The sequence below is a fragment of the Euphorbia lathyris genome, chromosome 1 (assembly GCF_963576675.1).
Source record: "Euphorbia lathyris chromosome 1, ddEupLath1.1, whole genome shotgun sequence".
In the NCBI taxonomy this organism is placed as follows: domain Eukaryota; kingdom Viridiplantae; phylum Streptophyta; class Magnoliopsida; order Malpighiales; family Euphorbiaceae; genus Euphorbia; species Euphorbia lathyris.
The window spans coordinates 70,809,354-70,881,442 of NC_088910.1; the positions used below are offsets into that span (position 1 = coordinate 70,809,354).

A 72,089-nucleotide genomic window follows, 5' to 3' on the forward strand; every position below is an offset into this window, starting at 1 on the left:
TTTAAAGAATTAACTTAAGTCAGCATAATTAAGCGAAAAAGTTACATTAGTTCCTACCCCCCTCCCCCCCTTAGAACTAATCCTATTACATTACACGGGACCAACAAGTGGTATCAGAGCTCAGTAGCTCACTACTCAAAGATAAAACTATCTTGAGCTGATCCCTGTAAATGGTTGAGAACAGCACTCGTTTCCTTCCAGGAAATCAAACAACACAGATACTCCCTGAGGGATTATCTATTAGTCGACCTCCCTTGTTCTTCGGATCAAATTATACATTTTGGAAGAACATGATGAAAAATTTTATTCAGGCAACAAACATGAGTGCATGGCTTGCGATAGTCCAAGGCCCGTTTGTTCCTTACAAAATGGTAAACAACGAGAAAGTTGTTAAAAGTGAAATTGAGTGGTCAGAAGATGACCTTAAGAAATTACAGAATAATGCTTCGGCTATCAATATGCTTCACTGTGCTTTAGATGCTGCAGAGTACAACAAAATTTCAGGTTATGAGTCAGCATAGGAAATATAGAAAAATCTAGAGGTGACTTATGAAGGTACTAGCAAGGTCAAAGAGTCCAAGGTGAATCAACATATGAGGCTGTATGAGCTGTGTTGAGATGAACAAAAATGAAGACATCTCTGAGATGAACTCAAGGTTCACAAATATCATCAATGAGCTTAAGAGACTCGACAAGAACTTCACAGAAGAAGAGCAGGTGAAGAAAATCTTGAGGAGTCTCCCCAAGAGCTGGCAAGCTAAGAAGACAGCTGTGGAAGAAGCTGATGACCTGACCACATACAAATATGATGAGCTTATAGGATCTCTGTTGACCCACGAGATCTCCATGAAGAACTTTGAAGCTAAGGAAAAGTCAGAAGCTGACTCATCAGATGATGAGGAGATGGCCATGTTCACAAGAAAGATGAAGAAGCTGTTCAGAAAGAATGACAAGAACAGCAAAAGGCCATTCGGAAGAAGCGATAAATACAAAGTTGAGTCCAGCGACAGCAGACACAAGAAGGACAACTCGAAGCCTGTCACTTGCTTTGAATGCCATCAAACTGGACACATTAAATCAAACTGCCCCACTTTGAAGAAAGAAAAGAAAGGTAGCAGAAAAGCAATGGGGTGGCAACATGGAGCGATAGTGATGAGTCAACCTCATCAAAAGATGATGCCACTGAGTCAGCAAACATATGTTTCATGGCTGACGAATCTGCTAACCAATGCCGATCTGAGCAAGCTGACCTCTCAGATGGTTCTGACCAAGAGGAGCACTCCAATGAGGTAACATCTCTTCTTTTGCTCAGAAATGAAATGGGTTAATGCCCTGAGTGATCTCTATACATTGACCAAAAAGTGTAATAAGAAAATAAGAGCACTCAGCATGTGATGTGATGAGATTGAAGAGGTAAAACTGAGTGACCTACGACATCTGCTCCAAGACAACACCAGGCAAGATGAAAATAGAAAAATCATGCATCGGTTTGTCTCGGAAGTCCAATCAGATTCAAAGAAGCTGAGAAAGGACATCACAACTATACAAAACCAGCTGAGTGCATCGGCTAAGAAAAGGTTCTATCCAAATGCTGAGTATCAAGGTACTGGTCAGCATAAACAGTACACTCAGCAGAACAGTTAGTGTGACTATTGTGGAAAGAGAGGACACACTATAAAAGTGTGTTGGTATGCTCAGCACCATCGTGCTGACCAAAAGAGGAAATACCCTCAAAGGGTAATTTTTTGTGACTATTGTGGTAAAGATGGCCACACCATAAATGTATGTCGTCACAAAATAAAATATGATGTTTCACCTGTTTATGCTAACCAACGAGGACCCAAAAAGAATTGGGTACCTAAAGATGAATAGTTTAAATTGCAGGTGAGCCTGAGGTGCGCGGAGAAGTCAAAGCTATGGTACATTGACAGCGCATGCTCGAGGCATATGACTGGTGATGAAACTCAGTTCATCACACTTGTGCATAAACGAGGTGGAAATGTAAGCTTTGGAGACAATAAAAAGGGTAAAATAGTAGGATCAGGTACTATCGGAGGAAACCCTACTATTGAGTCAGTCTCCTTAGTCAGGGGTCTCAAATATAACCTATTGAGCGTGGCTCAGCTGTGTGACAGCGGTAGAAAGGTTGTATTTGATGCCACTAAGTGTTGGATACTCGAGGGAAAAACAAATGATTTGATTTTAACTGCCCCTCGCGTTGACAACGTTTTCATGTTAAGTTTAGAAAAGAAGTTTTCGAAAAATATATGCTTAGTGTCAAAGGAAGATAATTCTTGGCTATGGCATAGGAGACTTGGTCATGTAAGCATAGACCTCCTTGCCAAATTAGCAAGAAAGCAATTAGTTGAGGGTTTGCCCAAACTTAGATTTGAGAAAGATCAATTATGTAATGCTTGTCAGCAAGGTAAACAAACCAAAAAGTCTTTTCAAACTAAAAATATTGTCTCAACCAAGCGTCCATTGGAATTACTACACTTAGATCTTTTCGGACCTGTCCAGCCACTCAGCTTGGGCGGTAAGAGATTTTTCATTGGTCATTGTAGATGATTTCTCTCGGTATACTTGGGTCATCTTGCTGAGTAGCAAGGATGAAGCTTTTGAGATGTTTTCAACACTGATCAGAAAACTTAAAAATGACAAAGATTTAAAATTAGCTCACATCCGTAGTGATAATGGCAGAGAATTCAAAAACCAACAGTTTGATGAATTCTGTGAAGTCAGCGGCATTGACCATAACTTTTCTGCTCCTAGAACTCCTCAACAAAATGGGGTAGTTGAGAGGAAGAACATAACATTAGTTGAAATAGCTAGGACAATGCTGAGTGAGAATAGGCTCCCAAAGTATTTCTGGGGTGAAGCTGTCAACACAGCATGCTATATACTCAATAGGGATTTAGTTAGACCTATACTTAAGAAAACCCCCTACAAACTTTGGAAAGGACGAAAACCCAACATTGGATATTTTCGTGCGTTTGGTTGTAAATGTTTTATACTCAATACGAAAGACAACCTTACCAAGTTTGACTCTAAAGCTGACGAAGCGATCTTTCTAGGGTACTCAACTAATAGTAAAGCATATAGGGTGTTCAATAAACGAACTCAGGTCGTAGAAGAGTCTGTACATATTGAGTTCGATGAAACTGACCCTGCAGGAAAGTCAAGTCAGTCTGCCGAAGATGACCCATGCTCAGCTTCCGCTGACCAAAATGGAGCCGCTGAGTCATTACCACACAGGCTGACCAAAGGTAAAAACGAACCTGAAATTACCTTTGCTGACCAATCTAAAACTGCAGAGATTGTTGAAACACCTGCTCCTGAAAACTCAACATTACCCAAAGAGATCAAAATCCCAAGAGGACACTCAGAGAAGTCCATTCTTGATGCTGCTGAGAACAACCTGATGACAAGAAATCAGCTCAGGAGATACCTCAGCAATGTTGCATTCATCTCAGTTCATGAACCAAAGAACTTCACCAAAGCTGAGCACGACGAATTCTAGATCAATGCGATTCAAGAAGAGCTTGATCAATTCAAGAGAAATGAGGTATGGGATTTAGTGCCAAAACCTAGGAATCAAAAGACCATAGGAACTAAGTGGGTCTTTCGAAATAAGCTAGATGAACAAGGCAATGTAGTCAAGAACAAAGCCAGACTTGTAGCTCAGGGCTACAGTCAGCAAGAAGGCATTGACTATGGTGAGACCTTTGCACCTGTAGCTAGGTTAGAGGCTATAAGAATATTGTGTGCATATGCTAGCTTCATGAATTTTAAACTATTCCAAATGGATGTTAAAAGTGCATTTCTTAATGGAGTTATAAACGAAGAGGTATATGTTAGTCAGCCTCTTGGATTTGAAGATCCAAAATTTCTAAACCACGTTTATAAACTCAAGAAGGCTCTGTACGGCCTGAAACAAGCACCACATGCTTGGTACGAAAGGTTGACCAGTTTCCTGCTGACTAGGAACTATGTCAGAGGTAAAGCTGATACAACCTTATTCATTAAGAAAAAGGGTAAAGATACCCTGTCGGCACAAATATACGTAGATGATATTATCTTTGGTGCTACTAATGAATCTATGTGCAAGGAATTTAGTAAACAGATGCAAACTGAGTTCGAGATGTCAATGATGGGCGAACTCAACTTCTTCCTTGGACTTCAAATTAAGCAAGGGAAGAATGGCATCTTCATTAGTGAGACCAAGTATGCCAAAGAAATATTAAAGAAAATTGATATGGAAGAATGTAAGCCCATATCTACCCCAATGGGTACTGACACTGTGCTTTGCGCTGACAAGAAAGGTAAGTCAGTAGACAGCAAGTTATATCGAGGTATGATTGGCTCTCTACTTTATCTGACTGCTAGTAGGCCTAGCATTCAGTACTCAGTATGTTATTGTGCAAGATATCAAGCTGACCCCAGAGAATCTCACTATATAACTGTGAAAAGAATTTTTAGATATTTGCAGAGCTCAGTTAATGCAGGTTTATGGTATCCAAATATAGATGACTTCACACTCATTGGATACACTAACGCTGACTATGGACGAGACAAGCTGGAGCGTAAAAGTACCTCAGGAGGATGTCACTTCCTTGGAAGTAGTCTAGTGTCTTGGTTCAGTAAGAAGCAATCGTCAGTGGCCCTGTCAACAACTGAAGCTGAGTAGATTGCTGTTGGAAGCTGTGTGGCACAAGTCCTATGGATTAAGCAACAGCTAGAGGATTATGGAGTACAAACAGAAACAATTGAAGTCAAATGCAACAACAAGAGTGCCATTGACTTATCCAAGAATCCAATCCAACACAGCAGGATGAAGCATGTCAGCATTAGGCATCACTTCATCAGAGACCATGTACTTAAGGGTGAGATCAAGCTGACCTATGTTCCAACAGCTGAACAGCTTGCGGATATCTTTACGAAGCCCTTGGCTCGTGAGCAATTTAACATACTAAGGGAAGCTATCGGTATGTCTAATCCTCTTCAATAGATTTCTGCGCTTAAATGAATGTTGAGTGATTATTACATGCTGAGTGATTAGTGCTTAATGAGTAACTATTGTATGCTGAGCTAAAATGAATAACATAAAATCACCCTATGCTGAGTAGACGTACATACTGGGTGATTACTATGAGCTGAGTTACTAAGCATGCTAAAATCCCTTCTACGTAAAACTGAGCACTCAGAACCTCAAACGTTTAGTATTCTAGATACCGAGTGAAGCCACTTGCACAATAAATGCTAGCACGCGCATTAAGTAGCCACCTAGGATGATGTAAGCGTAATAAATAGAAAACACATGTGTCGAATGTGTCATAAATACTAGAGATAACGGTCGATTGATCAACCCGAGGTGAAACCACCATTCCGACCTATCAGATTAACCCAAAATGATTATAAATAGTGGACGACTTCCCACTAAACTCTCTTTACACTTGAAATCTTTGGCATTCGATTTCTCTCTCTTAAATCCCAAATCCTCTAAACTCTCTTAAGAATCCTAAAGAACATCATGTCTGACGATTCCCAGAATAACTTCGGCCGGGATTACGACGATAATCACTCTGACCTAAACCCTCCATCTCCTGCTGAGCAGGACTATGAAGAGACTTCCATTGAGTCTCAAGGACAAGGTCAGCATGACCAATCCAAGGTCAGCACTCCCAGCAAAAACCCCAAAGCTGACCAAGCAACTCCGTCAAGAAAGAAGGAGGAGAAAAAGAACAAGCAACCCCAGGAAAGGGTTTTTCTTCCAGTCTTCAAGAGCGTGCAAAAATGTAAAGTCTTCTGTTCCCGTTGGTTCTCCAAAGGATTCGTAGAAGCTGAAAAACCCTTCTGTGAATGGATCTCCAAAAACGGCTGGACCGAGCTCTTCAAACTCCCCGGCACCACTTACCCACAGTTGGTAAGAGAATTCTACACGAATCTCAGAGTTGCTGAAGATGATGTTGACCACTTAGTCACCAGGGTCAAAAACACGGACATCACCATCACACCGTCCTACCTCGCTAAATTGTTAAAACTGACGACCAAAGGCTCAGAACTCAGGACCACGAACGACTACACACGCATTAACTACCCAGTTGAGTTCTGTAAACCCAAGAACCATAAAGGCGAAATCGCCAGCACCTGCATGGGTCAGCCTCAGAAAACGGCTCATTATATCCTAACCAACTTCCTATTTCCCCAGGTCAATTCCTCCTCATCAGCTTCTAACTTTGAGTAGTCCTTCATCTGGCACATGCTGAACTATAGGCCCCTCAATATGCCCGTTTTTCTCATCGGCGCCTTCCAACGCAGTACCAGGACACTCAGGATGGGTTCTCTCATCACTAGAATACTCCAGGATCATAAGGTCAGTATGGTAGAGGAGATTGAAATTTCTGGTACAGAAATCACTGCTGCCGTACTGTTCGGCTTAGCCTACAACCAACCTATTAAGCCCAAGAAAGGAAAAGGGACTGCTGTTGAAGAAGATCCCACTGATGAAAATGAAGAATGGGATAATATGGTTGAAGCAACACAGGATGCACTGACGAAGAAAGGGAAGAAAGTGATGGGTGACAAAGAACCCGCAAGAGACATTAACACAGCTTCGAGGAAGCTTCGGATTATATCTAGTGCAAAGAAAGCTGCTGCTGAGCAAGCTCAAGGGGAACCTAAGTCAGCGGAGAAATAGAAAAGGCAAGTTGAGCCTGAGGAAGAAAGTGAAGAGACACCAGATCAGCCTCTCAAAAGGAAGAAAACTTCTGGGCTGAAGCCGATTAACGCTTCTCCACTTGACTTCGTGATTACTAAGGAATCACATTTCGTGCGGATTCAAGAAATTGATCTGGAAAAAGTTCCTTCTGGTCAAGAAGAAGAACTGGGTGATACTAAGGGACAACATCAAGCTGACGTGATGGGTCATGCTGAGCAAAGTAAACCAGTTGATGCTGAGCAAGCTGAGAACCCGGCTAAGTCACCAGTGAAGCACAAGGTTGTGGAAGGCCTTGATACTGACCTCAACTCCTCCTCTGAGTCCCTTGAGTCTATTCCTACTGATCCTACTCCACCAACCAAAACTTCTAAGGACAGTACGGACAAGCGCTTCAAACACAAAGCTCAAAAGCCCAACCTCATTGATTTGATGGATGACTCCCCACTCAGAGATCCAATCACTGACCTCACTAAGCTTCAGTTCCAATTCTTCTCCACTGTCACTGAGCCAACTCCGGAACAAATCAAGGACAAACAAGCCTCTGTTTCTCAAACTGAGGAACAAGCCGACCCCAAAACTCCTAAGGGTCCACTTTCTACCGACACTTCTGCTCAACCTTCCACTGAGCAAGTGCTCGAAGTCCATGCTACTCAACCCAATGAGTTAGCAAAGGAAACTCCTACTCAAGACAGTTCTGAGTTTCCTCAACCTCCAAAATCCACTCAACTTCAGACTGACACTGAGCAGGTCAATACTTCTGCTGATCAAATTCTTCCTACACCTTCAAAGCAGAATGAAAATCAGTCAGCACCAGCTGCTGACCTGACTATAAGTGCAGCTGCTGACCAAGCTGGCACCTCCACTTCCCAGCACCAAACACCTCCTCTATCCGGTGCTGACAAGTTTCCGGCCCCTGAGCACAACATTGATGAATCCTATGCTTACCTACATGCTTCTGAGTCTGGCAGGAAAATTATTGACTCAGCTCAAGCTCTCCTTCAGGATATTCATCAAACTCACGCCGATGCTTCTGGGTCTGTTCATGTTGAGCCAACACAACTCTCCTCTGTCACTCAGCTTCTGACTGAAATCAAGGGTCTCAAAGACTTGATGAGTGTCATGACGTCTTTTGCATCTCAACAGCCCAAGCAATAGTCAATAGTGAAGCTGGCTGAACTCTAGCTGATGATGGTGAACCATATGAACTCCATCCAAGGTCAACTCAATACCTTATCAGCTGCGAACTCAACATATGCAACCTCTACTGAGGTCAATCAACACTTCTCCCAGCTGACCTTTGAGCTGACCGGAGCTCGTGAACTAATCTCCTCCTCCTTTTAGTGCTCCATCGAACAGATTGGTGAAGCCATTCGCCTACTCAACCTGAGTAAAGAGGAAATGGACACTGACCAAGTGAAGACCAACGAGATTCTGCAGTGCACTCAGTCTACACTTGCACAAGTCCGGCATACCAATACCCAATGTCAAGCATACGACACTGCCCTGCTCAGGATGTATCATCAATCCTATGCCCGGATGACAGAATCGATAATTTGGATCGGGAAGTCTCAAGAGTATCTGTTAAGTATGCTCAGTGCCAACATTAAGATCCCCGCTTCAAGTATGGACGAGGGAATGCAGGTCTTCCAAGGTCTCAGAGAGAGTACGAGTCAACTCCAACTGTACTCATCAAAACTGACTCGTGCTGTTCAACAGGGAATCTTCTATGCTCCTTCTCCTCCATCTCATGATGCTGGCAAAACGAGGGAGAAAGAACAAACTCAGCAGAAAAAGGGGGAGACATCTAAGCCAGCTGCCGAAACTCAGCAGAAGCCTAGTTCAACTTCTCCTGACCCGAGCACCCGCACTCAGCAACAACGAGCTGCCCAAACCAAACCTAAGTCGAATCAAGTTCAAGCCAATATTAGGAAATAGTGCTAGCAATAGTCTATAGTGCTTGTAACTTATATTGTATGGCCTGTTCTTGTTATGTTGAGTAATATTATAAGCATCTCTTGTTCAAACTGGCTTATATATGCGATGCTTACTTGTTATGCTGATCTGTCATACTTAACTAATCATTGAACAACAAATTAAAACTTGTAAACATAAGGAATAAACAAGTAAAACATACTCATCACACAACTCTGATATCTATAATTGACACTGAGTAATAACTATGTCTCAAGAACTGACTATCTTCTGAAAGCTGACCTAGGCTCATCTGAATTAGATCTTGGAAGGTCTAGAATTGAACCAAGTCAATAAAGGCGTGTCTTAATTTCACTCGATTAAATCTTAGAAGGTTTAGAGTTAATTTAAGTCAATAGATGCAACCCTTACGGGGGAGTAACTTCAGAAGAATAAAAGGTAAATCAATCATGGGGAATCTCAATGCTGAGTTCCATAATTAAATATTTTTGCCAACATCAAAATGGGGGAGTTTGTTGAAACACCTTTCCACATGATTTTGATTTGACAAAATTATTTAAGTTAATCCCATGATTAAGACAATTAAATTTAAGTGCTTTGATTTAATTGTACTAATGAGTTTGTTCAATGATGAGTATATTTATACATAAGAACAGAAATAAAAAGTAAGACAGAATGAAGTCAGCATGAGCCACAGAAGCTGAGTAGAACACAACTCAGCATCATAGAAGAAAAGTCTTCTTCAGAACAAACGCTTGAAGACGAAGCTGACCGAAGAAGCTGAGTAGAACGTAACTCAGCCTCGTCAAAGATAAGGATCGAAGGCAACGTCAATTAAGTCAAGCTGAGTGTTCAACGGGACAGCACCAATGATCCGTTGACTAGAAGACAAAGCCCGATAAAGGTCTACACTAATTTAGAAGCCTCGGAATTGCACCAAGAAGACCTTTTAGAGACGCATAGATCAACTGGCATTTTGTAAGAAGACAAACATGGCGCTAGAAGACGAGACCTGGCGCAAGAAGACGAAACTGGCAAGCCTGGCGACTGCTAATTTCAGACGACAAGATTGGCCTGGAAATCTGTATGCTGACTAATGAATGACGTAAGAAGACCGTTTGAATTCAACGGATATGTCCGAATTCAAATGATTGAAGGATCATATTTTACTATAAAAGGACAAGTTCATCACTTGGATCCTTAGCCGATTGACAAAAAGGAAAAGCAAGTACAGAGAGAAAAGAAAATCATCACAATAGTAAAAATCCAAAAGAGAAGCTGTCTGATTAGAAAAAGAAATTTCTTACACCCAAATCCAATCTCTATGTAAAAGTCTAGAGTGAATTTGTATTCATCTAAAGTGTTCTTCATGTAGAAAGAACAAATTTGTATCAATTGTAAAGATTGAGAGAGTGGTGCTGAGTACTCGGTTTTAGTACTCAGTGGTAGAGAAAATCTGAGTGTTCGGTTATAGCGCTCAATAGGATTGAGTAGACGAATAGAGGACGATACTCTTACATACTCAATTGCTTTGTAAACGGTTTGTGCTCTACCTTTAAAGAGCTCAGTAGTGGATTGAAAAAGCCCAGAAGGATTCTGAGGACTAGACGTAGGCGGTGAGGCCGAACCAGGATAAGACTGCTGAGTAATCTCTAACCCTTTCTCTCAATATATATATGTATGTGTTGCTTGCTTAAATTACTCAGGATATAAATTGTATAAGCTGACACTGAGTAATCAGAGTGCTGAGTTGGAAGCTGACCTTAAGTGTAAATTTCCAACTCACAAGTAAAACGGTTCTAATCAGCCTCTGACTAAAGCTGTCTTACATCTCGCTCAGCCTTGCTGACCAAAACTGAGTAAAGTTATTTAAAGAATTAACTTAAGTCAGCATAATTAAGCGAAAAAGTTACATTAGTTCCTAACCCCCCCCTTGGAACTAATCCTATTACATTACACGGGACCAACACAAATAACCTTCCAAAGGTTCAAAGGAGGAACAACCAGATCGTGATTAAAGGCCTCAAAAGTATATTTACAAGAATAAGCACCGTTATTAGTAAACGTCCAACATCGAGTATCGCCATCTTCCTCCAGACTGCTAACTTTAACTCCTTGGATTCTCATGAGAGTTTCAAGATTGAAAAAAGATCAAATTTAGACCAATCCCACTCTCCATCCTCAGCCACAACATCCACAATTCTCCAATTTCAAAACTCCGAAGGTGGAGGAATAGTATAAATCTCCAACAAAGGTCGCTTCCCTAACCGGGTATCATTCCAAAAACTAATCGATCTCCCATTGCCAACCAACCAACCAATACCAGTGCAGAACTCAGAAACAACTGCATTAACCCCTTTCCATAAAAAGGAACATACCCAAACTTTTTCTTTATGCCCCGAAAAATCCTATCATTCCTATACTTCCCGCAAAGGAGCCAGGCCCACAGTGCAGATGGAGATTGCCACATCCTCCAAAGGAGTTTCATTAACAACACTTTGTTATTATCCCTAGCCTGTCTAATCCCAAGGCCACCCATACCTTTAGGTTGGAAAACCTCCTTCCAAGGAACAAGATGAATGTTCCTTCCCTCCACCAAGTCCCCCCCACAAGAAACGCCAATTAATTTTATCTAAACCGTTAAGTACTGGTTCAGGAAGACGACAAGCTTGCATAATATGATTAGGCGCCGCACAATTCACTAACTGAATCAAAGTAAGACGACCCGCAAGAGAAAGCGATTTCGCTTTCCAATTAGCACACTTACTATTAGTTTTGACAAATAAATCCTCGAAAGACGCTTTAGACACTCTTTCACTATGGAGAGGAATCCCAAGATATTTGCCCAAAGATTTGGTAAGAGGAATGCCCGATAACTCACTCAGCCGTTTACAGAAACCCTGTTCTATATTATTAGAACACAGCATCCGAGATTTTTGGATGTTAAGTTTTTGTCCTGAAGTAGAGCAAAAGCAATTGAGGATATCCATAATCACACCAATTTGCTCCTCACTCCCTTCGATAAAAATAATCACATCAACTGCAAAGAACAAGTGCGTTACCGGGGGGCAAAACTTGTTAATAGACATAGAATGAAATCTCCCAGTGAACACAACCTCCTGTATAAGGTGAGTCAACCTCTCTATAGCAATAATGAACAAGAAAGGGCTCATAGGGTCACCCTGACGAATGCCCCGGGAAAGAGTAAACTCATTGGACATATCCCCATTTATCATAACTTGAAACACAGGAGAAGTAATACAAACCTCAATTAACCTCCTCCAATTCTTCGGGATCCCAACTCTCCTCAGTCTCTTAAGAAGAAAACTCCAGTTAAACCGATCATAGGCTTTCTCTAGATCAAGTTTTAAAGCCACAACACCACGCTTTCCCTTTTTAACTTTCATCGAATGAACCATTTCCTGTGCAATAACGACATTATCCATCATTTGTCTATCAGGCACAAAACTACCTTGATTCTGGCTGATAATTCTGGGAGAATACAACGGAGTCTATTAGCCATAATTTTAGTGACAGCCTTATAAAGAACATTGCACAAACTAATCGGCCTCCTTTGTAAGAAAGAAGAAGGATTCTCCACTTTAGGTATCAGAACAAGGAGGGTTTTATTAACCAGCCTAATATCCTCAGATACTCTAAAAACCCCCTCGGCAAAACTGCAGACCCATCCTTAACCGTTCCCCAATGTTTATGATAGAAACCAGCCGGAAGCCCATCAATACTTGGAGCTTTAGTAGCCCGGATACTAAAGATAGCATGGCCAATCTCTTTATAATTAATCGGGTGAAAGGCTTCAAGAAACTTCTCCTCACTAACCGAAGGAAAAGTAGCCATTATCTGAGCTCTTTCCAACTCCACTTGATCCTCCTGAATTAACTCTTTATAGAAATCCAAGGCCAAATGACGAATCTCCTTATCCTCATAAACCCACTCCCCATTAGGATTTTTGATAGCTTCAATCTGATTCTTTTGCCTTCTAATAACCGTAGAGAGATGGAAATACCTAGTATTTCGATCTCCGTCCTTAATCCAAGCTTTCCTTGATTTTTGAAACCAAAGCAACTCTTCCTGACGCAACACAGCTTCCAACTCATTCTGAAGAGACCTGAGTAAACAATTTAAACTATGGTCATACCTGATCTCCAAGGAACGTTGGATCCCAGCAATCCTCCTCAGAATTTTATGCTTTCTTCTGATAATGTGGCAAAAAGCGTTCTTATTCTAGCCCACAACTTTGCTTCTAAAACCAGCCACAGCTTGTAAAACGTTAGACTGAGGCTTCCAATTGTCATGAACAAATTTTTTGAACTTCGGGTGAGATTCCCAAGCTACCAAATACCGAAAAGGTCTCGCCCCTTTAGGATGAGGAGCTCTAACCAGTCTAAATAAGATGGGACAGTGATCAGAATGACGGAAAGGAAGATTCAGCACTGTCACCTCCGGAAATCGACTATGAGCCATGATATTAGCATAAACTTTGTCCAGGCGAACAAACGTGCTATTACGTCTCCACGTAAATTTATGACCCGCCACACCAAGGTCCGACACCCCACACAAATCCATATTATGTTTATGGTTCAGACACCGATTAATATAATGATTACCTCCACCTCTTTGATCACTCATAAGAGCAATATCATTAAAATCACCAGCAACAAACCAAGCATCCACCATTCTAGCACTAATACTATATAAAACCTCCCAAAGCTGTTTATGATTGGCGAGGATAGGATCAACATACACGATGGTGAGAAAGAAAGGGTCTTTTCCAGGACATATGACTTTATAGTGAATAAATTGCTTATCCATCTTCACGATGTCGAAATGAATTAGATCCGGCTTCCAGGATAGCCAAATCCCACCAGCACGACCAATAGCCTCCGACCGAACACCCTTCCAGCTTCTAAACTTCTTAACTACATCATCTGCTTTAGCTCCACTGATCTTAGTCTCCAGTAAAGCAAAGCAACAAGGGTTATACTGTTTAATTAAATCATTCGCATGGAGACGGGTAGCCTTACTTGCCGCACAAAAACAGACCCACCCCATTAGGCCAGATATTTATTAGGGGCTCCTATGAGCCTAGAAGAGGTCCCTGCCGACCCCCGTTTCTCTAAGATTCCAAAGGAATATAGGTTATTCTTATGAGTACCTTTGAGTTTTTTCATACGCATCTTGTTAATTCCCATGGCCTTAACATTCCTGGATTTATTGATAGCTTTAGGGATAACACCATCCCTATTCCTTTCAGTCTCCTGCAAAATTTGAATCTGAGGGCATCCCTAGACCTCTTCTTTAGACTAAAAAAGGGGGTTTACTGCATCCACGTTTTTCACCAAAGTCTGGCATACCCAAATTCAACTACTCAAGAGGTGGACTAGGATCTTCAACCAAGCATTCATTTCCTTCATCTTTAGGTAGAACCCCAAATCTTGACCCTGAACTGAAGTCCATAGGGTTGACAGCAAGCTCTTTTGCCTTCAGGCTAGACATATCCTTTCTACCATTACCAGTTTGAATCAGTATCTGTTCTTTATTGATGTCAGGCAGAATACTTTGGGTCATAGACGCACGTGTCCTCCGTCTCCCAGATCTCCTAGCAACCATCCATGGGCCTAAAGTATTACCATCCATCTGGATACCATCTCTCCTGACCTCAACAGGTTCCTGCAAACATATACTTCACTCTTTGTTACTTGTTGGCTAGATATTATCCTTAATATCTTCTAACTTTAGAATCGAAGAGGGTTCATCGGAACTCGGGCCCCATTTTCTGACATCTTTTGTGATCTCGGGTCATTGGAGAGTCATCGAAAACGAAGTTTACAATAAATGTGATATCAGGGGTTAAAGCGCAGTAGTTAGGGATAAAAATATCTTTCAAAAGAGATGATAAGCTAATTGAAAAAAATCCTAAAACCAACTTTTTAGACCAAATAAGCTCTTTCAAACTTCTCTTCACCAAACACCACTATCAGATATTTGACTAGTCAAAACCTCTAAAGTGGCTCAAACTTCTAATTTTACCCCAAAAATTGTTTTCCAAATTACATATTTCTAGTTAAATACTCCATCTGTTCTATAATATTTGTCTTTCTAGAATTTTTTTTGTTCCATAATATATGACATTTTGATTCAATCAATGCGCATTAATTGAATTTTACTAAATCTACCCATATTTAAGTTGCCCTTTTATTTTGGAAATAGATAAAATTTAATTTAGTAGTGCAATTAATAAAATGGTTAAAAAAATTAGTTAAAATTAATTACATTTTTTAATTTTAATTTTTGTGTCTTAATTTTAAAAAGATAAATATTATAGAAATGAGGGAGGGAGTATGTACTGCTCCAACAGTATAATATAATTTGTGATTTACTATACCTAGCTACAAATTCCTACCTCTAGCCTTGGGAATTGACCGAACTACCCTTTGCCCAAAAATTGAAAAAAAACAAAACCTCTCAAATACCCTATACACTCTTCGATCAAATCCGGACTCGTTTGTGAACCAAATCATGGATCGTGAAAGAGGTCGTAAAGGGAAAGAGAAAATGGTAAGATTTACGGTTTTATTTCGTTGATTTTGGCTTCGTTTTGAGATCTGTACCCTATTTCAAAAAATCACCGGAATCGCAGTCGGGCGTATGAACATCACGCCCGACCTGTGGTTCCGGCGTAAGAGAATCACGCCCGACCAATGGTGCGGGCGTGATAGCCATAGGCCCGCACCACTGGTCGGGCGTGATGCTCGAACGCCTGCACCACAGGTCGGGCGTGATACGCTTACGCCCGCACCACTGGTCGGACGTGATGTTCATACGCCCGACCAGTGGTCTGGGCGTGATTTGCATACGCCCAAGGTTTTTTTTTAAAAAAAAATTACATTATTTACAATTAAATTAATTTAGGCTCTGTTATTTATCGCTGAAAAAAACTGAACTGAACTGAACTGAACTGAACTGAACTGAATTGAACTGAACTGAACTGAATTGAACTGAACTGAACTGAACTGAATTGAATTGAACTGAACTGAACTGAACTGAATACTGCTGAATACTGAACTGAATTTAACTGAATACTACTGAATACTGAACTTAACTGAATGCTACCGAACTTAACAATAATGATGATATTAGACTTTAAAATAATTTTCATGATAATATTGGACATTAATGAACTTATAATAATAATAATGGTTCTAATAAATTTAATAATATCAATAATAAATAAATATATTATTAAAGATAAAACTAAATTGAATATCAAATAAAAGCCCGGGATGATAAAATCTTGGCTCGATAAAAGCCTATGAAATTAAATAAAAATAAGTCTAATTTAAATTAAAAATACAAATTACATACAAATACAAATTTATATATAATTTAAAGCCTATGAAATTAAATACAAATCTTCATATGAATACAAACTCTTAACTTTTTATTTTAATTAAGGGTTAAAGTGCAAAAATAACGTTTTGGGTCAGAAGTAATTTTACCTCTAACGTCTAAAATGGTGGAATTTTATCCCTAACATTGATAAATTTGATAAATTTGAGAAATAATTCATAATATGGATGCAATTCCTAATTTTTAAATATGGATGCATACTTTAGTTTTATTTATTTTTATTAAACCATATATACTTTAATAAACTATCATTTCTTACTTTTATCTAATTTATAGATAATGATAAACTATAAATAATAATAATAATAATAAATAATGATAAATTATAGATAAATAATTATAATAATTATAATATAATAAATAATGATAAATTACTGAATACTGAAATTGAATGCTGAAACTGGATGCTGAAACTGAATGCTGAAACTGAATGCTGAACTGAACTGAACTGAACTGAACTGAATTGAATTGAATTGAACTAAACTGAACTGAACTGAATTGAACTGAACTGAACTGAACTGATTGTTACTGAAATTAAGTGATAAAGAACAGGGCCTTAGTGTAATTTATAATTTATATGTTACCATTTTTTATTAACTAGATGTAATTTTTTGTAGACGGAGCGGCCTACTAGGGGTGAAAAATCCATCCCGTCATTTGCTCGTCGTGTAGATATGGACGATGAGGATGATACACCATGCCATACGAGATTGCGTGGTATTGATATATCCGGTCGTAGGCGGAGAGGGGCTGCGACGGACCAGTTGAGGAGGGGACCGATTGTGTAGCAGCCCGATATTGATGGATCAGAGGGGGCGACAGATTTTGGTGACAGAGAGCCTGATAGCGATACTGTGGAGGACTACCTGGATGTGGCAGCCCAAGGAGTGCGACAGTCTGCAGCTACACGTGATCGCGAGATTGAGGATAGCGATGAGCAGCCGACCCCGGACAGACAGCCGACCTAGCGCGTAGGAGGTCGCTTTGCGAGTACATGTATTTTTTTGTATAATTTTATAATTTTAGATTTAGTATAATTTTAGTATTTTAGCATAATTTTATAACGTTAGTATAACTTTAGTATAATTTTATAATTTTAGTATAACTTTAGTATAATTTTAGCATAATTTTATAAATTTAGTATAATTTTAGCATAATTTTATAACTTTAGTATAATTTTATAATTTTAGTATAATTTTAGTATAACTTTAGTATAATTTTAGCATAATTTTATAACTTTAGTATAATTTAGTATAATTTTAGTATAATTTAGTATAATTTTAGTATTTTAGTATAATTTTATAACTTTAGTATAATTTTAGTATAATTTTATAATTTTAGTATAACTTTAGTATAATTTAGTATAATTTTATAATTTTAGTATAATTTAGTATAATTTTAGTATTTTAGTATAATTTTATAACTTTAGTATAATTTAGTATAATTTTATAATTTTAGTATAATTTAGTATAATTTTATAATTTTAGTATAATTTTAGCATAATTTTATTACTTTAGTATAATTTTATAATTTTAGTATAATTTAGTATAATTTTAGTATTTTAGTATAATTTTATAACTTTAGTATAATTTAGTAAAATTTTATAATTTTAACATAACTTTAGTATAATTTAGTATAATTTTATAACTTTCAGGGACAAGCAAACGTCCCAAAACTAGTGAGGACGAGAGCTGGCTAGTTAGTGGATGGTGGCTCCGTTGATGGTTCCGTGATTCCTAGTTTTCTAGGACATTTTGCCTCACGGATGCTGGGAGGAGAGATTCGGTCGTTTCTGACATGCTACAATAGATCAACAGCATGCCGAGATTTGTGTTAGTGGTTTTCTGGTGCGTCACCCAAGGTAAGAATAATATAGTTTGTCAACATTTATTGTGATTTGTATTTTTAACTATAAACATAAAAAACATTCAGTAATTGTATAAATTGTATATGTGTCATTTTACAGCTGAAGGAGATGATCGAGAAGACTGGTTTGTCTCACCTTCCACATATCATGTTTAAGAACCTCGACACTCCGCTGTTGACTGCGTTCGTGGAGCGGTGGCAGCCCGATACGAACTCTTTCCACATGCCGTTCGGGGAGATGACTATCCAGCTGCATGATGTATGGCAGATTCTTCGGATCCCGATCGACGGTCCGATGGTGTCCGAGTCTCCCACTACTGACGGGCTTCATGCCATGTGCATGATGATGTTTGGGGTGGATCGGGATCAGCTTCTGTTGTCGGGCCGACATTTATGGGGTGGTGGAGGTGTATTTGTTTAGGCTGTACACAGGCTTGTCATCCAGGGTAGGGATGACGCTACTCGGGCCACAACGTGGATGTGGCTTATGCTTGGATCCACTTTGTTTGTTGACAAGAGTGGAGATAGGATTAGGTCGGCCCATCTTGCTGAGGTTTACGGCGGTGTCAGCGGGGCAGCTAGACTTTCATGGGGGTCTGCTACACTTGCCATGTTGTTGCCTTATGGTCCTGTCTCCGATGATGATCGGCTTCGAGTGTCCTACGCCGGTTGGATACGGTGTAGAGACATCGTCGAGCCGTATATGCCCGATCGAGCGCTGCGACAGATCGGATATACTCAGCCTGTCCCAGCTAAGCGTATTAGACCTGATAAAGCAGTACGACCATGGAGATCTTTATCGTATAAGCTCACGCATTCCTCTATCACAGTTGAGGATACCTGGCAGAGATTTCCATCGGCTCGGGGCATTGATCGGAGGAGATGCCGACCAGTTGGATACGATCCCACTGCCTGTGATCCTGCTTATATGGACTGGTATATGCGATATTCGCATCATCATCTCCTTCATGCACCACAGGCTGGACCGGTACAGCATGCTCGCGCCAACAACGAATTTGTAAGTTTATTATTATTTAATATTATTATTTAGTATTAGTTTATATGTGTTTATTTTTTAATATTTATTTATTAATTTTTTTTTGCAGTGGGTTAGCTAGTTGTGGCGTGTCACCCAACTAGCGGCTACCCACCGATCTGACGAGGATGCTCCACGCATTAAGAGGAAGATTGATGAGTTTATGGAGGCGTGGCGTCGGGCGAGCTAAATTATTTTTGTAGAACTTCATACATTTTAACACTTTTGATATTATATTTACTCTTTTATATTTATTAATTTTTATTTTAATGTTTATGTTTTTAAATTTTATTTGTTAAAGGGTAATACGAGTTAAAATGCCGTAATTTTATTTCTAAACGGATAATTCGAGTTAACCACAATTATGAACAATTTTTTTTGTGATTTATTCATGCGGGCGTGAGGTAATCACGCCTCACCACAGGTTGAGGCGTGAGGCTATCACGCCTCACCGTAGGTGCGGACGTGATAGTCTCACGCCTCAACCTGTGGTGAGACGTGATTACCTCATGCCTCACCACAGGGTGAGACGTGATTACCTCACGTCCGCGTGCCGGGAGAGGTTTTTTCCCCAATTTCCCACCTCAAAACCTCAAATGGTACTTTCGTCCTTTTACGGGACTGGAGGTGGGAAATTGGGGCTGGGTTTAACAACACCCTATAATTTCTGCTTTTTACTTCTATTTTGATTTTTTTATTTATTTAACATATTAACAAATTTGTGAATCATTTAATTTAGTTGACAAAACAAGGTAATGAATTTGATAGTTGTCCAGTCAATATTTATCTGTCATATCTGTTGGATTGTAATTTCCCAAGTACAGTGAATGTCAAGCCCCAATTTATTTATTTTTTATTTTTTATTTTTCATTTACATTTTCTTTTCCTTTTCGCGAATACTACTAAAATACCCTGGAGAATGATAAAGTTTTGATTCTTATTTGAGTAACTTTGAACTCTTTTCCTAATCTTAATTTATTGTTCAGATTCTCTCATAAGAAAAAAAAAGCTAAAACAATTAATTTTCAGATTCTCTCTTATTATTTTCTTATCTTTGTACATAGTATGTGGGAAAAAAGGAATATCAATGTTTTTTTGGCAGCCTACTTAAGTTAAAATTATTCCATAAACAGTTTTATCCTTTCAACCAACTATATTCATTGAATTTACTCATTTTATTTAAATAATTAAATTGATATTTTTATACTGAGGTCGATTTATATTAATTTACCATTTAGTTTATTTTTGTTAAAATAATTAAATGGATGTAAATATCTAAATTATATGTATATAATAAATCAATGGGATAAAAATATCAATTTTTTATATATACAAATATGAGGTCAAAATACTATAAAAAAATTATATATATAAATTTTAAAAAATATTAATTTCACTCACCCTATTACCTACCATGTTGCTTCACTATTGTATTTGTTCATTTGTTTTTTTGAAAAATATTTACATTTACTATTGTTGTACTATATTTATATTAAGATTTATTTTGAAGAGTAATTAAGATTTATTTTTTAATTATAATAATATTTATTTAATTTTTACTGTAATGGGGTTCCATTATTTATATTATTTGAGTTGTATAATATAATGAGAAATAGTTCGGTCAAATTTTTTACTGTAATATATTTAATTAATGATAATTGACCCTCACAATCAGTTGGCGGCACAGATTTCAAATGACTTGTGTTTCCACTTTGAGAATTTAAAAATGTTAAAATATTAGGCTGCTTTTGTTTTATACTAGAAAATATTCTTCTCCAAAATATTTTCTTTATTTTCTAGTATTTGGAATATATAAATAAAAAGTCAATTGAAAATAAATTTCTAGTCAAAGGAGATATTCACAAAATAAAGAAAAATAACATCTCATTTGCTAGCGAAAAATTATTTTTCAACCATTTCTTTTGAGAAAAATTCAACCATTGAAAACAAAAACATTCACTACTCCACGAAGTTATATATATACAGTGGCGGAGCTAGAGCTTAAGGTCTGAAAGGCTTTATTGTATGAAGATTTTTTTTCTTAATAACGACTTAAGGTTTGTGCCCGACATAAGATAGTTTTGAAGCTCAATGTTGATGCTGCTCTATTCCAGGATACATGTCATGCTGGTTTTGGTTTTGTGTTAAGGAATCATGAGGGGTGCTTCATAGCTGCTGGTAATGGTGTGATCAATAACTGTCAGGACCCGCTATTGGCTGAAGGAATGAGTTGTCGTGAAGCTCTTAGTTGGTTGAAGAAGGAAGGGTTTCCAAATGTTCATCTGGAAATGGATTCTCAGCTCTTGGTTCTTGCAATTTCTAGAACTACAGAACTAGTTTTCCCTTTTGGCATTATTGTTGATGATTGTAAAGCTCTGATTAGCGAGCTAAATATTTTATCTGTTTCTTTCATTAGGAGGTCAGCGAATAAGATTGCTCATATACTGGTAAGAGCGTCTAGTTCTGTGTCTGATCATGGGATATGGAAACATAATCCCACTCAGTTCATTTGTAATGACTTAAGTGCTGATATTGAATAATATAGTTTCATTTGATTTAAAAAAAAAGGATAAATTTGATCATATTTGGAAACATTAAGGTACAAAACAACTGAGATTCAATATAAAGTAAGGATAAGGTGCAAAAATACTCTAATGTTTATATTTAAGAACAATTTTACCCCTAACGTATAAAATTGTGCAATTTTACCCATAACGTTGGCAGCCAAGAGCAATTTTATCTCTAACGTTGACACGTTTGGTCAATTGGAGAAATTATTCATCAAATTGTCTTCTCGGTCATGAATTTTGTAACTAAAAAGTACAATTAAAAATAATAAAGGAGAATGAGGTTAATAATGATTAAAAATGATACTTAATATTGATATTTTTAAAAAAGAATGAAGTTTAAGGGAAAAAATTAAAATGAGATAAAAAGTGAAGATATGAAGATTCGAACATAGAACCAATTGAATATAAAGATTCCTTTAATTATCACTACAACCAACTATACAAACTTAATTTTATGTCATATTATCACATTCTACATTATAAATACTAATTTTAATTATTTTAAAGGCTGCTCGAGATTGAACCACTGTTCGTCAAGAGTGTTCCGGAGGATCGGGCGACCCTCCCCTACCCCTAGCTCCGCCCCTGTGTATATATATATATATTCAAACAAAATTTCCAAATAACAAAGCAACCAGAGAAAATGTTTTATTTTTCCCAGAATTTTTTTGGTGAAGCAAACCGAACCTTAACCACTGAATATAATTCTATGCCCTTGGACTTTCCATATTTATAGTATTGAGACCATTGACCAACTCAAACTTTATTCTATTAAGCCTCTAATTAAACTTTATGAATATGTGTTATTAAATCCCTCGCTTTTATTTTTATTCCATTAAGACCATAGTCAACCCATTTCCTCATTTTTTGTTATATAAAACTATATTTTCTTCATTTTATCTATTTTGATATTGTTAGTGTTTTTGTCCCAACTCATTTACTTTCCTTTTTCCGAACAAAATTTTCTTCCAAATAATAATATTTATATAACAAAATATATAATATTATATATATATATATATATATATATATATATATAAATGAAAAAGTAAAAAGATAATACTAAAAATTAATTTGATGTTGTATCAAAGTTTCTAATGCAACATCAAATTTATGAGAGAAAAACTGTATTTATGAAAATGAAAATAAGATTTGATGATGGTTGGAGAGCCAATAAAAGCCGCATCCACTGTCGCAATCTCTAGTTCTACATCTAGTTCGTCATCCTTTGCAAGGAGGAGTGATAATCTTGAGAAACCCTCTTCCATGGAAGGAAGACTGCGTCACAAATTGAAGAGAAAAGTAGGGCTTCTCATAATGGAGGAAGAAAACGGTGTGTCTCACAATGAGAGAAAAAATATCACTTATAAATAGATTTTTCAATGATTTCAAATATCGTTATAGTAATTAACGTATATATACTTATAATTAGGAGCTTAAAACTACATTTGGTATAACTAATTTATTAATTTTAGAAGTGTTTAGTTTAAATAATTAAATAAAAATTATAGCTTATCAAATTATTGTTCCTTGGACAACAGTGTTGTACAGATTAGAATAATATTAAAGAAAAAGCAAGTTTTGTTTTGTAGAAATAAAAAGTATAATTATATAAATGAATATAAAAAAATTGGTGGATTTTTTGTAAATGAGTTTTTTCTAAAACTAAATGAAATATTATAATTTATGTTATTTCTTTTATTTGGAATAAAAAGAGGAAATGTAAAAAAAAAACTGTGATTTTATCAATTTGCAAGTGATGACATTTGATATTTTTTTCTTATAAAAAAGACACAAATTTTTATAAAATTAGCAAAAGAAAAAAAAGAATTTAACTAATGGTGTGTGTGATGTTAATTTCAATGAGGCGATGTGACTATAATTGCATAACATAAGGAGCTTTGATTTTTACTAATGATTTTTAGATTACTTTTTGTAATGTTAGTTAAAAGGAAAAAAACAAGGGCGTACCCAGTTGTAAATGAATTAAAACATGTGGGTTAGTTTTGTAAATTTTCTAGAGAGTTGGAAAAAAGAAAAGAAAAAAGGAAGGGGGTTGTGTCTGGGTATTGGGTTGGTTTATTTATTATAAAAAAAGAGAGAGAGTATATAAGTTATAAGTAGAAAGATGAGCAAGCGTGTGAAGAAGCACTGAGGAAAAGGAAAAGGAAAAGGAGAAGGAGAGAAGAAAAGGAGGGAGAGATGGAGGTAATAAGCATATTGATATCAATACTGGTGAGCATATTGGCGAAGGTTGTGTATGATACAATCTCATGTTATTTCATAACACCAAGACGCATCATGAAGATAATGGAGAAGCAAGGTGTGCGTGGCCCTAAACCTCGCCCTCTTACTGGCAACCTCTTGGACGTGACTTCTTTACTCTCCCTCTCCACTTCCAAACACATGGACCATATTCATCATGATATTGTACATCGCCTTTTGCCCCATTATGTTCTCTGGTCTAAACAATTCGGTAAGAGATTTTGATTTTCATTTTCAATTTCAATTTCAATTTCTTCTTATGAGATGATTCTCTCTTTCTAGGTAAGAGATTTATATACTGGCATGGTATTGAGCCTCGCATGTGTCTGACCGAGACTGAATTGATTAAAGAGCTACTTACCAAGTACAGCACTAAAGCTGGTAAATCATGGCTTCAACAGCAAGGATCCAAACATTTTATTGGTCGTGGTTTGTTAATGGCTAACGGTGATAACTGGTATCATCAGCGCCATATTGTTGCCCCTGCATTCATGGGTGACAAGCTCAAGGTAATATTCTTCTTCTTGTTGTTGGAAATGATTTCAATCTAATAATTAAAATTGTTTTGAAGAGCTTTGCTGGGCACATGGTGGAATGTACAAAGACGATGCTTGAATCCCTTGAAAAAGCTGTAGAATCAGGGCAGAGTGAGTTTGAGATTAGTGAATACATGACACGACTCACTGCTGATATAATCTCAAGGACCGAATTCGACAGCAGCTATGAGAAAGGCCATCAAATATTCCATCTTTTAACTCTTCTCCAATCTCTCTGTGCTCAATCTACCAGGCACTTGTGCTTACCTGGAAGCCGGTATCTAAAGCCACTTTACTTTGTTTATGAGAAAAGATAGATTCGGTTGTTTTCCAATTAATTAATTAATTAAATATGTTGCAGATTTTTTCCAAGTAAATACAATAGAGAAATAAAATCACTAAAGATGGAAGTGGAGAGACTACTAATGGAGATAATACAAAGCAGAAAAGATTGTGTAGAGATTGGTAGAAGCAGTAGCTATGGAAATGATTTGCTTGGAATGCTTCTCAATGAAATGCACAATAATAATAGTAAACAAACTTTGAATTTACAGTTGATAATGGATGAATGCAAGACTTTCTTCTTTGCTGGACATGAAACTACTGCTCTCTTGCTTACCTGGACTATCATGCTTCTTGCTACCAATCCTACGTGGCAACATAAACTCAGAGATGAACTCAATCAAGTCTGCTGCTCTCTAACTCCTTCCCTTCATCATCTACCCAAACTCACACTGGTTCGTTCGTATACTCTCACTCTCCTTTTTACTTTTTAATTTATTTCACTCTCTTCATTTTATATTATATTCTTTTCTACCTACCATGCCAGCTATGCTTTTTCCCCTTTTCATGTTCAAATGTACTTCAACTGTTTTCACTATGTTTCTATAATGTAAATCCTTAGATTTTGTACTATTACGCCTCAAGTAGCAAATCAATATCCCACTAAATAAGTCAAGTCAAAAACAAAGTAAGAACTTATTTATATATTAAAGATTTATTTTACTTTTCATCCAACTATTTAAAATTATTATGTTTGTGGATATTGAGAATTTACCCAAAAGCATTGAAAATGAAATAAAATTGACATTACTATCTGTTTTATATATGTATGCAGTTAACCATGGTAATAAATGAATCCCTAAGGTTATATCCACCAGCAACACTTCTGCCGAGAATGGCATTTGAAGACATAAAACTCGGAGATCTTTTGATACCAAAGGGACTATCAATATGGATACCAGTAATTGCCATTCATCATAGTGAAGAATTATGGGGGAAAGATGCAAATGAGTTCAATCCAGAAAGATTCGCTTCAAAAACCACGTTTGCACAAGGCAGACACTTTATGCCATTTGCAGCTGGTCCGAGAAATTGTGTTGGCCAAACTTTTGCTATGATGGAAGCTAAAATCATACTTGCTATGTTGATTTCAAGATTTAGCTTCAACATTTCTGATAATTATCGTCATGCTCCTATTGTTGTCTTAACTATTAAACCTAAATATGGTGTTCAAGTTTATCTTACGCCTTTAAATCCATGAGATCATCAAACCCATTTTTGAGCTCATTAATTTCATTTTTGTTTTTTTTAGGGGATGCTTAGACATGAAATCATGCTTTAAAGGATGTAAACAGGTTGACAGTTATTAATAAAATCAATAAAAGCATACACAGTTATTTTTCTTTGTTGATTTTTTTTTAATAAATATCATGTGTTTATGTATATTTACACATTATTATTGCTGCAATAATCTAAATTTTTCTCTAAAACTGTAACATCATATAAAAATATGATGAACTTTATTATAAATAGAGTAAATTCCAAAAAAAACCCTTGTGGTTTCAGTTATTGACAAAAAAGGATTTGTGTTTTTTCTTTTGTCAAAATGGGGATTGTGTTTAAGACCGTTAACCAAAACGCGGAAAAACAGCTAACCCCGTCAACTGAGCTGACGTGACAGAGGGTATTTTTGTCCAGTTTTTTTTTCTTTCATATAAAAGGCATCCCTTTCCATCAATAATCGATCACCAATTCAATTTAGGTTTTTTCCCCAATTTAGGATTTAACTTCTAGGGTTTCTCAATCTATGAAGAAATTGGGGGAAAACCCTAAATTGAATTGGTGATCGATTATTGATGGAAAGGGAGGCATTTTATATGAAAGAAAAAAAATTTGGACAAAAATACCCTCTGCTACGTCAGCTCAGTTGACGGGGTTAGCTGTTTTTTCGCGTTTTGGTTAACGGTCTTAAACACAATCCCCATTTTGACAAAAGAAAAAGCACAGATCCTTTTTTGTCAATGAGTGAAACCACATGGTTTTTTTTTGGAATTTACCTTTATAAATATTAGCAAAAAGTATTATGAGGTTCGTGATTTGCAGAATTGAGTCTCTAATATTGTACTTCAACCTATTAAGTATTTTACTTTTAGTTTTGGTTATATTAAGTCTTTATGATTAGAAAATTTAGCTTTGAACGTAAAACTTTATTAATTGTTACATCTTACATTTATAAAGGTTTGAATATATATATGTATATTTAATACGATTATAAATAAATGTAAAAATCATATTTTGAATTATAAAAAGTATGATTTTAAATATATATGGAAATGAGTAATATTCTTTAAACTAAATTATATGTTCACAATTAACTAATTTGATAAATATAAAAATTAATTATATGTTGGAGTAAAAGGAGCGTGTCTCGCAATCGTGTGAGCCACTTTATTCGCTAAACGGGGAACAAATGACACTATATAGTCCGAACAAATACTAAGTATCTCCTTACAATCAAAGATGAGACTACCAAAGAATGAGAAATCTTGGATTCGCAGCTAACCTACCAACCACTATCTTTGAATCTGTTTCAAATACGACATTGTGAATCCCTTTAGACTGCACCCACAATAAACTACTCATTAATGCCAATACTTCCACAACACGAACCTCCTGGATGCTTGTTACCACTCTGCTATTCCCTTCATGTACCAGTCCCACTTCATCCCGGACAACAGCCCCCACCCACTCTAATCAACAACACCAAAAACCGCCCCGTCTAGGTTGCACTTTAGCCACCCCATCTCCGGTCTCCACCATCGCGTCATCTTTGCATGGACCATCATATGAAATCATCTTTCTCTAAGTGTCTGGGTCGCAGTATAGTCCGCTACCATTTGTTATGAGGACCGAACACACTTTGTTGCCGTCTCCATATCACCATTCCAATAATAAGTTATTGTGTTGGTACCAGATTCCGTACATGGTCACGACTGCGATTTTAATCTGCTCTCGTCATGTTGTAGCACATAAGTTGAGGAACCAGTCCACTGCCCCATCAAACTCACCCTCCGATGGTGTCACACTCACTACATGCCAATAGTTTCTAGCAAACAAACACTCAGCAAAAACATGTCAACTATGTTCAACATCAACACCACACAATAGACACTCGATAGGCACCAAGACATGCTTAAGACTTAAGCACATAATATCATGGTAAACACTAGAGCAAATTTTCCAAAGAAAGAATTTGATTTTTGGTGGAAGATGGAGGTTCTATAGTTTGTCCCAACCACTAATCAATGTTATATCATTCATTCTCTCATCCAATAAACAACCAGATTTAGAGGAATACATACCATTTTTCATGTAAGCCATACTAAACCGTCTAGACTAAGCCTCATCGAGATCACTTGCCGAAGGATTGTTGTTATATCCTTTTCCTAAAGTACAACCTCTATTTTCCCGCAGTCCCACCCCTCCATAAACAACTCTACCACCCACATATTCTCTATCCCAATTGGACACTATGACTACACATGGAACCCAGCAGCGCTTTGCAACCACTGGTCCTGCCACACCCGTATTGTCCTCCCATCACCCAATCTGCCATCGCATACCAGGCTGAAGAATTTTGATCGAATGCCAAATGCTTCTCCAAATAAAACTAGGGTTAGTATCCAAATTTGAAGATAGGAAATTGTTCTTAGGAAAGTATTTAACTTTGAATAACCTGTTAAACAGAGTCTGTGGCTTCGATATGAACTCCACCATTGTTTTCCTAATAGCAATAAATTAAATTGATGTAGATCCCTACAACCCAGTCCTCGTTGGTCTTTATTACTGCATAACCGATGCTAGTCAAACTAGTGGATGCTACCCTTCTCATCCGTTTTCAGACACCACTAGAATGAAATTCATCATTCTCTACAGTCCGTCATATGTAGATTTGGGCCATAGAAAAGTACTCATACAAAAAGTAGGGAGTGCTTGTGCTAAAGTTTTAAGTAAAATGTCCTTCCATGCATTAGACAAAAACCTACAACTCCAATTGCAAAACCGTTTCCTTAGCCTGTCAATAAAAAATGCAAAAATTTATCGTTTTGATCTCCCAATTAGAGACAACGGACCTATATATCTACCAGTATCCAAAGGAGAATTAACATTTAATAGAGTACAAATACTTGCCTGATCCACCTATATGGCGTTAGAGCTGAAAAAACATATGACTTGCTTACATTTATTGCCTGCCCTAACGCTTGTTCATACTTTGTCAGGATCTCCAGTATCACACTTGTTTCCTTAACAGAAGCTCCAAAAAATAAAAAACTGTCGTCTGTAAAAATAAATATGATATCACTAGTGCTCCCATGTATACTCGACACCCTCTAATCAAACTATCTGACTCAGCTCTATAAAGAAGTCGAGAGATGACCTCCACACATAAAATAAATAGGTAAGGTGACAGCGGATCCCGCTGCCTTAACTCTCTCCCTGAAGTAATAGGACCAAACATATCCCCATTTACTACAGCTAAATACGATACCGTAGTGACACATAACATTATCCACTCTACCCACTTTTCATGGAACCTCAATATGCTTAACACCTTATCAGGAAACTCTAAATCACCTTATCATAGGCCTTACTGATGTCAATTTTGAGTTCAACTTCCCCCCTTTCCCCCCCATTCTTACGCTTCATGTAATGGATAGATTCAAATGCAATTTGCACACTATTTAGAATTGATTTGCCCGGTACAAATGCTGATTGGTTGTCACTAATAATATTTGGCAAAATCAGTTTGAGTCTATTAGCTAGAACTTTTGAAATTAACTTATAAAGAAAATTGCATAATGAAATAGGCCTATGGTCCTTCATGGACTTTGGGGAATCACACTTAGGGATTAGGACCATAATGGTATCATTTAAATTACCCGGACACTTCCCTTGATCCAACCACCCCATACAAGTCGACATAACATCACCCCTATTTTATCTTAAAAATACTGATAGAAGATCGGGCTCAGTCCGTATGGGCCTGAGGATTTATGAGGGTGCATTTGGAACATCGCTACCTGAAACTCATCCCCACAAAAGGTGCATTAAAGTTTTCAGTACCTCCATAGAAATACAACTAGTGAGAATACTTACCGTTTCCAGATTAACCGCGACCGGTGGTCTATAAAGAGTGTTAAAGTATTTCCGAACATGATTGCCCATCTTTATCGGCTCCTCAATACGCTTCCCATTGCTATCTAGCAGCCCAGTGATCACATTCTGTTTCTTGTTAGCCTGTACACATACATGAAAGAATTTCATATTTAAATCCCCATCCTACAACCAATACATTTTAGCCCATTGCTTTCAAAAAGTATCCTTATGTTCCACCATCAGTGTTGGGAAAATTCCGCAAGTGCACGGGTTCGCTTGTAGTAATAAAAGATATCGATCCCACAGGGAACGTCTGATAATTTGATTAAAAATTATTGTTTTGATTAAATTCGTTTTCTCGAGCTAAAGGGAGGCTGGAGATATATTGATAAGATGATCCTTACAAAGCAAAAAAATGAATCTATTTATACTAAAAAAGTTAATATAGGTTAAAAGGGTAAAACTGTCAAACGGTTGTTTGAATCAGTAAAAGGAACTAATCCTAGCCATTAGATTACATGCATGTGTTAGGATGGTGATAGATGGTGGATTACAACTGTATATCGCTTTTTTTATCTCTCTTATCCTTTGTAGATCCGTGTATAAACCTGTTTACCCATTTTTTGACCCGAATCGGAATGGAAACAGGCTATTCGGTCCTTTCGCACAACTGTTCGCTTGAGCTTAGCTGTTATATCAAAATACATATTTGCAGACGCTGAATCTGCGTATAAGTCCGTTTACCCACTTTCTGACCCGAACTTGGATGGAACCAAGCTGTTTGATCCTTCTACACAACTGTTTGCTTGACTTTGGCTGTTTTGTCAGAATAGCTATTTGCAGTTTGGATTTGGCTACAAACTTGGTCTTTTATGCTCTTCTCCATTAATGTTTTAGCCCATTAATCTCGTCAAATATGCTCATATCAGTCCACACGATCCATTGACGCTTTTACTCCACTGGTCCTACTAGGAAGGTTCCCTTAATAGCAATGGGGTTGCTCCCGTTGGGCCCGTGAATTCTGATCGACCAGTTCGTTATTCGTTCAGATACTCTAGGCTTTTGAAGTGCTTTTTTAGAAGGGTAGTTGGTTTTAACTATCACTGCGTGGGCTTGAAAGTAGGGACGTAAGCGCTCTGCTGCATGCGAGACGGTGAAGAGGGATTTTCAATGATTGAGTATCGTACTTTGGCTCCTTTGAGAACACGAACCAGAAAATAAATTGGGAAGACGTCTTCCTGCTTAGATTGCATCAGGATGATCGTGATGGCTTCCTCGACAATCGTGAAGTAAAGATGAATATCCTCTCATAGCGTTGGGGCGAAGAGTAATGGTGGCGAGGTGAGGAAATTTTTTATGGCATCGAATGCGACTTGGCATTAGGTCCACTATGTGAAGGGGTGCTATTTCTTGAGTATTTTATAGAAAGACGGGCATCACTAGGCAGAACACCATATGAATCTCCCTAGTGCGATCAAACGACCATTGAGCCTTTGTACCTCTTGTAAGTTCCTAATTGCTGTCATTTCAAGGATAGCCTCTATCTTGGCGGGGTTGGGCTTAATTCTTCTTTTGGAAACAACGTAACCGAGGCATTTACCTGATTTGATGCCAAAGAATCATTTCCTAGGATTAAACTTTAGATTATAAGTGTGAAAGATGGCAAAGACATCAGCCAAATCTTGAGGGTGGTCTGCCTCATTCATGTTGAGGACTATCATATCATTGATTAGATGAGCAAACATTTTGTCAATTAAGCGCTGGTATGTCGCTCCAGCATTCTTTAAACCGAATGGCATGACGTTGTAGCAATAGGTTCCTACGTGAGTGATGAAGGAAGTTTTCTCAGCGTTGGCTAAATCCATGGGGATTTGTTGGAAACCTGCAATGGCATCAAATTGCGATAAAATTTCGCGACCAGCTGCTTGGTCGACGCGCTGGTCATGTTGGGCAAAGGATAACAATCCTTAGGGCAAGCTTTATTAACATTGGTAAAGTCTACACACATGCGGTACTTCCTGTTGGCTTTCTTTACAAGTATAACATTAGAAAGCCAATCGGGATAGTGCACCTCTCCGATAAATTTTACAGCCAGCAACTTGTGGATTTCTGCCTTGATTAGCGCTTGTTTGTCCTGAGCTTGTAGACGCATCTTCTGTCTGCTTGACATGTGCAAAAGTAGGATCGATGTCGAGTTTGTGAGTGTCATGATCTGGGGACACTCCCGTGATATCTTTGGTGCTCCAGGCGAAGACGTCGATGTTTTTGGAGAGGACTTCCTTGATGGAATCTGTTAGGTTAGTTGTCAGTTATGTACCGATCTTCACGGTACGTTTTTCTCTGATGACACAATCGATGTCTGGCTCAATCAGGCACAGGTTGTAGCCCCTCATGTCTATCAGATCTCCGTTTAAGCACATGGCCGCTTGGGGCTGAGTTGCTTGCTAGTGAATCTTTTGAGCTAATATTCTACCCCCCTCGATAGTGGTTAAGGTTTCCAAGAAAACGAGGCTAAAGCAAAGATCTGCGATATTCACGGTTGCCCTTATGGCCGAGAGGAGTGGTCTTCCTAGGATCACATTATATGTGAGGGGAATATCTACCACTACCCATTCCGCCACCCATTAAACTTCTCTAGCTCCCTCGACAAACACAACTGGCAGTGAGATGATTCCTTTAACAGGTACATCGATGTCTGACAGCCCAACCAGAGGGAAGCTTCCCTTATAAAGTCACGTTGCGTGCCCTTTCATGGCGTTGAGATCCCTCCAGGTGAGCAGATTCACTAAACTGTCGGTGTCCATAAGAATTACATGCACACTGAAGTTTGTAATGCTCAAGGTAATCACTAGGGCTTCAGAGTGTGGGGTTCGAAGAGGAGCTATAGTGTGAGGGTTTCGTCAGCCGCCTTCCTTTTTCAAGAGGGAGCGGGTACCTCGCAATATGACGAGGCCCTTAACCTGATAATATGGATCTCGCCTTGATAACGTGGCTTCTTCTTGTCATCGGGCCTGGTGGCGGGTGATGCGCCTCTAGTAGAGCGGTAAGTAATATATGATGTTATGTGTGTGTTACGATTATGATCTTTCTACGTGCTCTAACTCTACTAGACACTATGTAGGGGCAAGTGTACCCCGTCGTATCAAGTAATAAATCTGGTTAAGTCCAGGTATCGAATCCGCGGGATTTATACCTACAAGTATTAAACTACTCGGTTCTACACGTTATCTAAGCGGTGAATACTTTAGCTTTGGGTTTGGGTGACAATTACAACTACTCCTAAGCTATGGTGAAACAGACTTATGTAGTTCAAACTCTAATGAAGTGTTACGGAAAATGATAAGTTATAACATATGGCAAACAATTCAGAACATATACGATTAATAATTTACTCTTGGAAAGATGACTATTTATAGACCGAATAGCTCCGTGAGGTTCTTAGGTCATATTTTCCCTTTAAGGCGACTCTAATTCTTAGGAACGTAAGTTCTGTGGCTCATCAATTCCTACGGTTTCCGGATTGTCAACTCTTGTAAGACCACACCTATGTGAATCCTAATAGATTTCGGAGCTCGTAAGTGATGAGCCCCTCTAGTAGAGTGGTAAACTATTTGTGTGTGTTACGATTATGATCTTTCTACGTGCTTTAATTCTACTAGACGCTACGTAGGGGCAAGTGCACCTAGTCGTATCAAGTAATAAATCCAGTTAAGATCGGGCATCGAATCCATGGGATTTATAACTACAAGTATTAAACTACTCAGTTTTACACGTTATCTAAACGATGGATACTTTAGACTTGAGTTTGGGTGACAACTATAACTACTCCTAAACTACGGTGAAACAGACTTGTGTAGTTCAAACTCTAATGAAGTGTTACGGGTAATGATAAGTTATAACATATAGCAAACAATTCGAAACATATACGATTAATAATTTACTCTTACAAAGACGACTATCTATAGACCGAACAACTCCGTGAGGTTCTTAGGTCGTGATTTCCCCTTAAGGCGACTCTAATTCTTAGGATCAGAAACTAGGGCCCGTAAGTTTCGTGGCTCGTCAATTCCTACAGTTTTCGGATTGTCAACTCTGGTAAGGCAACACCTATGTGAATCATAATAGATTTCGGAGCTCGTAAGCGACCTACACAACAATCAATTATAAGTATCAAAGCAAATAATAAATAATAACACGTATAATGAAACTGAAATTGTAAATCATATATTATAACTGTGGAACGCGTAAAGACGAAATACAACCAAACCTAGTACATAGAAAGAGTACAAGCTAATTAACAAGTAGAAAGGGAAGAAGAATCAGCCCTTAGAACTATCTAACCGGACTCAAAGTCATCTCTTAGGACTTGGAGGTGGAACTCTCGAGCTTGGTGGATGCAGATGGAACAGAACTTCGACGGCGTGACAAAAGGAATACATAAGCTCTCAAGGTGATAGTGTTTTATTACACAAAATTCTGAATGCCTAAATGAGTGCTAAACACTCCTATTTATACGCATCAAGCTCGTGGCAAAATCGTAATTTTATAAGTCTTTGGAACAATTCACACAAAATCTGTTGATTTCTCAGCCCACGCTCCGCGTAAAGTGCATTTTCCCACTTCGTTGCAGATTTCACATTTGCATAGACTGGATCCAAAGGTGTTGACCCAGCCACGCTCCGTGTAGACCAGGGTAAGCTCCACGTGGTTGAGGTCCTGGAACTTATCTATGATTTATCGTTCTTTCACGCTCCGCGTACTTCAGGGCAAGCTCTGCGTGGTTGAGTTACTGGAATTTAGCACTGATTCATCACCCTTTCACGCTCCGCGTACTCAAGGCTATGCTCCATGTGTTTCATGTTCTGAAGTTTGTCAATTGATTCACACAATTTCACACTCCGCGTAGACTGAAATATGCTCTGCGTGGATTGCATTGGCCTAAGGCACAAGATAAGGTTGACTGCCGTAATTTAGTGGGCACTATATAGTGATGTGGCACGCTCTGCGTGGTGCATTCCACGCTCCGCATAAGGCTGAAATTTGGTTATTTCTTCATTTGATCCTCATTTCTTGTGTGTTTATCCCGAACCTGCAAAATACGACTACGAACACCGAGATGTGCTGCTTTTATTTTTCTAAAATTGATGCAAAAGTAACGAAAATTATTAGAATTAATATTTTTATTACCATTTCGCTATTTATTCAAAACACACTTATTTTTGTAATTAAACTTAATTATTAACTCAAAATAAACCGTAAATCACGCTAAAAAGATAAGGACAAAATGTCCCTATCAACCTCCTCGGACTTTAAAGTTTTGCTTGTCCTCAAGTAAAGAAAGCCGAAAGACAAGGGATTGACACAATTAAGAAACAAACATTCGGTTGGTTTAACCAAGTGCGTGATTCCAAAACCAAGATTTTGCAACAGGTTTTTAATAAGCACTTACGTGGGCGGACGAGTAACCATAACTTATTTGAAATCTCCATGATCCAACTTAATAGGTAATATTAACGGGGATTGATTATTCTCAGAGAGCTTAATTGTACCTCACCAAGGTATTTCACTCTTATCACACAATTTTTGGTGGGTTGGTGTTTATACTCTCTTCTTTGTACTTTGCCAAAATCATACCGAGTTTGCATGTTCATCCGGGTTTTTCCATCCATGTTATGGTTGAACAATATTAAAAATGAGCCCTGAGGGGGATTGTAATGTAGGTGAGGATTTTTAGTGGTTAGGAGTTAATCTTTTCGGGACTCGAGTTCGAACACCGAATTTGGTGATTGCATCGTTTTTCTATTGATTCGTTCTAGCAAGTATGAGAGATGAGTTTGAAATTGCTCGGTGGAGCTTGAAAATGCCTAGTACTCTCCTTTTATTATTTATATCTTTTTTTTTCTTTTATTCCGAGAGTGGCACAAAAACGATTTCAAAAGACGATTTGTACTTTCTTGCTAGAATCTTTGCTTATTTCGGATAATTCGATGCATTTGAATTTGTTTGGTGTTCGAAAAAGAGGAAAAAGGGTTGAATGTTAAATGGGCGTAAACAAAGAAGTTGGTTAATAGGCTCGAGGGGCTTCCTAAAGATTTATGAAAAACGAGAAAAAATAAACAAGAAAGAATTAACCTAAGTGAGTTCATTTTATCATCTATTGTCCTTTTTACCAAAACGAATGTACTTAACCCGATATTTAGTGCAAACTCTATGAATTGAGTGAAGCAAAAGCCCTCAAAATTTGTGAAGAAAAATAGAGTTCTCGTACGAATTCTTTTAGGCTCAAAATACCTCACATTGATTTCGAGTTTAATTATGTACTTTCAAGCTGTCATAAAATTTTCAAAAATCATGTCTTTATTGCCTTTTTAAATTTCATTATAGAGATGACTTGTGGGTTTGGACTCATTGTTTTCGTTAAGTGCAAATCTCGACTAATCACAAAATTCCCTAGCTTTAGAATCAAGACTTAAAATTTCTTAACTAGATCGATCCTTTGTAATTGAGCGTCTTTTATTTTAAGGACAAACAACAAAACTTTCAATTTTTTTCCCGGAGGGGGGGGGGATGTGTTGGATAAATTATTGAGCTAATTATTTAGTTTTTTTTTTCATTTTATTAATTTATTTATTTTTATTTTCATTTTTTGATTTTATTTTATTTATTTATTTATTATTTTATCTTTATTTTTATTTTGGTTAAGTGTGTCCTTAGGTTGTGCCACGCAGAGCTTGGTTTAAGGTAAGCTCTGCGTGACGCGGATTGGAGACACCACAGACGTCCAGAGCTTGGTTTACACGGAGCTTGGCCAGAGGCACACTCCGCGTGAACTAAGATTAGAATAATTTTCAAGTCAGAATCCAATTTACGAGGAGCTTGGCCAAATCCACGCTCCGCGTAAACCAGATTTTATAAAAGCCGGAACACGGAATTAAAACACGAAATGATACAAAAATGAATTTGAGTAAATTATATTAAATAAACATATGAACAAGAAAGAATAAAAATAAGGATAAAGTGCAAAACAAACGACAAGTGCGGGGTTTGCACGACCCTCCGTGCGAAAAAACTAAACGTTAATTCCAAAAACGTCTAAAACTAAAAACATAAAAATAAAAACACGAAACAAGAAAATAAAAACCGAAAACACTCTCATTTTATTGTGGAGGTGGATGAGGGGGCCAATTGATATGGAAGTGAGAGGAAAAGGCGTTGGTGAATGAGTCGAAATTGGCCCGGTCCATTTAGTGATTGGCCTCGATATTGTGAAAACGGGCTTCTAGTGCGGCTTGATCCATGAGGCGATAGGCCTCAAGGGTGTCAAAGTGGGTGTTCATCGTTGTCACACCCAAACTCTAAAATTTACTATACAAAATCAACCTAAAATCCGGTAGCATTTCCTCTGGAATATGAATAACCCAATTTTTTTTATACCTGTCAAAAGAAGTCACCAAGCTATCCACACACACACACACACACACACACACACACACACATATATATATATATATATATATATATATATATATATATATATATGTCTAATACCATCCTATTCAACAACAATCCAATATAGTATTATGTCTAGAATACCATCTCCAACTAGTAACAATACAACTAGTATTTCATGTTAATAAGTACAAACGCAAAATTTGAGGTAATCCTCAACAAGAGTATAATCTAAGTTGGCCCAACCTCATCTATGACTTACTGAAGATCCAAAAACAGCTATCTGCTACGATCTAGCTACCTCTTATCAGCTTATCTGAAATGTTTAAATAAGAGGGGTGAGTATAACACATACTCAGTGAATGGATAAATATATAACAAAGGGGAACAATACAAGTTTTTCATAAATAAGATGTACATGTTAAAAATCATAGCAGGATAAATAAAGTTTGTAAAAACGATTCAAAACAACTTTTCTAAGACGTCTTGTTTTCTGAATCATTTATGTCATAAAAATAAAATATATCATATCAAAACATTATCATCTCAAAATATCATCATACACCCAAATACGTATCCTAAAGATCAACTTCAAGGGGCGAACCACGTAGGGATGACAAACCAGCCCCCGAAAGCAACCATAAACCATCCACGTGAAATCTAAATATTTCACGTATCTCATAATTGAACGAGTGAGTGGGATCCCGGTATTTCACATCTCATCAATCAATTCTGTCATACGCATGCGCAGAGCCAATATCCATCATCATAATTACAACACTATGGAATACCCGTCATCAAAGGCATGATCTAAAGGCTCATAACTTGAGTGTATAATGTCATTTATCCAGCTTTCTCATCAAATACATTTCAAAAATCCAACACCAAACTCATAGCATATATATACATACACAATATATATATATATATATATATATGTAATTAAAACACAAAATACCATGAATTGTTCCCAATTTTATTAATCAATATATACTTTGCTTGAAACATTTTATTTAGCATAATTAGAAGGACATAATGAAAACAACATTGTTATATAGTTACCCACTCACCTTATTGTCCAAAAAGAACCACTTCCTTTAACCTTACAAGCACCTTATTGTGTCTCCATAGGTGCTAAGTCCTCACCTAGAATAACCACAATCAACTTTATGTATTTAATAATTCTAATTCACCATAAAAATGCTAAAATGTATGCTTAAGTCCCCAATTTTCTAAACCTCAGACATTATCTAACTTCACCTAACCCTAAGGTTACCTAAATGTGAATTTCTATGTTAAATTCCTAAGCTATAAACTTGAAAAATTCATAGTAATTAATCTATTGAGAATCTAACAAAAAGTCAAGAATTAATCTTTCTAGATTAAACTGATTGTGAGGAAGATTGATGGAGAAAATGATGAAATATGATGGTGGTGATGTAAAACAGGAAAGAAAGAGCTAGATAGATGATGTAGATGATGAGTGGAAGAGAAAATGATAAAATGGGGGAGTGAAGGGTTGCATCCTCTTTTTATTAGTATTATTATTATTTTTTTACCCCTAAATTTTTATTTATTTACATTAAGAGCCCATATGTTATAACTCTTCCCCTGTAAAAGTAAATCTCGTCCTGAGATTTACATCTCTAATGGTGGAAAAAGCTGTGGGTACTGCGAACGCATGTCTTGCTCTCTCTCCCAAGTTGCCTCTTCTCTAGAATGGTTTCTCCACAAGACTTTTACCAATGGTATATCCTTATTCCTTAAGACTTTCTCTTCTCGAGCCAAAATCTCCACAAGTTCTTCCTCATATGTCAAATCCTCTCTCAACTCTACCGATTGTTTTGTAAGAACATGAGATGGATCACTTCGGTATCTTCTCAACATTGAAACATGGAAGACATCATGAATTTTTGATAACTTCATATGGACCAATAAATCTTGGGCTCAATTTCCCTCGTTTCCCGAAGCGCAACACTCCTTTCTAAGGTGAAATCTTTAGAAAAACTTTATCCCCCACATTATACTCAATATCCTTCCTTTTCAAATCCGCATAACTCTTTTGCCAGTCTTGAGCCACTTTCAATCTGTTTCTGATCATCTGGACTTTATCAACAGTTAACTGCACGATTTTAGGACCAATTAGTTTCCTTTCCCCAGCTTCATCCCAACATACCGGTGTTCTACACTTTCTTCCATACAACGCCTCATAAGGAGCCATCCCCAAACTGCTATGGAAACTGTTATTATAGGCAAACTCCATCAAAGGCAAATGACTATCCCAACTACCCTTGAACTCCATAACACAAGCCCTCAACATGTCCTCTAAGGTATGAATGGTACGTTTTGACTGTCCATCTGTTTATGGGTGAAAAGAAGTACTAAACTTTAATTTAGTCCCCATGGCACGGTGCAAACTATGCCGAAATTGAGATGTAAAGCGAGGATCCCTATCAGACACAATGGAAATAGGAATGCCATGTAATCTGACAATCTCACTAATATAAAGTTCTGCAAGTTTATCCAGGGAGTAGTACATCCTAATGGGTAAAAAGTGGGCTGATTTGTTCAATCTATCTACTATGACCCAAACTGAGTCATGTCCACGTTGAGTACGAGGCAAACTAGACACAAAATCCATGGTGATGTGTTCCCATTTCCATTCAGGAATAGGGAGTGGTTGAAGAAGACATGATCAACACTAGTGTTCTGCTTTGACTTGTTGACACACTAAACATTTGGCCACAAACTCTGCTATATCCTTCTTCTTTCCTTGCCACCAATAATTCTCCCTCAGAGTTCGATACATCTTAATACTTCCAGGATGTAAAGCATAAGCTAAACAATGAGCTTCTTCCATGATCTCTCTTTTTAATGCTTCCACATTGGGTACACACAATCTCTCCCCCTTTATTAGTGTCCCATCATCACGAAGAGAATAATCAGTGCGGTCACCACCTTTCACCTTTCTAACAATTTTATCAAACTTCTCATCTTGTAGTTGAGCTTCTCGTATCCTATCCACCAAAATGGGCCTTACTTTGAGTGTTGTTATCAACGCTCCAGAATGATTCATCTCCAACTCCACACCTAAGGCACACAAATCTATTAACAAAGGAAGCCGTATTGTCTTCACATATGCCAATTTTCCATAAGACTTTCGACTAAGAGCATCAGCCACAACATTAGCTTTACCCGGATGGTATTCAATTGTGAGATCATAATCTTTCAACAACTCCACCCATCTTCTTTGCCTGAGGTTCAATTCTTTCTGTGAGAGCAAGTACTTCAAACTTTTGTGGTCTGTGAAAATCTGACAGGTTTCTCCATAAAGGTAGTGTCTCCATGTTTTCAAGGCAAAAACCACTGCTGCAAGCTCTAGGTCATGAGTTGGATAATTCATTTCATGAGGCCGAAGTTTCCTTGAAGCATATGCCACTACTTTCCCATTTTGAATCAGAACACATCCCAATCCTTTTCTCGAAGCATCACTATACACCACATATCCACAATTACTAGTTGGAAGAGTAAGAACATGGGCTGAAGTTAAACAAGCTTTAAGCTTTTCAAAGCTTTCTTGACATTCATCACTCCATTCAAACTTGGCATTCTTTCTCAACAATTTAGTCAGGGGGCTGCAATAATGGAAAAATCCTTCACAAAACGACGATAATAACCCGCTAAACCCAAGAAACTTCGCACTTCTGTAGGACTAGTTGGTGGTTCCCATTTAACAACTGCTTCAACCTTGTTAGGATCAACAAAAACTCCCTCCGCTGAAATGACATGGCCTAGGAAGATCACTTGGTCTAGCCAAAATTCACATTTGCTGAGTTTCGCATACAACTGCTTGGCTCTTAAGGTTTGCAACACCAGTGTTAGATGGTCCTCATGTTCTTCCTTACTTTTGGAGTAAACCAGAATGTCATCGATAAATACAATCACAAAGTGATCTAGGAAAGGCTTGAACACTCGATGCATTAGATCCATAAAAGTAGCAGGAGCATTTGTAAGTCCGAATGGCATAACAAGGAATTCGAAATGTCCATACCGGGTTCGAAAGGCTATCTTTGATATATGTATCTCCTTAATCTTCAACTGATGATACCCCGATCTTAAATCTATCTTGGAGAACACTTTGGCACCTTGCAACTAATCAAACAAGTCATCAATACGAGGTAATGGGTATTTATTTCGAATTGTAACTTTGTTTAGTTGGCGGTAATCGATGCACAATCTCATAGACCCATCCCTCTTCTTCACAAACAACACCGGAGCTCCCCAAGGTGAAACACTAGGCCGAATAAAACCCTTATCTAGTAGCTCTTGCAATTGTACCTTCAATTCTTTCAATTCTGCTGGAGCCATTCGATACGGAGCTTGAGAGATAGGAGCAGTTCCTGGTTGTACGTCAATAGAGAATTCAATTTCTCTATCTAGAGGAAGACCAGGAAGATCATTTGGAAACACATCAGGAAATTCTCGAACAATTGGAATATTTTCCAATTTTGGCCTTTCTTGCTTTGTGTCAATGACATAAGCCAAGTATGCTTGGCAGTGCTTCCTAAGTAGCCTTTTTGCTTTTATGGCAGATATCACACTTGATGGAAGAACTCGTCGTTCCCCATGAAAAGTGAGTTTAGGATTCCCAGGAGGACGGAAAACTACTAATTTCTCATAACAATCTACAATGGCATGGTGGCGAGCTAACCAATCCATTCCCAAAATGACATCGAATTCCCGAATGGCCAAAGGTACTAAATCTGCCAATAATTCATGGCCCCCTATCTTAACATTGCAATCTCTATACACATGCTCACACAACATAGAATCTCCAACTGGAGTACAAACTACCAAACCCACATCCAAAAGCTCTAGTTGTTTATCAATATTCATGGAAAATGTATGTGACATAAAAGAATGTGTAGCTCCTGGATCAATAAGAATATAAACATCTCTACCAAGGATAGATAATGTACCCGTGACTACTTCAGGAGAGGCCAAAGCTTCTTGCTGGGTCATGGCAAACGCCCGAGATTGAGTGGTAGGTCTCCCTAATGGTGCATTCGACTTGGGTTGAGATGAAGTAGATCATGTTCTGTTTTGAGTAGAATTAGTACCCTTTCCTTGTGGTGGAACTCTACCTCCCCTCTGATTTCTTGTTGCCCCTTAACTTGTTGCATCTGTTTGATTAAAGTGGGGACACAACCTTTTAATATGTCCAGTTTCTCCACATTCAAAGCATCGACCCTCTCGCTTACCCCCAACATTCTCCACTATGGTACCTACCACATATAGCACATTAAGGTCTATTTTGTTGATAAGACCTCTGTTCTCCACCTTGCCTTGATTTTTGAATCTCACTCGAGCTAGTAACTGGCTTTCTTACTGAACCCTGACTCATCTGTGATCCACTTCCCCCTTGATATGATCTAGACTGACTTCCTTCTGCTCGGTTCCCACTTGTCATCTGAAAAGAACTGCTTCCTCTCTTGCTTGAAGTGCCAACAAATTCCTGAGAAAAATCAGCTTGCTTCCTCTTCTTTTGTAGACCTTCTCCTCTTTCCTTAAACAACTTCTCAACTCTTTTGGCTTCAGCTACAAGTGACAAAAAGCTATCTCCACCACGCAATGGAACTTGTAAACGAAATTGCACATTCAGACCGCTGTGAAACCTCTCACATTTTTCCTTGTCATTAGTAATCAAGTGAGAAACAAATCTGTAGCAATCCTCAAACTTGTCCACATACTCTGTCACTAACATTCTTTCTTACTTCAGGGTGAAAAACAGATTTTTCTTTTCCCTTTTATAGTCTTCATGAACAAATGCTTTGTTAAATTCATTCACAAAGTCATTCCAAGTCCAATTACCACCATAAAGACCCTGTACTCGATCATACCAATTCTCTGCTACTCCGGTAAGGAACATTCGAGCATAGCCTGCTTTATCGCAGTCAGAAATATTGGATAAAAGCCCATAAGCCTTTGTTAGTTTCTTCAACCAATCATCTGCTTCCTCAGAATCTGCAGAACCCCCAAAATCAATAGCTCCCAACTGACGACAATGTTTCACAATGTCCCAAGGCTTATTTTGCATATTGTTGTTGTTGTTGTTATTGTTGCAAGCTTACATTGCAGTCACAACCGCTTGAGTAATAGTGGCTACGAGATTCACATCCACTTGAGGAGCCACATGTGCACCAACTGTAGGATTTGGTTGTCTACATTGCGGACTAGGAACACGATTTTCTGGTTGTGCATTTTCCAAAGGGGCAACATCATCAACTAACTCATTTTCTATCTCATGTTCATCTACCTCTTCTTCTAGAGGTTCAACTCGGGGATTCCTACGAGGTTGGCCAACATTCCCTAACCTAACAGTCCTTACTCTTCCTCTAGTAGTACGACGACCCCTTGCTCTAGTTCGGGGTGGCATTTTCCTATAAAATAACGAACACAATATGTTATTAGAATATTGTATATATACCTAATAGATATTGATAACCTATACAATCAATAGTGTACCATGTCAACTCATCATTTATCTTGGTAATTATATGCAAATGAAATTGCTTATCTCATGCATGACTATGCATTTATGAATTTGGTAAACATGACTTATGACTCGAAACGTATGTAATGACTCTTCCCACTCCAAATGACATATTTTAAAAAAATATCGTATTTTTTTAAATAATAAGTTGACAGGTACACCATAGAATGTATAGACCGTCCCTAATCCCAATATATACTTAGTTCCTCAATTGTTATTCCGAGTCTGCAGAATCTAAAACCTAGGGCTCTGATACCATTTAAATTGTCATGCCCAAACTCTAAAATTTACTGTACAAAATCAACCTAAAATCCGGCAGCATTTCCTCTGGAATACGAATAACCCAATTTTTTAATACCTATCAAAACAAGTCACCAAGCTATCCATACATACATATATATATATATATATATGTCTAATACCATCCTATTCAACAACAATCCAATATAGTCTTATGTCTAGAATACCATCTCCAACTAGTAACAATACAACTAGTATTTCATGTTAATAAGTACAAACGCAAAATTTGAGGTAATCCTCAACAAGAGAGTAATCTAAGTTGGCCTAACCTCATCTATGACTTACTGAAGATCCAAAAACAGCTATCTGATATGATCTAGCTACCTCTTACCAGCTTATCTGAAATGTTTAAATAAAAGGGGTGAGTATAACACATACTCAGTGAATGGATAAATATATAACAAAGGGGAACAATACGAGTTTTTCATAAATAAGATGTACATGTTAAAAATCATACCCGGATAAATAAAGTTTGTAAAAACGATTCAAAACAACTTTTCTAAGACGTCTCGTTTTCTGAATCATTTATGTCATAAAAATAAAATATATCATATCAAAACATTATCATCTCAAAATATCACCATACACCCAAATACGTATCCTAAAGATCAACTTCAAGGGGCGAACCACGTAGAGATGACAAACCAGCCTCCGGAAGCAACCATAAACCATCCACGTGAAATCTACATATTTTACGTATCTCATAACTGAACAAGTGAGTGGGATCCCAGTATTTCACATCTCATCAATCAATTCTGTCATACGCATGCGCAGAGCCAATATCCATCATCATAATCACAACACTATGGAATACATGTCATCGAAAGCATGATCTAAAGGCTCATAACTTGAGTGTATAATGTCATTTATCCAGCTTTCTCATCAAATACATTTCAAAATCTAACACAAAACTCATAGCATATATATACATACACAATATATATATATAATTAAAACACAAAATACCATGAATTGTTCCCAATTTTATTAATCAAGATATACTTTGCTTGAAACACTTTATTTAGCATAATTAGAAGGACATAATGAAAACAACAATGTTATATAATTACCCACTCACCTTATTGTCCAAAAAGAGTCACTTCCTTTAACCTTACAAGCACCTTATTGTGTCTCCATAGGTGCTAGATCCTCACCTAGGATAACCACAATCAACTTTATGTATTTAATAATTCTAATTCACCATAAAAATGCTAAAATGTATGCTTAAGTCCCCAAATTTCTAAACCTCATACATTATCTAACTTCAGCTAATCCTAAGGTTACCTAAATGTGAATTTCTATGTTAAATTCCTAAGCTATAAAGTTGAAAATTCATAGTAGTTAATCTGTTGCGAATCTAACAAAAAGTCAAGTATTAATCTTTCTCAAAATAATATACGGAACGTGGTAAAAATAATTTCGACCGGGAATACCTTCACCGGAGAAACTCGCCGGCCGCCGGAGTGTCGTCGACGTGAATCCTGTGGCTGCTGGAAACTCACCTCGCCGACACGAGTTCAGTGGTGGTGGTTTCATAGCTTAACTATTTACGATTTGTCTGAATCGAGCCTTTGAAGGTTGAAATCTATAATACCCAAAACTTGAAGTTTAGCTCTAAATTTCAGAATCTAATAGATGTTTTGGCTTGGTTGAGAGAGATTAGTAAGTGCAAAGTGAAGATTAAACTGATTGTGAGGAAGATTGATGGAGAAAATGATGAAATATGATGGTGGTGATGTAAAAGAGGAAAGAAAGAGCTAGATAGATGATGTAGATGATGAGTGGAAGAGAAAATGATAAAATGGGGGAGTTAAGGGTTGCATCCTCTTTCTATTAGTATTATTATCATTTTTTTTACCCCTAAATTTTTATTTATTTACATTAAGAGTCTAGATGTTATAATCGTGGCCCGGACTTGCCTTTGATTCCCCTCTAAGATATATCCAAACGAGCATGGATGGATCAGAAGTCGGGGTCGGTGGAGAAAGAGGGCCCGGTGGGGACGTCCTCAAGGTCGTCTAAGTCAAAATCGAAACCCCAATCCCCCGCAGCTTGGTTGCCAGCACCCGAGCTTTCACCCGAACCGGAAGGAGGGTTTTGGATATTCTTAAAGGAAGACTTGTCAATGGGGCGGGGAGCTAAATGGGGAAGGGCATCAAGGACGGGATGGGCGATGGCGGATGAGGCAAAAATGGTGACCAAGTGACCCAAACCCAAGCCGTCTCATTTCTTTTTGTTCATTTTCCATAGAGCGGACTCGACAAGTAGGGACAAGTCATAGTCATGCCCGTTCTCGCAGCAATAGAGGGCAAGGAGTTTGTGTTTGTTGACTTTGTTAGACTCGGCCTTGCCCGAAATGTAAAAATTGATGAACTTATGAATGAGTTGGAGAACGGGGTCGCGGATGAGAGCCGGATGGAGGTTGGAGACGTCAAAACGGTCGGACCCCGTAATAGATTTCCAATAGTCTTTCGGGGCGATCTTCGGTGGCCAAGCGGTGAGCCCGACCTCTGTTTGCTTGGTGAAGTGGGTGTGTATCCAAGTCGTGTTGATGTCATATAAGTGGTTGAGAAGCCGAAAGGTGAGGACATGATTGCCTTGGAGACTGGTCGCGATGAGAGTGGTGAAAAATTCTGTCACCAAAGACGGATAGACAAGGTGACGGGCACGGAAATGGTCATGCCACCCGAGTGCTCGAAGGTGGTCTTCAAAGGCACGGCCAATGTTGTGATGGTCGAGGATGGAGATGACGAAGATGGGGAGGGGCATGACAGTGGATGCGGCGACATTTTCGTAATTGCGCCTTTCCGCATTGTTGAGGATATGGAAAGGAGCTCGGTAGTGTAGAAAGAGAGGCAAAATTTTGTCGGGGTCAGGTTGTGGTGCACGGGAAGGGCGGGCACAATCAAGACGTTGATTTTGTAGGTCGCCCATGGCGATATTATCGGCGGTTCGTTTTGCTCTACGGGTCATTTTTGTGGTTGGAGATGATGCAAAAAGTGTAACAATGGTGGTGGTGGGTGAATGGAGGAGTGTAGGGAGGAAAAAGGTGAATATTGGATGAAATATATAAGAGAGAGAGGTGAGAATCCGAAGAGGCATCAGATTTCGAGGAGTCACGCGGAGCTTGGCGGGGTCCACGCTCTACGTGACTTGCTCTCTGACTAGAAAGGTGGAAACTGGACGTGGGCACGCTCCGCGTGCTTACGTCTCTGCCCAGAATTGAAACGAAAGATGAGCGGCATGCAGAGCTTGCCAGAAGACACGCTCCACGTGCCTGTGTGCAAAAGCAACGCATGCACTGTATTTTGGATTTTGAAGAGTTTTTAATTTTTAATTATTTTTTTTTTTATCTTTTGGTATTTATGTGGAGTAATTAAAGGGAATAAATGGATTTAATGGAGAATTAATGGGTGAATTTAAATTGAATGTGAATTAATTATGATTTATTGGTGAATTAAGGCAAATTAATGGAAATTTAAATTTGAATTATGGGGAATTGATTTGGAAATCAAATTTTTGAATTAAAGAGAATTGAATAAGGAAGAGTGTGGAAGTGGAAAAAGTTAATAGGGAAGAGAGAGAGTGATGGGATTGGATGAGGAAGAGGTAGATTGATGGGAAAAGAGGGAAAATTGGGGAAGAGTGTGGAAGTGGAGAAGAGGGAAAGCTGCCATGGGAAGTTGCAATTCGCAACTTCCCTAGGTCACGCGGAGCTTGGAATGGATCACGTTCCGCGTGACCGATGCGGCAGGAATTAATTTTTATTTTTGGAAGAAAATGTACAGGTCTGTTTTTCACGCGGAGCGTATTTGGGGGCACGCTCCGCGTGAAAGGCCTCCAATCGCGGCTCTTGGGGCAGAGCCTAGTTCACGCGGAGCTTGGCCAGAGGCACACTCCGCGTGAACTTTGGATGTAAAATGGATTTGATTTTTCTTGGCTTTGTGTTGATTTTTTATTTTTGTATTTGTTTAGTGGTGGAAGCTTAATTAAAATTACGAAACGAAGATAAGCGAAAGACAAAGCTTGAAAACAAAACACGAAAGGTGAAAAATAAGAATAAAACCGAAAAAAACGAAAATAAAAATGAAGTGCGAAAAGCGAAAGTTAAAAACAAAACCGAAAATGACGGAAAACGTGTATGATACATATAAACAAATGTTTGGAAAATACAAACCGGTGCTACGTTTATAGTCGGAGTAGCTCGACTTTCTCTTTGGAATGTGCGTGCTTATGGAGCCTGTAGATGTGTGGACTCGCGATGTGTCGGGAGGGATCCTCTTTGATAGATTTTCAATCGGTGGCCATTTATTCGTTGTATTGAATTGTCGGGTCCTTAGATCTCCACTGCTCCGGATGGATATCTGTTGACGACCGTGTATGGTCTTGACCACTGGCTTTTAAGTTTACCGGGGAACAACTGAAGGCGAGAATTGTATAAAAGGACTTGATCCCCGTTGTGGAATTCCTGAATTTGCACGTGCTTGTCATGCCATTTCTTTGTACGCTCCTTGTATAGCTTTGCATTTTCATACGACCCCAAACGAAGCTCGTCGAGGGTGTTGAGTTGAAGGAGGTGTTGTTCCCCTATAGCCTGCATATCAAAATTTAAAAATTTCAAAGCCAAATATGCTTTATGTTCAAGTTCAACCGGTAAATGACATGATTTTTCGAAAACCAAGCGGTAGGGCGACATACCGATAGGCATTTTGAACGTCGTTCGGTAGGCCCAAAGAGCATCGTCGAGTTTTAGGCTCCAATATTTTCTAGAGGTGTTAACTGTTTTTTCAAGAATGCGTTTTAACTCACGATTAGACACTTCGACTTGTCCACTAGTTTGCGGGTGGTAGGGCGTAGAGACTCGGCGTACAACCCCATATTTATGTAATAATTGATCAAATTGCCAGTTGCAAAAATGGGATCCCCCATCACTAATTATAGCTCGAGGTCTCGAACTGAGTAAAAATATTTTTCTTAATGAATTTCCCTACTACCTTCGAGTCATTTGAGGGTAGAGCAACGACTTCTACCCACTTGGAGACATAATCAACGGCTATCAAAATGTAGGAGTTGTTATGCGACTTAAGGAAGGCTCCCATAAAGTCTATCCCCCATACATCGAAAAGTTCGCAAACTAAGATCCCTTGTTGGAGCATTTCATTTTTACGAGAGATGTTCCCGCTCCTTTGACAAGCATCACAAGATTTGACGAAGTCTTGGGTATCTTTGGACATAGTTGGCCAATAAAGGCCGCATTGTAAGATTTTTTCCATTGTTCGACTTGGACCAAAATGCCCACCGAGCTCTAGAGTGTGACACATATGTAATACATTGTTTACCTCTTCTTCCGAATGCACCTACGAATAATGTTATCGGCGCATGATTTAAACAAAAAGGGCTCTTCCCAAAAGTAATTTTTAGCATCGTGAAAGAATTTCTTACGTTGCTCATAAGTAAGGTGAGGGGGAAGAACATTACCGGCCTTGAAGTTCGCCATGTCGGCGTACCAAGGTGAAGAGGTTACCGTAAAAAGTGTCTCGTCCGGAAAGGTTTTTTTTATCTCCGCAAGCTCCGGAGACTCGGCTTCTTCACTTTGTAACCGGGAAAGGTGGTCAGCTATGACATTCTATACTCCTTTATTATCCTTGATCTCAATGTTAAATTCTTGGAGTAGGAGGATCCACCGTACCAAACGTGGCTTGGCATCCTGCTTGGTCATGAGGTACTTAAGGGCTGCATGGTCAGTATATATGATGATTTTTTATAACACAACATATGATCGAAATTTATCAAATGCAAAAACCACCACTAGCATCTCTTTTCCGTAATTGAGTAATGTTGTTGGGCATCGTTAAGAGTTTTGCTAGCGTAAAAAATTGGGCGGAAAAGTTTATCCACCCGTTGGCCCAAACAAGCACCCACGGCCAAGTCACTGACATTACACATTAATACGAATGGGAGGTCCCAATTGGGTTTCACCATGATAGGTGCGTTGATTAATCTCTGTTTAAGTGTATTGAATGCGTTAAAGCATTCGGGAGAGAAATTAAACTCTGCATCTTTTAGGAGTAGTTGTGTCAATGGGGTTGCTATAGAAACCCGTGTGACCTAAAAAACTCAGGATCCCTTTTACGTTAATTTGTGGAGACAATTTTTCAATTACCTCGATTTTGGCTGGATCGACTGCAATCCCCTCCCCGGACACCTTATGTCCTAGTACTATACAATCTTGAACCATAAATTGACACTTTTCCCAACTAAGAGCAAGATTAGTGTCTTCACATCTTTGAAGAACTTTGTCAAGATTTTTTAAACAACTTTCAAAGGATGATCCAAAAACAGAAAAATCATCCATGAAGACTTCCATGAAGTCCTCAATCATCTCGGAAAAGATAGCGGTCATGCAAGGTTGAAAGGTGGCGGGGGTGTTGCATAGCCCGAATGGCATTCGCCTATATGCAAATGTCCCATAAGGACATGTGAATGTCGTTTTCTCTTGATCCAAAGGATCAACGGGAATTTGCATATAGCCGGATAAACCATCCAAGGTACAAAAGAATTTATGTCCCGCCATTCTTTCCAACATTTGGTCAATGAACGGCAAGGGAAAATGATATTTGCGGGTGGCTTCGTTAAGTTTTCTATAATCTATGCATACCCGCCACCCCGTTACCTTTCTTATGGGGATTAATTCCCCTTGATCATTTTCCATTACCGTTGTGCCCCCCTTTTTAGGAACACATTGAACCGAACTTACCCATTGACTATCAGAGATAGGAAAGATTATACCTACGTTGAGGAGTTTGATTACCTTGGCTTTTACTACCTCTTTCATATTAGGTTTGAGTCGTCGTTGTGGTTGCACAGAGGGTTTGACCTCGTCCTCCATAAAGATGCGGTGTGTGAAAATGGTGGGGCTAATTCCCTTGATGTCGTGAATAGTCCATCTAAATGCTCCCTTGTGTTTTTGTAACACCGCGAGCAATGCTTCCTCCATGTCCTCTGTCAAAAGAGAAGATATAACAACCGGTAAGAAGTTAGGAGGTTGCAAAAATACATATTTTAAATTAGGAGGCAAAGGTTTAAGTTCCAAAGCCGAAGGCTCTTCTAGAGAGGACTTTGGTTTTGCTTTACTATCCCGGTCAAAACCCTCGAACCGGTTCTTTACCTATAAACATTGCTCTATCTCGAAGGAGTATTCAAAGGGCTTGTTTAGTGGCTCCTCATCCACGTGCTCATTACCAATTGGACCCGAAGAGGCCTCCACGGGACACCTATCATACAAATCTTCAACAAAAACATCAATAGGGTCTAAAGAATTTAAAAAATTACAATCTTCCATGGTGTTAGAGGGAAATTTCATGGAGTTGTAGACATTGAACACTACCTCTTCGTCTTGCAACCGAAGTATAAGCTTACCTTTGTGAACGTCTATAAGAGTCCGTCCGGTTGTAAGAAATGGTCTACCTAGGAGGATGGATACCGAATCGTCTTCCTCCATATCGAGCACTACAAAATCGGCGGGGAAGATAAATTTGTCCACCTTTACTAATACGTCCTCCACTACTCCCTTTGGCTGGGCAATTGATCTATCGGCCAATTGGAGCGTCATATTGGTAGGCTTTAGTTCCCCCAATCCGAGCTTCCTAAAAACATATAAAGGCATTAGATTAATACTAGCACCTAAATCACATAAAGCTCTACTAAACTCAACATTCTCGATTGTGCACGGGATGGAAAAGCTCCCTAAGTCTTTGAGCTTAGGCGGGAGTTTGTTCATGATTATAGCGGAGCATTCCTCCGTAAGCGCTACTGTTTCATTTTGTTCTAACTTTCTCTTTTTGGCAAGGATTTTAAGAAACTTCGCATAAGTGGGCATTTGTTCCAATGCCTCCGCGAATGGAATGTTTATATGAAGTTTCTTAAAAATTTCTAAAAACTTACCGTATTGGTGATCCCATTTTTCTTTCTTTAATCTTTGTCGGAAGGGGAGCTTCAGTACATAAGCTCTAATTAGATCACTAGCACTTTTATTATTATCCGAGGAAGTTAAAAATTTTGGGTCCGAACTGGGGTTGCTTACCTCTTCCAGTTCGTTACGTACCTTTGGAGCGGTTGGTACCGCCTTTGGAACCGGTGGTTCCAAACCCTTACCACTTCGGAGCGTGATTGCTTGCGCGGACTCCCAATTCTTTGGTCGTGGGTTTTGCTCGGTGTTGGTCGGGAGAGACCCTTGTTGTCTCTCTTGTTGTTGGCGATTTAATTGGGCCACTTGGTGCCCCAAATCCCTGCAAAACGCCTCATTATCAGCAAGACGGAAAGATATTTCTTTAAGAAGATTGATTACCGTAGAGTCTTGCATGTTCCTAGGAGGTTAAGAGTTTTGGCCTCCTTGGGCGTTTGGGGATTGACCCAAACCGTGCTCCTTGTATTCACTGTTAAATCCATATGGGGGCTTCAACACGTTTTGATTGTTACCATATGACCAATTCGGGTGTTGGTGATGAGGCCTCCATCCGTTGTTATTATTATTACGGTGGTGATAAGCGTTTGAATTATGGTAGGAGTTATAGTTAGAATTATACATTGGCTGCCCTCCCACATAACTTATACTTTCGGCGTCGCCGACAAAAGGACTTCCAACTTGGCAATCTTGACAGTGATGGTCGTCACCGCAATGAGAGCACATCAGGACCTGTGCTGAATTTTTGAGGCTCATTTTCACCATCAAGGCGTTTAACTTCTTGTTCATCTCGGCTATGGATAATTTGGGAGCCTCTTCCTCCACAGCAAATGTTTGATGTCGCGAGGGTTCAGCAAGCCGATCCTCTTGCCATTGGACACTTTTTCTAACTAACTCGCTGCTAAGCTCATAAGCCTCACTTGCCGACTTCCTAATCAAATCCCCTCCTGCGGCAGAATCCACAGTTGCAGGATTAGTAGGAGTTAGACCATGATAGAATGTACTTACAAGGTCGTGCTTGGGGATCTCATGATGGGGGCAATTTTGGAGCAACTTTCGGAACCTAGCCCAAGCTGAGTGAAGGGCCTCGTATTCGAGTTGTCGAAAAGATGTGATGTCACTCCTCAACTTAACCGTATTGGATGGAGGGAAGTAATAGGAAAGGAACTCCTTCTCGAGCCGCTTCCAACGATAGCAGCCACTCCAAAGCTTGGCCTGTCAAGGAAAAAGGAAAAAGCTTTAGATGCACGGCCTCAACCGGAACACCATTTTGCCGAGAAGTATCAGCACACATAAGAAATTTATCAAGATGTTCGTTAGGGTTCTCATGAAGTTCTCCTCCGAATTGACCGAGTTGTTGGATCAACTGGATCATGCTTGTCTTGATCTCATATGTGTTGGCTGGAATGGTGGGGGCGACAATTCCATTGCGATTTTGTTGTCTATGTGGAGCTAGAATCTCCATCATCGTCCTTGTGTCGTTGCCTCCTCTATTTCAGATGTTGTTCACGAGTTGGTTGGGTTACCTTTGGTTGTTCTCAGGTTGGTTGGTTTCGTTGTTCACGTTGTCCATCTTTTCTCTCCGTATCGTACAAAGAGTACGTTCAATTTCAAGATCAATAGGAACAAGAGTACCACTCCGAGATCGGGTGAGCCTAAACTAGAGAAAATAAATAAATAAGAAGATATGAACAAAAAAGAATGTTGTTAGTAAAAGTATATATAAACAATTTATACAAAAAGAATGCTTAGACTAACAATAAAATGTTTTGGTCTAATATTGCAAGAAAATATAAATCCCTGGCAACAACACCAAAAACTTGATGAGTGCCTCTAGAGCGGTAAATTATTTATGTGTGTCACGGTTATGATCATTCTACGTGCTTTAATTCTACTAGACGCTACGTAGGGGCAAGTGTACCCCGTCGTATCAAGTAATAAATCCGGTTAAGAACGGGTATCGAATCCACAGGATTTATAACTACAAATATTAAACTACTCGGTTTTACACGTTATCTAAGCGATGAATATTTTAGACTTGAGTTTGGGTGACAACTATAACTACTCCTAAACTACGGTGAAAGAGACTTGTGTAGTTCATGAAGGGAAATAGGCAATCATAGGGTAGCAGAAATACAAATTTTTTTACCTATTTCCTTAAACCAAGATCTGTTAACCATTATTTCATACAAAGAATGATAGAAGGAAATACCTTATGTGACGTACTATCTACTGTTGCTAACGTAGTGCCCTCAACTCTAAATCCGAGTTCATGAGCACAAAGAAAAACACAAGAACAGATCAGTCAGAATCTCAACCAAAAGAAAACAATCAATAAAGATTGTCTCTAACAAATCAACATAAGATCAAAGAGAAAAAGGAAGAGATAGAATTAATCGGATGTAATTCGCCCAAAAGAAAACAATCAATACATGTAGAATTCGCCCCCCTATATATTGGGCCTTAAAAACTATTTTGGGCTTCCATCTATTAATTACAATCCATTCCTCTTTTTGGTTCTAAGTCTTATGTGTGACCCATTAGGTTCTTATTGCTACTAGTTGTATACAACTATTAAATTAATTTCTCAAAATTATATTTAATCTTTGCATAACGGAATGAGTGCGCGGACTATGAATAGCAGAACCGTAAACATTCCCCTAGAGCTATAAGAAGACAGGTTGATTCTGTGGTTGACCTTTCCGTATTAAGTACAGTATAATTCGATCCTTTATTAACTACATCCTTGAACTGAATCTTATGACTATGGATTATGTCAAGCCACATATAGCGAGACGTTCGTTTTACTTGTATAGGCCGAGTTTAACTCTGAATAGATAGATTACGTGAAATCTTTATTTCAACCCTTAATCCATCACCTTGCAAGGATTTAGAGTCAAGTCTTCCACAAGTGATCCCTAGACATATCTCCCATTTATCAGGAGTGACAAATGCTCAATCCAATATTAACTATTCTGCAATTACTTCATGTGAAACCCAACGCCTTCCCGTACACACCCCATGGTCATCCCTATTATGGATCGTGTTTGAATAGAGTCAAAGTATCACATTCCATAATCCAGAATCACTAATTAATATTCCTTTGAGTCTAAGGATTACTTATACCTACTAACACCAATGTGATTAACAAGTGACATAGGATAAATCCATCCATCCTGTTATCTCAAGTTGGGTCCCCAATCCTAATGAACTCATTCACCGGATCCATGTAACTGCCCAGATATCTACATATCTGAAGCTTGTGAGACCAGCTCTCTGTTGACAACAGAAGACATTGTCACATGCAAGTCTCAACAGTATTATGTCAATCCCTATTCAACAATATTACTTGACTTGGGGTGGTTTTAAGTTTATTAGTTTATTATAATGTTTTGTCTCACTTCATGCTTGTATGAACACTTTATAATCACTTTAAATAAACTTAAGGATTTTCTTTTATTTGACTTATTTAGTTCTTACAAGTAATTGCCTTTATATAGTTGAAAACTATATCTTATTAAAACAAATGATGTAAAAGAACAATTCATTTATAGCTGGTTTATATCCTAGAACAATTGACTATAGGACACTAAACCCCAACGTACTCCCACTTGGACTAAAGCCAATTGTTTCTACAACTTATCCCAGTAGAACTCAGATGACGATCATGTATTTTCTGGGTTAAGGGCTTTGTCAACGGATCTGCAACGTTGTCCTCAGTAGGTACTCTTTCTATTCTCACATCTCCTCTTGCACCAATCTCCCTTACAAGGTGGTATCGCTTAAGGTAATGCTTGAATGCATTATGAGACCGTGGTTCCTTTGCTTGTGCAATGGCTCCATTGTTATCACAGTACAGAGTAATGAGATTCACAATGTCAGGCACCACACCTAGTTCAGTGATGAACTTCTTAATCCAAGCCGCTTTCTTCGCTGCCTCCGCAGCTGCGATGTACTCAGACTCGGTCGTAGAGAAAGCAACACTTCCCTGCTTGGAACTCTTCCAACTGACCGCGCCCCCATTTAGGATAAACAGGTATCCTGATTGGGATCTAAAATCATTCTCATCTGTGAGATGACTGACATTTGAAAATCCTTCTATTTTCAGTCCCCCTTCCCCATACACTAGGAACATATCTTTAGTCCTTCTCAAGTACTTAAGAATGTTCTTGACAGCATTCTAGTGTTCATCACCTGGATTTCCTTGATAGGGACTCCTAATGCTCAACGCGAACGCTACATCAGGCCTAGTGCATAACATAACATACATAATCGAACCAATCGCACTGGTGTACGAAATTACAGCCATGCGTTTCTTATCATCTTCCGTTTTAGGACGCTGATGATTATTTAACTTCATCCCATGTCGCATGGGTAAGTTAACTCTTTTCGATTCAAGCATGTTAAATCGCTTTAGCACCTTTTCAATGTATGTAGCTTGTGAAAGACCAAGCAGTCTTCTAGATATATCTCTATAGATCTTTATCCCCAATATATAAGCTGCTTCACCTAGGTCTTTCATGGAGAAGTTACCTGATAACCATACTTTCACCGACTGTAGCAGAGCTACGTCATTTCCCATCAGTAATATGTCATCCACATATAGTATGAGAAATGCGACTGAGCTCCCACTAACTTTCTTGTAAATACAAGCTTCTTCGCAGTTTTGCTCGAAACCAAATTGTTTTATGGTTTCATCAAAACGTTTGTTCCAGCTCCTTGATGCTTGCTTGAGTCCATAAATGGATCTCTGAAGTTTGTAAACCTTGGTTGCATCCTTTGATGTGAAGCCTTCAGGTTGCATCATATATACATCCTCAAGCAGGTTTCCATTTAGGAAAGCTGTTTTCACATCCATTTGCCAAATCTCATAATTGAAATGAGCGGCAATAGCAAGCATAATTATGATTGATTTGGAAATGGCTACTGGAGAGAAAGTTTCATCATAATCAACCCCTTGTTTCTGACAATATCCTTTCGCTACTAACCTAGCTTTGTAGATGCTAACCTTTTCATCCATGTTTGTCTTCTTCTTGAAGATCCACCTGCACCCAATGGGTTTTATCCCTTCGGGTGGATCAACCAAAGTCCACACTTGGTTGGTATACATGGAATCCATTTCAGAGTCCATTTCTTCAAGCCATGCTTTGGAATCTAGACTTGTAAGAGCCTCTTCATAGTTCTTGGGTTCGTCGTCTAACACGGGAACCTCTTCATCATCTCCCACTAGAAAACAATATCTAACTGGGATTTCACGAACTCTTTATGATCTACGAGTAGGTAATGGCACTAGAGTCTCATCTAATGGGACTGCTTCGGGTTCCTCAATCGCCTTTGTTTTTTCAGCTGGTGTTTCTTCTTGAACTTCCTCAAGTTCTATTATGCTTCCAGTTTGTGTTTCTTCTAGAAACTCTTTCTCTAGAAACACAACATGATTGGATATTATTACTTTTTGATCATCTGGATGATAAAAGTAATATCCCATAGTTTCCTTTAGGTATCCTATAAAGAAACACTTATATGATACTATGCGTTTGACAAATGCTGAACAACCTCATACTCTCATAAAGGAGAGAGTGGGTTTGCTACCAATGAACAATTCATATGGTGTGGAACTGGCGGATTTGGTGGGTACTTGATTTAGGGTAAACAGGGCAGTTTCTAAGGCAAAGCCCCAAAACGTCTTTGGAAGTAATGTAGTGCTTATCATGGATCGCACCATATCCAATAAGGTACGGTTTCTCCTTTCGGATACACCATTGTGTTGTGGTGTATAAGGAGGTGTCCATTATGAGCAAATCCCACATTTAGTTAGATAATTCAGAAAATCATCTGAAAGATATTCACCACCTCAGTCTGATCGAAGTATCTTAATTTTCTTTCCTGTTTGATTTTCTACTTCATTCTTGAAGCATTTGAATTTCTCAAAAGCTTCTGACTTGTGCTTCATCAAATAAATATAACCATATCTAGTATGGTCATCTATGAATCTAATGAAGTATTTGAATCCTCCTCTTGCTTGGACTGACATAGGACCACATACATCCGAATGTATTAATCCTAGAGTGTCTGATACATGCTCGCCTTTATTGCTAAAGGGTGTCTTTGTCATCTTTCCTTTTAAACAAGATTCACATGTTTCCATTAATTCACAACCAATTGAATCTATAAGCCCATCTTGATGTAGCTTAAGCATGCGTCTTTTGTTTATATGGCCTAAATGACAATGCCACAAGTAAGTTGAATTATCTAGCTTATGTGTTTTGGTATCAATTGTGAAAACAGAAACTTTATCATCTAAAACATAAATTCCCTTCAATGCTATTCCTGAAAAATAGAAAATCCCATTTCTATAAAGTTCACAAAATTTGTTCTTAATTGAAATGTTAAAGCCATCATCAATAAGACATCTAATAGAAATAATGTTATGAGACATCTCAAGAACATACAAATAGTTCCTTAATTCTATTACAAGTCCAGATGGTAAGTTTAAAACATAATCTCCAATTGCGAGAGCTGCAACTCTTGCTCCATTCCCAACTCGCAAATTTATGTCTCCCTTCTTCAAATCCTTAGTCTGCCTTAGTTCCTGCATATTTGTACAAATATGAGATCCACATCCGGTATCCAATTCCCAAGATTTAGACTGTGAAATTGTATTGATTTCAATGTAGAACATACTGATAGGGGTCAAAACCCCCTATTTTTAGGTACAATTTTAGGACGGTTTTAGTTTACTTTTTTCACCAATAAGCGAGCAATTCTCGCATTTATATGCATGTGTGTGTTACTTAGATTTTGTACATGTTCTATTTACTTTTGTGGTTTAAGTTTGTTTTCTGATCGTTTTTGCTAAACAAGCATGTATGTTAACTTTCAATTATCTATTATGGCTAAATGATCCACCAAAAGTCACAGCAAACGGAGTGTTTACTCAAAACAAGCGATTGGTGGGTCAATTTAGCCTCGGAACTAATGTCGTTTGGAGTTTACGTGCATGTGCAGGTCAAAATAGGAACAAGTTCGGGCGAAAATCGCGTCTCGGGGACACCCGACAGTCACGTGGGGCATTTGGGCATCACCGCTCGTCGAAATTGGCCTTTTTAGGCCAACTCGGCGAGCTGGCACTACGACAATCACGCGGGGCATTTGGGCATTTGGGCATCACCGTCTCGGGGACACCCGACAGTCACGCAGGGCATTTGGGCATCATCGCTCGGCGAGCTGACCTGTGGGAATCAGTCTTTTGACTGATTCTCGGCCCCAAGAAGACACGAACTGTCCCCACTCTTCCCACCTGCAAAAGGAAACAAATTAGGTCAGATTTGGGGCCCAAACTGCAACTATAAATAGGACTTTCATTATGTAAATTAGATATCTTTCATTTATTGTAAAACCCCTACCTTTTCCCCTTGAAGAATCCTCTCCACCTCCTCCATCTCCTTCACCCTCCATTGAAGAACCTTCGAATCTCCGCTCACCGAGGATTATTCAAGGTTCCTCCTTAAGTCCTAGGAAGACGCCTGCAGTGGTAGACAGGTTCCCTGAAAGGGATTTTCTTAGTCTTTTCATAACTTGTTTAGCTCTTGATACAGTCTATGAATCCTAGGCTAATTGTATCTCCGTGACAATACTTCTTCAGCTTTAATGATAATATAGTTTTTGTTTTGTTCAATTGATTTATTTATTTGATCTTTGTCTTATGCTTTGTCAGATTGGTTTAACTCATTCATAAATCCAAATATTAAGTTGGCACATATTGAGAGCTGAATCTGACCTAGTCGGAGCTTATACGATTGACGACCTTATAGATGATTAAACCCAAATTGTTGAGCCTTAGAGCTAGTTTCGGCCTTACAAGGAAATCACGAACTAGGAACCACAGAAGGATAAGTAGGGTTAATCGCCTCGGACACAAGTGACTTAGATTAGGTTTTTAATCAGTTGTCTGAACATCCTATTTTCATCATTATCGTACCATTCCATATCCCTTCGGGTAATTACTTCAGTGAAAGATCACCTAGGAGTAGAGTAACTTAATTAGGAGTATGTTAACTTAATCAAAACTCAATCTCAAACCCCCCAAAGCCTAGGTAACACTAAAAACCGAGTAGCTCGATACTTGTAGGAATAAATCCTGTGGATTTGTTACCTGGACTTGTCCAGATTTTATTACTTGATAACGACAGGGTACACTTATCCCTTAGTGAGCTTACTGGACCATCACTAGTAGGCGTATCAAGTTTTTGGCGCCATTGCCTAGATTTATTTTCTCTGCAATATCGAACCAAAGGTCGAATTTGTTAGTTTAGGCATTCATTCTATTAATATTATTTGTTTTATACTCTTTTATACTTGTTTATATATAATTCTTTATACAATTGTAAAATCTATAGTATCGTGAAATTTGTACCTCTTACATTAAATTTTATTCTTTTCAGCACTATCATGGATAACAGAGTTCCAGAATCGTTCATGGCTGACCTAAATAAAAAGATGGATTTCCTTCTGGCTTCTCTTAGCCGTAACAACCCAACAAGGATACCATTTTGTACATGATGTGGCCAGAATCACCACGGTGAGGTATGCCATGTCAACCACTATATGCCTAGAGGTGAGAATATAAGTTATTTGGGTAATCGTTAAAGGTATAATTCTGAACCCACAACTTACAACCACTACGATTGGAAAAACACACAGTATCCGTCAGGACCATACACCACACCCACAGATAATCTCCCTTACTTTCCATCTAACTCTGATTTTCATGGCAGGCAAACAGGGCATTCAGAGGAAATAATGGTTCTCTAAGAGGACGTATCTACCCGACTTGCAGCCAACGAGGCGGTCTGTAGGGCCCTGAGCATACAAATCGCCACAATTAGACGGGAAGAAAAGGAGTACCAAGAGGAAATCACCTCACAAGAGGAAACGGTTCAAGCCATCACCTTGAGAAGTGGTAAGGAAGTGGACACACCCATGCCACCGCAGTCATAAGCACAACCGCCACCTCAGGTAAGTAAGGAACCAGAAGTGGTAAGCAACCCCGGTCCTGTGTCTGAAAACTCAGCTCCTGTAGTAGCTGTAGAAAAATTGGTTAAGCCTTATGTTCCAAAACGGCCTTTCCCACAGAAACAGAAAAAGGCTAACCTAGATAAGAAATTTGCTAGATTTTTAAAAATCCCCAACAGGCTAGAAATTAACATTCCGTCAATGGAAGAATTAGAGGAAATGCCAAATTATGCAAAAATTCTTAAAGACATGTTGTCTAAGAAAAAGAAGTTTGGGGAGAACGAAATAGTGGCATTGACAGAGCAATGCTCGACCATAATCACTCACAAGTTACCCCCCAAACTAAAAAGATCAGGGAAGCTTTACCATCCCTTGTAGGATAGGCAACACGCACATAGATAGGGCATTATGCGATTTAGGAGCAAGTATTAATATAATGCCTCTATCTATTTTGGGACTTGGAGAGCCTAAACCAACAAACATGACATTGCAGCTGGCAGATAGGTAGATTGCTCGACCTAGAGGTATAGTCGAGGATGTGTTGGTGAAGGTGGACAAACTGATCTTCCCAGTCGACTTCGTGGTCCTCGACATGGAAGAAGATGACTTCATCCCTATTCTCATTGGGAGACCATTCCTTACAAATGGTAGGGCACCGATAGATGTCCATGGAGGTAAATTAGTCCTAAGGGTGCAAGACGAGGAGGTAACATTTAATGTTTATGATTCAATGAAATTTCCTCAAGAACACTCTAAGAGCTGTAATTTTGTAGACATATTAGTGGAAGAGTGTATTGAGGAAGCTAACTGTTGTATGAATGATACCTCTCTAGAATTAGATTCAGGTAGTGATAGGGGTCAAAAACCCCTATCTTTGGGTACGGTTTTAGTTTACTTTTTGCCAATAAGCGAGCAATTCTCGCATTTATATGCATTTGTGTGTGTTAGTTAGAATTTGCATATGTTTTATTTACTTTTATGGTTTATGCTCGTTTTCTGATCGTTTTTGGGCAAATATGGCCAAACTAACATGTACATTAACTTTCAATTATCTTTTATGGCTAATTGATCCACCAAAATTCGCACCAAACAGAGTATTTACTCAAGACAAGCGATTGGTGGGTCATTTAGCCTCAGAACTAATGTCGTTTGGAGTTTGCGTGTGTGTGCAGGTCAAAAAAGGAATGAGTTCGGGCAAAAATCGCATCGCGGGGACACACGACAGTCATGCAGGGCATCTAGGCATGTTTGTTCATCAAAAATGGCCTTTTTAGGCTAGCTCGGCGAGCTGGCACTGCTAGTGCGGCGAGTTGGCCCTTAGGGGCCAGCTCGGCGAGCTGGCTCGCCTAGCTCGGGGAATTAACCTGCGGGAGACTGATTCCCGGCCCCACGAAGCCACGATCAAGTCCCACGCTTCCCACCTGCAAAAGGAAACGAATTAGGCCAGATATGGGGCCCGAACTACAACTATAAATAGAATTTTCATCTTGTAAATTAGATATCCTTTATTATTTGTAAAAACCCTAGCCTTCCTCTTGAAGAATCCTCTCCACCTTCTCCATCTCCTTCAACTTCCATTGAAGAACCTCCGAAGATCCGTTCACCGAGGATTGTTCAAGCCCCATCATTAAGTCCTAGGAAGACGCCTGCATTGGTAGACAGGTTCCCTAAAAGGGATTTTTCTTCTCCTTTATATTCTGTTTGCCTCTGATACATGTTATGAATCCTAGGCTAATTGTATCTCCGTGACAATACTTTCCATCTTTAATAATATTATAGTTTTGTTTTCTTTAATTGGTTTATTGCTTTTATCCTTGTCTCACGCTTTGTCTGATTGGTTTAACTCATTCAATAATCCAAATATTAAGTTGGCACATATTGCGAGCTGAATCTGACCTAGTCAATGCCTATAGGATTGACGACCCTATAGATGATTAAGCCCAAATTGCTGAGCCTTAGAGCTAGTTTCAGCCTTAGAAGGGAATCACAAACTAGGTACCTCAGAAGGATAAGTAGGGTTAATTGCCTCGGACACAAGTGACTTAGATTATGTTTTAAATCAGTTATCTAAACAATCTATCTTCATTATTATCGTATCATCCCATGTCCCTTCGGGCAATTACATTAGTAAAAGATCACCTAGAAGTAGAATAAATTAGCTAGGAGTAGAGCAATTTGATTAGGAGTAGTTTAACTTAATCAAAATCAATCTCAAACCCCCCAAAGCCTAGATACCACTAGAGACCGAGTAGTTTGATACTTGCAGGAATAAATCTTGTGGATTCGATACGTGGACTTATCTAGATTTTATTACTTGATAATGACAGGGTACACTTATCCCTTAGTGAGCTCAGCGGTTCGACACCGCTGGGCGCATCAAGTTTTGGCGCCGTTGCTGGGGATTTATTTTCTCTGCAATATCGAACCAAAGGTCGAATTTGTTAGTTTAGGCATTCTTTTTGCATATAGCTGTTTATATTACCATTGATATATATATATATATATATATATATATATATATATATATATATATATATATATATATACTTGTTTATATCTTCGATAAGTGTAGAATCTACACACTACACATTTGTTGATAGTTGTAGTTTATCTTCTATTTATAGTTTTAACCTAAAACTCATTAACTTATTAATTTTCTATTTGTAATTATAGTTTTTCTTTTTATTTGTGTAAACATAAAACTCTGGTTAACTTTGTAGCTATAATTTCTTTTGATTTGTTATATATTCATAGATATAGACTGTTCGTGTTAAATCTTACAGTTGTAAACCTTGTTTATACTTGTTAAAATTCCATAGCTGTGATTTTTAGTTTTATACTTGTTAAAATTTTGTATTCATAGCTGTAAAATCTTGCTTATCAACTTTTGTGCTAGAACTTCACTTTTTCTCAGCATTCTCTGATCAATGAATTGGCAAGAAAAAGTCGAGTGGCAAGCTCAGAAGTTTACTATCCCATCAAGACAATACATTCATGCCATGGAGAATGAGGCTCCCAATCCCTCCATAGATGAGTTAAATAAGAAAATGGATATCTTGATGGAGAAACTGAGCCTCAACACCAATGAAAGTGTAAGTTTTGTGGGTAATCACCAAAGGTACAATTCTAACCCCAATTCTTATAGCTTTTATGATAATGACTGGAGGAGACCTCAACACTCAAATCTGTCCTACGGGAACCCTAACATGTTGAGGCCTCCAAATAGGGTTGTTAATGAGCACAGGAAAAACGAATTGGGAATGTTCCCTTACAAACAAGCAAGCCAAGTTCCTCCACAACCCTCTAGCTCAAAAGATGAGGTGCTATCCCTTTTGAAAGAAATATCAGCCCGACTTACAATCAATGAGGAGGTTTGTAAGGACTTGAGCAACCAATTGGCTCAAATAAACCATGAGATGCAAAAGCAATCCCGAGATGCTCTCCCAAGCATGAAGGAAAACATAGAAATCCCACAAGGGAATCAGCTCAAGCCATCTCCTTGAGGAACGACAAAAAGGTAGAACCAAGCCCACTGCCGCATGCATCACTCAAGGTACGTGAGGAACCAGAAGCGGTAAGCAACCCCGATTCAAAACCTGAAATCCTAAATCATGTGATAGAAATAAATGATCAAATCGAAGCTTGTGTATATCAACTACCTTTTCCTCAAAAGTTAGAAAAGTTTGGATTTACTCATTATTCAGAAGTTTTCATTCTCTCCGACCTACCAAGAGAATCCAAAAGGGAGTAAACCAAACGTTTTCATAATCTGTTTAAATTTGGCCTCTTATTTTTATCATTTGAGGCTCCTAATCCATTTTGTAGGTACGAATTGTTTATTAAGGAATTCGAGTTCCTAACACGAATAGAAGCTTACACCTAGGAGGGAATTCTATGTCCAGCTAATCGACTATAAAGTAGCGCTTCTTGGGAGGCAACCCAAGTTTGGATTAACTTTTTCTAGGTTTGCTTTTTTTTTTTAAATTTAATTATAGATTTCTTCTTTTAACTTTAATCAGTAAATATATATATATATATCCGCTACTGCCCTCCAGCTCGCCGAGTCGGCTCGATGAGCTGGAAAAAAAAACGGCAGCGCCAATCATCAAGTTTTGGCAATTGCAAGGTAATCAGTAAGTTGTCTTCTCCACCCTAAGTCCTTTCACATGTGTTTTATAGTTTTTATATGCAATGTTGGAACTTATTGCACGATTTAAGTGTGAGGAGGAGGGGTAGAGAAACTTACAAAAATTCTACAAATTTTAAAATTTTTGTTGCGTCGTGTCTAGTTTAGTTTAGCATTTTTTGGGTTTTATTTATGCTTTATTTATGTTTTTGCATGTTTAGGACCTAAAATCGAAAACTTCCTTCGAAGCTTTTGTTATTTGTTTCTGGGGACTGAGAACCGAATCTAAAATTGCATGACAACTAGTCTAGGTGTAGGACACAATCCTTGTATCTGTAAGGGCATGAGCTAAAGATTGCATTTAGACCCTACTTTTGAAGAAATGCTAAAATCAGTACTTAGTTAGATAACTTAAGGATTGAAGGCATGTGATATTGAATTTAAGCTTGGGGAGAACTAATAATAACAAAATTGAAACCTAAAGAATTGTGAGTTGAATTTGAGCCTAAGAGCGAACACCAAAAAGCTCTTTTTCTTGACATTTTTGTGTGAATACTTTGACTTGTGGAAGATTACAAATTTTGCAGCTAATACTGAGTTGAACCTACATGCACTGATTTGAGATGATAAACGATGAATCAGCCTCATTAGAACTAACCTTTTCTTTACCTTATTTTGTCTTTTTCATCTACTCTAGGAAGCCCTTTTGAGCCTTTATTTTTGTAGCTTGTAGTTTTTCTTTCGTTCTAACCCTTATTTTTGCAAACTATCACTTAGTTTGTTACCTAACCCGAGTTTTTGCGAAGCTCACATTGAGCATTTGTTTTCTTCTAGCGCTTTTTCTTTGTTTATGACACTATAATAGCAAGCCAAAAGGCTAAGAGGTGAATGAACATCACTATTAAAAGAAAAAGAAAAGCAAAGAGACAAACAAAAAGGGGAGAACTTCGTTCCCCAATTCTTAAAAGATCAAAACGTCTCAGAAAAAAAAAAGAATGAATAAAAAGCTCAGTCATTTCATAATTACTAAAGCCATTTTAACTTCGTTTTTCTAGCACTAGAACTCTTAATCCTTGTCGTACCTTTAACCCTCTTCTAACCACATTACAACCCCAACTCGAGGTTGTTTTTGATATCATCGGAGTCATGTAGCATAGTAGAGGAACTCGGATGAACGTGCAAAGTCAACGTAACCCTAAGCAAGAACATAACTCGAGAGTAAACACTTTAGCCACCAAAATTGTGTGAATTGAGTGAACTACTCATGGTGAGGTGTTTTACTTAGCTATCCACTTAAGCTCGTTTAATTGAACATGTATCCTTTTCTTAAGAATATGACCTGTGATAATTGAAATGCGGCTTAGGATTGGGAGGATTCCCTTTCCTCTTTTTTGATCCCTCAATGACAAGTGCAGGTATTGCCTTATCTTTCCTTATGTTGGGCTCAACAGTCTTGAGCATATTGGCGAGCTCTTCAAGAGAGGTCTGTAAGTCATTCATCTGGTAGTTCATGATGAACTGGGAATAACTTTCTAGGAGGGATGTAAGAAGTAAGTCGACACTTAGTTCTTGATCCATCGTAAGACCAATATTGGTAAGTTTGGTAATACAGCCAATCATCTTGACACAATGTGTCAAAATAGATGTGCGATACATCTTGCAGCGAAACAACAACTTTGATATCTCAAAACGTTCGCAACGAGTCTGTTTCCCAAACAACTCTTTCAAGTGAATGACAATAGAATAGGCATCCATCTCCTCATGTTGCCTTTACAATTCTGGTGTCATAGCGTATGATGCATCTCGCGTGATCATCATCACTTATGCTTCTATTAAGCATCGATCTCTTCAATAGGAGCATCATCAGCTGGGGTAGGGGGTATCTGTGTATTTAGTACATACCCTATCTTATCGAACTTCAAAACGATTTTGACATTGCGATACCAGTCGGTGAAGTTTGAACCGTTCAACTTGTTATCGGTAAGTATGTTTTGCAGATTGGTTTTAGTCATGATTTTAGGAGTGTGTTTAATATAACTTGAGAGTGAGAAAGAGTAGCGTATGTTATTCATTTTCTTTAAAGTATATCAATTTAAAATTTAGGACTTTATATTTTATCTTAAATTGCTCCCACTATTTTGCCAAATTAATAGCCCTCCATATTAATTCGAAGAAATTTCACAAATCCTTTAGTGAGCTAGGATTCGAACTCTTGAAATTTCACCTTGAGTTTACTCAACAAGCTAGTCTCATTTGTTAGGTAGATTCATGTAACCAATCACATCAACCATGTGATTCCTAGGTTATTGGGTTACTAACCACATTAGTAACTAATATACATTTATACTAATCCCAACCATATTGCCCATTAGTTTATAATAACATGAGTTTACCATTCGAATTACTATAATCTAATTTAAGTATTACCCCATATTCATGAAAGCGATTTTGAATAATTCAGGCGTTACCCATAAGACCCGAGCTTGAGTTTACTCAACAACCCAAAGTCCCCAGATACTGCCGGCTGAATTACAATATTAGGGAGGGACAACCGATTTTAATAACTTGCTTATTTACTTAACTTTTGATTAGTGAGAGATTTTTATTTTAAAGTCTCATAATCTAACCTAGTCTTGATTTGCTTTAGTATACATCAGACACATACAATTTACATTGGTAGTTATGGACATATTATCTAAATTATTCCGTTGAGCCAGAAACGGAATAAATGGTCAACCTTAGAAAAATACTAATTATTACATATTTCTCTTTAGGTCCTCTGTTTTCTCCTTGGCGCCTTGAAATTACATCAATATTAATTTCTATACTACTAAAGAAAACTTCAACTAATTTGAAGGGAATTAGATGAGAAGAGAAATTACAATAGAGAGTAGATAAGGCAGGACACGCAGGTCCTATTTTCCAAAAATACCAAAAGACTAAATAGAGGGTCCAAATATGTCATAACTCCAAACATGCAAAGAGTCAATTAAATAAATTTAATTTGTTGATTACATAAATTATTTATGTAATATTTAGGTTAACCAAATTAACATCTCAAATTAATTTTCATCCAATTTTAATTTCATTAATTTCATATCCCTTATATTTAATCTAATCAAATTGTAACAATTACATATTAGATTAATATAACCTATACAAAATTTATATTATGCATATCCTAATTAATTTGTATAATTCATTTAACACTTTGATAAAATAATATATCGAATATTAGGTAAAACAAACTTTTAAACAAATTTATTTTATTTGATAATCAAAACAAAAGAACCAAGTCAAGATGATACGGATCAGCCCCTTCTTCTTGCGCAAAACAAGAAATAATTATTTAGTAATTAAAAACGTTTTTTATGGAACATATATATCAATATTCATGGATCATACCTTTCCTTAAAACTATTTTATTTTCTGAAAACGCGCACACACACACACACACACAGATATATATATATATATATATATATATAAAATCCTTTTAATTTTAAAACTATTTTAAAATATCATCAGTCGGGCCGGGCCGATAAACATCCCGATCCTAAACTGCTGCTGCCGTTGGGCAGCAGTAAACAACAGGTCCGCTGCTGCCGTGAGGCAGCAACCCGCGACAACAGTTCGGGTTGCTATTTGTTTTTAAATATATACATATATATTTATTTTAAAACCGTTTCAAAACAATTTTCATAATATCAGAAATTTTCAAAAAATTTCTGTTTAATCTTTTAGAGTTAATAAAACAAAACTTTTATTAATCTAACTATAAAACTTTTAGTTTTGTTACAATGATCAGCAACCAAATTAATCAGGAACTTTTGCATAATCAGTTTTAATTATCAGGTAATCAAAACTCATTTTTATCTTTAGATTAATTAAACAAACCAATTTATTAATTAAGCTAACAATAAATATTTATTCAATCTGATTGAAAACCTTTTATTTTCATATATGAAATAACGGATTTAACACAGGCTCTGATACCACTGAAAGGAAATAGGCAATCATAGGACAGCGGAAATACAAATTTTTTTACCTATTTCCTTAAACCAAGATCCGTTAATCGTTATTTCATACAAAGAAGATAGAAGGAAATACCTTATGTGACGTACTATCTAATGTTGCTAACGTAGTGCCCTCAACTCTAGTTACGAGTTCACGAGCACAAAGAAAAACACAAGATAGATCAGTCAGAATCTAAACCAAAAGAAAACAATCAATAAAGATTGTCTCTAACAAATCAACACAAGATCAAAGAGAAAAAGGAAGAGATGGAATTAATCGGATGGAAGCAAGCGGAGCAATTTCTTCCTCTACTGTAGGGGTCGAAATTCTCTCTCTCTCCTGGGATTAGGGTTGGCCGAAATTCTGAAATAAGGGGGGGTATAAATAGCCTCTTGCATCTAAACCCTAGTTAGATAAAATTAGGTTACTTATTTAGAGTTTTATTCTAAATAATACTCTATAATGATATCTAAATATAAAGATAATATTTAGTTGTTTGATAGATTAATAATTAGAAGAATCATAATCACATTAAACCTTCTAATTTAATTATCCTATAATTAATTTAACCACAATTATAATCTAATCATAATTGTCTAAATAAATTAATCCCCACATGTATAACTACATGTAGAATTCGCCCCCTATATATTGGGCCTTAAAAACTATTTTGGGCTTCCATCTATTAATTACAATTCATTCCTCTTTTTGGTTCTAAGATCCATTAGGTTCTTATTGATCCTAGTCGTATACAACTATTAAATTATTTTCTCAAAATTATATTTAATCTTTGCATAACAGAATAAGTGCGCGGACTGTGAATAGCAGAACCGTAAACATTCCCCCGGAGCTATAAGAAGACAGGTTGATTCCATCGTTGACCTTTCCGTATTAAGTACAGTATAATTCGATCCTTTATCAACTACATCCTTGAACTGAATCTTATAACTATGGATTATGTCAAGTCACATATAGCGAGACGTTCGTTTTACTTGTACAGGTCGAGTTAACTCTGAATAGATAGATTAAGTGAAATCTTTATTTCAACCATTAATCCATCACATTGCAAGGATTTAGAGTCAAGTCTTCCACAAGTGATCCCTGGACATATCTCCCATTTATCAGGAGTGACAAATGCTCAATCCAATATTAACTATTCTGCAATTACTTCTTGTGATACCCAACGCCTGCCCGCACACACCCCAAGGTCATCCCTGTTATGGATCGTGTTTGAAAAGAGTCAAAGTATCACATTCCATAATCAGAATCACTAATTAATATTCCTTTGAGTCTGAGGATTACTTATACCTACTAATACCGATGTGATGAACATGTGACATAGGATAAATCCATCCATCCTCTTATCTCAAGTCGAGTCTCCAATCCTAATGAACTCATTCACCGGATCCATGTAACTGCCCAGATATCTACATATTTGAAGCTTGTGAGGTCAGCTCTCTGTTCACAACAGAAGACATTGTCACATGCAAGTCTCAACAGTATTATGTCAATCCATATTCAAACATATTACTTGACTTTGGGTGGTTTTAAGTTTATTAGTTTATTATAATGTTTTGTCTCATTTCATGCTTGTATGAACACTTTATAATCACTTTAAATAAACTTAAGGATGATTTTATTTTATTTGACTTATTTAGTTCTTAACAGTAATTGCCTTTATACAGTTGAAAACCATATCTTATTAAAACAAATGATATAAAAGAACAATTCATTTACAGCTGGTTTATATCCTAGAACAATTGACTATAGGACACTAAACCCCAACAGTTCAAACTCTAATGAAGTGTTACGAGTAATGATAAGTTATAACAAACATATACGGTTAATAATTTACTCTTGCAAAGGCGATTATCTATATAGACCGAACAACTTCGTGAGGTTCTTAGGTCATGATTTACCCTTAAGGCGACTCTAATTCTTAGGATCAAAAACTATAGGGCCCGTAAGTTCCGTGGCTCGTCAATTCCTACGGTTTCCGGATTGTCAACTCCGGTAAGGCAACACCTATGTGAATCCTAATAGATTTCGAAGCTCGTAAGCGACCTACACAATAATCAATTATAAGTATCAAAACAACTAATAAATAATAACACGTATAATGAAACTGAAATTGTAAATCATATATTATAACTGTAGAACACGTAAAGACGGAATACAACCAAGCCTAGTACATAGAAAGAGTACAAGTTAACAAGTAGAAATGGAAGAAGAATCGGCCTTTAGAACTAGCTAACCGGACTCAAAGTCGTCTCTTAGGACTTGGAGGTGGAACTCTCGAGCTTGGTGGATGCGGATGGAACAGAACTTCGACGGCGTGACAGAAGGAATAGACAAGCTCTCAAGGTGATAGAGTTTTACTACACAAAATTCTGAATGCCTAAATGAGTGCTAAACACTCCTATTTATACACATCAAGATCGGGGGAAAAATCGTAATTACACAAGTCTTTGGAACAACTTACACTAAATCTGTTAATTTCTCATGCCACGCTCCACGTAAAGTGCATTTTCCCACTTTGTTGCAGATTTCACATTTGCTTAGACTAGACCTATAGGTGTTGACCCAGCCACACTCCGCGTAGACCAGGGCAAGCTCCGCGTGGTTGAGGTCGTGGAACTTATCTTTGATTCATCACTCTTTCACGCTCCGCGTGGTTGAGGTACTAGAACTTAGCACTGATTCATCACCCTTTCACGCTCTGCGTACTCAAGGCTACGCTCCGCGTGTTTCCTGTTCTGAAGTTTGTCAACTAATTCACACAATTTCACACTCAGCATAGACTGAAATACGCTCCGCGTGGATTGTATTGACCTAAGGCACAAGATAAGGTTGACTGTCGTAATTTAGTGGGTACTATG

The 72,089-nt window shown here is 38.0% G+C and overlaps 1 protein-coding gene across 1 annotated transcript; it reads left to right on the forward strand.

The window, feature by feature from the left end:
- Positions 1-23,682: 23,682 nt before the first annotated feature.
- On the forward strand, positions 23,683-26,038 carry LOC136210444 (cytokinin hydroxylase). Its single transcript, XM_066001751.1, has 5 exons — positions 23,683-24,026; positions 24,098-24,324; positions 24,387-24,628; positions 24,713-25,088; positions 25,469-26,038. The coding sequence occupies exons 1-5, from the start codon at positions 23,753-23,755 to the stop codon at positions 25,892-25,894; spliced, it is 1,545 nt and encodes a 514-aa protein (XP_065857823.1). The 5' UTR covers positions 23,683-23,752; the 3' UTR covers positions 25,895-26,038.
- Positions 26,039-72,089: the final 46,051 nt, after the last annotated feature.

Excerpts from the sequence above, each read along its gene's own strand:
- LOC136210444 (XM_066001751.1), top strand. The coding sequence starts at position 23,753 with ATGGAGGTAATAAGCATATTGATATCAATACTGGTGAGCATATTGGCG. Across the intron at positions 24,325-24,386 it reads TCATGGGTGACAAGCTCAAG|AGCTTTGCTGGGCACATGGT; the intron begins GTAATATTCTTC and ends ATTGTTTTGAAG. Across the intron at positions 24,629-24,712 it reads TTGTGCTTACCTGGAAGCCG|ATTTTTTCCAAGTAAATACA; the intron begins GTATCTAAAGCC and ends AATATGTTGCAG.